General features: G+C 32.2%; 3 protein-coding genes across 7 annotated transcripts; 1 reads left to right on the top strand and 2 right to left on the bottom strand.

Annotated features, from left to right (window-relative positions):
* Positions 1-10,093: 10,093 nt before the first annotated feature.
* Positions 10,094-10,776, bottom strand: LOC142224539 (uncharacterized). The gene is made up of 3 exons (XM_075294321.1): positions 10,559-10,776; positions 10,321-10,494; positions 10,094-10,246 (listed from the first exon to the last, which is right to left on the bottom strand). The coding sequence occupies exons 1-3, from the start codon at positions 10,655-10,657 to the stop codon at positions 10,094-10,096; spliced, it is 426 nt and encodes a 141-aa protein (XP_075150436.1). The 5' UTR covers positions 10,658-10,776.
* Positions 10,777-18,395: 7,619 nt separating this feature from the next.
* Positions 18,396-59,278, bottom strand: LOC142224079 (uncharacterized). The gene is made up of 11 exons (XM_075293889.1): positions 59,206-59,278; positions 57,765-58,041; positions 23,571-25,264; positions 23,431-23,508; positions 23,161-23,271; positions 22,834-23,094; positions 21,852-22,769; positions 21,200-21,775; positions 20,785-21,055; positions 18,887-20,568; positions 18,396-18,802 (listed from the first exon to the last, which is right to left on the bottom strand). Exons 2-11 carry the CDS (start codon positions 57,874-57,876, stop codon positions 18,659-18,661), a joined length of 5,847 nt encoding a protein of 1,948 aa, XP_075150004.1. The 5' UTR covers positions 57,877-58,041; positions 59,206-59,278; the 3' UTR covers positions 18,396-18,658.
* Positions 59,279-65,439: 6,161 nt separating this feature from the next.
* LOC142224076 (uncharacterized) lies at positions 65,440-70,479 on the top strand. 5 transcript variants are annotated; one of them, XR_012719021.1, is made up of 5 exons: positions 65,440-65,591; positions 65,664-65,767; positions 67,085-67,505; positions 69,968-70,229; positions 70,298-70,479. XR_012719021.1 is itself a non-coding variant. In XM_075293887.1 (4 exons), the coding sequence occupies exons 2-4, from the start codon at positions 65,690-65,692 to the stop codon at positions 67,087-67,089; spliced, it is 840 nt and encodes a 279-aa protein (XP_075150002.1). In that variant the 5' UTR covers positions 65,440-65,591; positions 65,664-65,689; the 3' UTR covers positions 67,090-67,225. The 5 variants fall into 5 exon arrangements, 4 of the variants coding, with proteins under 4 accessions (XP_075150002.1, XP_075150000.1, XP_075150001.1 ...); XM_075293887.1 differs by lacking the exons at positions 69,968-70,229; positions 70,298-70,479 and adding an exon at positions 65,927-66,683 and having other exon boundaries at positions 67,085-67,225; XM_075293885.1 differs by lacking the exons at positions 69,968-70,229; positions 70,298-70,479 and adding an exon at positions 65,927-66,929 and having other exon boundaries at positions 67,085-67,223.
* The last annotated feature ends 1,610 nt before the right edge of the window (positions 70,480-72,089 follow it).

Here is a 72,089-nt window from a genome sequence, read left to right as displayed (position 1 = left end):
AACAACCATGCAAAAATTGGTCCACATCGGTCCATAATTATATATAGCCCCCATATAAACCGATCACCAAATTTGACCTCCGGAGCCTCTTGGAAGACCAAAATTCATCTGATTTAGTTGAAATTTGGTACGTGGTGTTAATATATGGCCTCAAACTCCCATGCAAAAATTGGTCGATATCGGTCCATAATTATATAGGCCCCATATAAACCGATCCCCAGAATTGACCTTCAGAGCCCCTTGGAAGAGCAAATTATATCCGATCCGGCTGAAATTTGGTATATGGTGTTAGTATATGGTCTCTAACAACCATGCAGGAATTGGTTCCTATCAGTCCATAATTATATATAGCTCCCATATAAACCGATCCCCAGATTTGACCTCCGGTGCCTTTTGGAGAAGCAAAATTCATCCGATCTGCTTGAAATTTGGTACGTGGTTGAAGTATATGATATTTAACAACCATGCCAAAAGTGGTCCATATCAGTCCATAATCATACATAGCCTCATATAAACCGATCCCGAGATTTGGTTTTGGAGCCTCTTGGAGGAGCAAATTTCATCCGAGTGAGTTGAAATTTGGTACATTGTGCTAGTATATGGTCGTTAACAACCATGCCTAGTTTTATATGGCCCTCAGATAAATCGATCCCCAATCATACAAAAATTGGTCCATATCAAGTTCATAATTGTATATAGCCCCCATATAAGCGACCCCCATATTTCAATTCTGGCTCTCTACGTACCGTGCAAAAAGTCCATATCGATTCCTAATTATTTGTAGACTTAACTATACATAACTTTTTTGTCTAATATATACCACGTATGGACTAACTCAGAATTTAGAAAACGATGTTAAGAAGTTTTAAGATACCACAACCCAAGTAATTCGATTGTGGATGTTAGTCTTTCATAGAAGTTTCTACGCAATCCATGGTGGAGGGTACATAAGATTCGGCCTGGCCGAACTTACGGCCGTATATACTTGTTTTTACTAACATTGTGTTTCATCCCAGGGTGTTAGCCTATTTAATTTTTAATTCTACCGATTTTGTATAAGTAAAAAAAATTGACTCCAAATCGGGAATATAAACCTTGATAATAATTGCCAACAAATTTGAAGGAGTTGAGATGGTAACACAACCCAGCAAAAAAATTTTGAAGTTCTTCCAAAGGCACAACTTTAAAAGCACTTCCAGAAGATGCACTCCCAATGATGTTCTTTATTTTAACTACACAGGAAGTTCTTTTAATTCAATTTTTATATCTTGGTTTTTTCATACTTTTAATGGATAATTTTAACTTTTTTTGTTTCAAATAGGTTAAAAACAGAATAAGAATTCATAAATTGGTACAAATCATTTAAATTGTGTCGAAAAAAATGCTAAATCCAATCTGAAAAAAATTTGAATTTTTGAAAATATTTGAGATCAAACGTTTCCGACAAGCGTTAGAATCCATTAAAAATTATAAAAAATTATAAAAATTATTTATTTGACAAAATATCAAAGAATTTTTTAATTTACATCCAAAATATTGAATTCGGATCACACCTAAAGAAGTGATGCAAATTCAGTGCAACGGCTGTTGAAATGGAGGACTTCCGTCCTATGACAAGTCCATGTTAAATTCATCGCTTCTGCGTCAATTTTGCACCACTTCCGGATCCAAAAAGAACATTTTCATTACTTTTTTGGCGACGCTTTTTTAGCTGGGAAATTTTGGTCTACATAATGGTGAAGGGTATAATATAGTCGGCCCCGCCCGACTTTAGACTTTACTTACTTGTTTTGTTGTTAATTGTATGTTCTGTATTCAAATCGTTAGACAATCTTCTACATTTCCTATGAATTTCAAGCTTGGTTTGTCAAGGGGAGGTATACATCTCCTCAATATACCGTCCAATAAATCGGAAAAAGTAAAAGTACTTTAAAATTGACCATATTAAGATTTGTTAAAGTGTTGGACACGGAGAACATGTCTTTCCCAAACATATACCGGAAAATGAAGCACCCTTTACGTTGCATGTTACTTAAAAAAGTCTGGCAGAAGCCTGTGCAAATAGCATACAATTATGTACCAAGTTTCCATTTATCGATAATCCTCTACTTTCTATTTTCAAAAAATCGGGCAAAAGGGAACCACCCCTCCTTCGCTCCTCCCCGACCAGATATCGTAAATTCACGTACCCTATATTCATTTCACAAACTACCCAACTTCACTATTCCCCTTCCCCAACCAGACATCGAAAAATCATAAATTTAATCATCTTCTCCCAATTTCAAGTAAATCGGAGAAGGTTAGATTTTGCTCTATTTTTTGTAAAAGGATGTCACTTTCTCTGCAAATTCCAAGAAAATCTGTAAACTTTCCTTCAGGTTTCGTAGTGTAGGGCAAGGAGAAGGTTCCCGTCCAAATACTTAAAAATCAAGTACACCATATTGATGTCATAAGCTTCCCCTACTGTCTTTGTAAATTTCAAGTACATTTGAGAATTCTAGTTTTTTCAGTTTTAGAGGAGGTCTATTGAAACAATTGAAGCAAATCACGGTAAAACTCTGGCTTTTGTGGCCATATAAGTTCAAATCGGACGAAAGATATATATGGGAGCTATATCTAAATTTGAACCGATTTGGCTGATTTCAATCAAATTTACCAAGCATTGGTAGAATGTCAATTCTACCCTATGTGCAAAATTTCACGAAGATCGGTAGTAAACTTTGGCCTCTGTGGTCATATGAGTCTAAATCGGACGAAAGATATATATGGGAGCTATATCTAAATCTGAACCGATTTGGCTGATATTTTGCAAGATTTTCGAGATTCATAAAATATTTGGATGTACGGTATTTCAAGAAAATCGGTTGATAAACACGCTAACTATGACCAAATCGGGGATAAATATATATGGCAGCTATATCTAAATCTGAACCGATTTTTTTCCAAAACCAATAGCGATTGTCTCTGTCCCAAGAAACGGCCTTATGCCAAATTTGAGGACGATCGGACTTAAATTGCGAGCTGTACTTTGTGCACAAAATTACATATACAGACAGACGGACAGACAGACAGACGGACAGACAGACAGACGGACATCGCTAAATCGACTCAGAATTTAATCCTAAGCCGATCGGTATACTAAAAGATGGGTCTATGACCACTATTTCTTGGCATTACATACAAATGCACAAACTTATTATACCCTGTACCACAGTAGTGGTGAAGGGTATAAAAAAACTAATGTCAAAAATAATTCGATAATTTATGAAAATTTGTCGAAAACCGATAATCGGTGTAAGAATATAAACCGGTTCACGGGTTTTGATCACTCTGTACATCACTCTACTGAATTAGGGATTTCCCGCTACATACATATACATATGATAGAAGTGATTTGGGTTGGGCAAAAAAAAAATGGTTTGAATCCCCAAATTGTAATCAGCTACAACCAGTGTTGCCAGTATTGGGTATATTTTTAAGTGAATAGGGACTAAATTTCTGAGTTGAGGACTTGGGGATTTGGTGGGGAATTTCCAAAAATTTGGGAATTTTTGTGAAGATTTCTTCGAGAAATCGGTTTAATACTTTTCACAAAAATTATTTCTATATAAATTTTTGTAAAAATTTTACTACTATCGAAAATTTTGTTCAAATTTTATTTCTATAGAAAATTTTTTCCAAATTTTATTTCTATAGAAAATTTTGTCAAAATTTTATTTCTATATAGAAAGTTTTGTCAAAATTTTATTTCTATAGAAAATTTTGTCAACATTTTTTTCTATATAGAAATTTTTCTCAACAACTTGAATATTTAGAAGTAAATTTTTGTTTATAAATACAAGGAACTGTGAACTCCCATTTTCATATCTCCAGCATTTGGAAGACGATCACCAGTCTCTTGGTGTTGTGGTTCGAAATCTTGATCTTATTCCAGCTTGCTGAATTTAACAAAATTTTAATTTTTAAATTATTACTGATTTTCTACAGCAGAGACTTACTTTATTTTTTTCAAAAAAAATCAAAAATGCATTTGGAAGACGATCACCAGCCTCTTGGTGTTGTGGTTCGAAATCTTGATCTTATTCCAGCTTGCTGAATTTAACAAAATTTCAATGTTTAAATTATTATTGATTTTCTACAGCAGAGACTTGCTTTATTTTTTTTTTCAAAAAAATCAAAAATGTGTTGGGGATTTCTGTGAGGAATTTAAATTTAAATTGGGAATTTTTGAGGATGAAAACATCATAATTTGGGGACAAGAGCCAGAAAAATACAGGCAACACTGGGTACGACAAATGAGTAAAGTAGAAAGTCGAGCAGGCCGACTAAATCATACCCCAAACTGCCCCTACTGAAGCCAGGGGTGCAGTGGTTAGAATGCTCGCCTTGCATACACAAGATCGTGGGATCGATTCCTGCTTCGACCGAACACCAAAAAGATTTTCAGCGGTGGATTATCCCACCTCAGTAATGCTGGTGACATTTCTGAGGGTTTCAAAGCTTCTCTAAGTGGTTTCACTGCAATGTGGAACGCCGTTCAGACTCGGCTATAAAAAGGAGGTCCCTTGTCATTGAGCTTAACATGGAATCGGGCAGCACTCAGTGATAAGAGAGAAGTTCACCAATGTGGTATCACAATGGACGGAATAGTCTAAGTGAGCCTGATATATTGGTCTGTTAAAATGGTGGGTATCCATCTTATGTTAAGTTCATCGCTTCTGCGCCAATTTTTTACCACTTTCGGATCCAAACAGAACATATTCACTACTTTTTGGCGACGCTTTGCTACTGGGAAGGAAATGTTCTTCACGAAAATGAAAAACTATTATTTGGCCCAAAATAGTACTTTTCCAAAGCTGATTCAGTACAATTTCTTTTGAGATGATTGTCTTAATTTTCTTCTTTATATAAAAATAACATATTTCCAGTAATTTGCTTAAAATTATATTTTACGTCTTTGAAAACACCCATGTGTTCAAAATCTCGTTTGAATCCTTTTCTGTCATATTTTTTGTGCCACATTTAGAACAAAACATAACCAAGAGACCATTAGAGCAATGGCTATGCAAAATATCCTTAACAAATACAAAGGCTTTCAGCGGCAATTAATGGCCAGTTTTTCTTGTCTATGCCTCTTTCTGTTGGTTTTAGTTATTCCAAGCATATAACCTGCCAAGGCAAAAAAAGAAACAACCAAAACGAAAATATGGTCCATCCAAATGTACTGGCATACAATGTATTTTGAGTATTACAATTGTTAGGGTAAGTGCTTTAGATGCTTTGAAATACACTCAAAAAAATTGATGTAATATTGTATAAATCATAAACAATTTGGGTCGTAGGCACAATTTTCCACTCGAGCCAAAAAAAAAAAAATTACCAAAAAACTACCAAATAAAAAATTGTATTGTGCACTTTTTGATCAAATTTTTGTGGTTTTATAAAAAAATGTTTCTTCAAAAGAATTGATTTATTATTTTATTTTAGAAGTTTATTTATTATTTTATGAAAAAATTCTACTTTAAAAAAATGGACTTTGGTAATATGACCTAAAACGAGAATTCAATTTTTTTCCCGATGTTGACTTAATATTGACTTTATAGAAAATTTATTCAACTTTTTATTTTTATAAATAATTTTGTCAAAAAGTCATTTTTTGTAGAGAAATTACTTTATTACTTTAGAAATTACTTTATTTTGACAAAATTTTATTTCTATAGAAATTAAAATTTATTTCTATAGAAATAAAATTTTGACAACATTTTTTATAGAAATAAAATTTTGACAAAATTTTCTAGAGAAATAAAATTTTGACAAAATTTTCTATAGAAATAAAATTTTGACAACATTTTCTATAGAAATAAAATTTTGACAACATTTTCTATACAAATAAAATTTTAACAACATTTTCTAGAGAAATAAAATTTTGACAAAATTTTCTATAGAAATGAAATTTTGACAAAATTTTCTGTAGAAATAAAGTTTTGACAAAATTTTCTAGAAAAATAAAATTTTGACAAAATTTTCTATAATAAATTTTTGACAAAATTTTCTATAAAAATAACATTTTGACAAAATTTTCTATAGAAATAATATTTTGACAAAATTTTCTATAGAAATAAAATTTTGACAAAATTGTCTTATAGAAATAAAATTTTGGCAATATTTTCTACAGAAATAAAATTTTGACAAAATTGTCTTATATAAATAAAATTTTGGCAATATTTTTATACAAATAAATTTTGACAAAATTCTTTACGGAAATTAACTTTTTGACAATATTTTCTATAGAAAAAAATTGACAAAATTTTCCAAAAAAAATACATTTTTGATAATTTTTTTTTATAAAATTTTACATAGAAATAAAAGTTGGACAAAATTTTCTATAGAAATAAAATTTATGACAAAATTTTCTATAGAAATAAATTTTTGACAAGAAATAACATTTTTACAAAATTTTCTATACAAAAAAAATATGACAAAATTTTCTATAGATATCAATTTTTGACAAAAGTATCTATAGAAATAAAATTTATAAAATAAAAGTTTTGACAAAATTTTCTATATAAATAAAATTTGGACAAAATTTTCTATAGAAATACAATTTTGACAAAATTTTCTATAAACATAAAATTTTGACAAAATTTTCTATAGAAATAAAATTTGGCCAAAATTTTCTATAGAAATAAAATTTGGACAAAATTTTCTAAAGAAATAAAATTTTGACAATACTTTCTATAGAAAAAAAATTGACAAAATATTCTATAGAAATAACATTTTTGACAACATTTTCTATAGATATAAATTTTTGACAAAAGTATCTATAGAAATAAAATTTATAAAATAAAAGTTTTGACAAAATTTTCTATAGAAATAAAATTTTGACAAAATTTTCAAAAAAAATTAAATTTTGACCAAACTTTCTATAGAAATAAAATTTTGACAAAATTTTCTATACAAATAAAATTTTGACAAAATTTGCTATAGAAATAAAATTTTCTATAGAAATAAAATTTTGTCAAAATTATCTACGGAAAAAAAATTTTGACAAAATTCTCTACGGAAAAAAATTTTATTGCCAAAATTTTCTATAGAAATAAAATTTTGACAAAATATTCTATAGAAATAAAATTTTGACAAAATTTTCTATAGAAGTAAAATTTGGACAAAATTTTCTATAGAAAGAAAATTTTGACAAAATATTCTATAGAAATAACATTTTTGACAAGATTGTCTATAGAAATAAAATTTGGACAAATTTTTCTATAGAAATAAGATTTTGACAAAATTTTCTATACAAATAAAAAAATATAACAAAATAGGAATAAAATTTTAACAAGATTTTTATAGAAATAAAATTTGGACAAAATTTTCTGTACATAGAAAAAATTCCATAGTTAAACTAACGCTAAATTTAACTTGTTTTTATTGGAAAAAAATTATTTGCTAGTAGTTAAATTTTATTATTTTTATCGAAATTTTCCACAGCTTAATGAAATCTTACTTTTTTTAGTATGTCTCAAAAATTTTATGAACTAAACGTGGGTATAAAGTTCAATGACCGTACATATAAGTTCCATATGAACTAAAGCAAACGAAGATTTTCGTACGATTCCCAAAAATAGTAAGAATGAACTACTGTATGGTTAAAATGGTGATGATTTGGCGCCAATGATTTTCTTCTTTACTTTTAGGTAATTTTTTCTTCGATGAAAGGATGTAATTTCGTGAACTGCAGTTAAAAATTACAACAGGGCATTAAATTTTCCTGGTTTAAACAACGATTTGAGGAAATCTCAAAATGTAGAGTAAAATTTAGTTCAATTTTCGTGCGAGATAGTTTATTCTTCCTATAAAACAGTTCACTTTTTTTCGGTGTAGAAGTAAAATTTGGACAAAATTGTCTATGGAAATAAAATGTGGACAAAATTTTCTAAAGAAATCAAAATTTGAACCAAATTTTCTATAAAAATAAAATTTTGACAAAATTTTCTATGGAAATAAACTTTTGACAAAACTTTCTATGCAAATAGAATTTGGACAAAATTTTCTATAGGAATAAAATTTTGACAAAATTTTCTATGGAAATAAACTTTTGACAAAACTTTCTATGCAAATAGAATTTGGACAAAATTTTCTATAGGAATAAAATTTTGACAAAATTTTCTATGGAAATAAACTTTTGACAAAATTTTCTTTAGAAATAAAATTTTGACAAAACTTTCTATACAAATAAAATGTTGACTAAATTTTCTGTACAAATAAAATTTGGACAAAATTTTCTATGGAAATAAAATTTTGACAAAATTTTCTTTAGAAATAAAATTTGGACAAAATTTTCTACGGAAATGAAATTGTGCCAAAATTTTCTATAGAAATAAAATTTTGACAAAATTTTCTATAGAAATAAAATTTGGACAAAATTTTCTATAGAAATAAAATTTTGACAAAATTTTCTATAGAAATTTAATTTTGACAAAATTTTCTTATAGAAATAAAATTTTGACAAAATTTTCTATAGAAATTTAATTTTGACAAAATTGTGTTATAGAAATAAAATTTGGACAACATTTTCTATAGAAATAAAATTTTGACAAAATTTTTTATAAAAATTAAAATTTGGACAAAATTTTCTATAGAAATAAAATTGTGCCAAAATTTTCTATAGGAATAAAATTTTGACAAAATTTTCTATGGAAATAAACTTTTGACAAAATTTTCTTTAGAAATAAAATTTTGACAAAACTTTCTATACAAATAAAATTTTGACAAAATTTTCTGTACAAATAAAATTTGGACAAAATTTTCTATAGAAATAAAATTTTGACAAAATTTTTTATAAAAATTAAAATTTTGACAAAATTTTCTATAGAAATTTAATATTAACAAAATTTTCTATAGAAATAAAATTTGGACAAAATTTTCTATAGAAATAAAATTTTGACAAATTTTCTATAGAAATTTAATTTTGACAAAATTTTCTTATAGAAATAAAATTTGGACAACATTTTCTATAGAAATAAAATGTTGACCAAATATTCTATAGGAATAAAATTTTGACAAAATTTTCTATAGGAATAAAATTTTGACAAAATTTTCTATGGAAATAAACTTTTGACAAAATTTTCTTTAGAAATAAAAATTTGACAACATTTTCTACGGAAATAAAATTTTGACAAAATTTTCTATAGAAATACAATTTTGACAAAACTTTCTATACAAATAAATTTTTGACTAAATTTTCTGTAGAAATAAAATTTGGACAAAATTTTTTATGGAAATAAAATTTTGACAAAATTTTCTTATAGAAATAAAATTTTGACAAAATTGTGTTATAGAAATAAAATTTGGACAAAATCTTCTATAGAAATAAAATTTTACAAAATATTCTATAGGAATAAAATTTTGACAAAATTTTCTTTAGAAATAAAATTTTGACAAAATTTTCTACGGAAATAAAATTTTGACAAAATTTTCTACGGAAATAAAATTTTCGTGTTGCAATTACTAAAATAAATTTGTTAAAATTTTCTAATATAAACCTACATTTTCCTTCACGGTGGGTTCACTTTTTTCCGAGTGCGGATAGGGCCATCAGTAATATCCACAATGTCTCGGGTCCCCATATAATAACCCAACTTAATTTCAACTGCCAAAACTTTTAGAGTGTATTTTGGGCTGCATATTAATGCGTTTCCACATAAAACCAAAAAATTAAAAAAAAAAAAACATAACGCTAAAAATGCTACGAATTCTTTTTTTTTGAAATAAAACCAAACACAACGAAACGCTTAAACAAATATTTTCGTAATGGATTTATAATGTTTCACATTCTAATTGCTGTGGATAACAAAACGCTTGCTTGTTTACGTGTCGTGGCAAAAATGTTTCGATTTTGGCTCTGAAGCACCAAACACCAAAAAAAAGCGAAACTGCCAAAAACAAAATCATTGCTAAGTAACCATAGAAGGCGTAAATTCGGAAAAAATAGATATTTAAAAATATATTCCATGGGCTATGAATACAAAAAAACATAGGTTAAATATATTCATAGAAAAAAAAAGTAAACTGATACAATTTAAAATTCACGTCATCATTTTTCACCATAGGTAAAATACAAGGAAAGTAAAAATCTGGCTTTTCCATGAGCATACCAGCGTGTATAAAATCCATACTCCCCCGAAGGTAAAGGCAATATAGATACCCTATCGACATCAATACGTAAACGATCCAGCAATAAATGATCCTAAGGAAAAAAAGATATTTTTTTTGCATATCACAGGATAATGAAAAAAAAACTGAACACCCTAGAAAACTTACCCTATAAGGGCAGGTATGGTTTAAATTTGTATAATTCTCTATCATTTTATAGAAATAATTGGCTATGGGCGCTGAGGACCGTTTCTCCATAAATTTACAAGCATCGAATAGGGTACTCTTGAAAAGATAGGCATTATATTTTTGATTCGATTTTTTCACAAACTCTAAACGAATCTAAAAAATTAAAAAAATATATTAAATATTTTTCTTGAAAAAACATCACCAAAACAATACCAACCGCTGCCGATCGTACTTCCTGCAGTAATGTCACATTGATTGTTGTCTCCGATCTCAAACTTGATATGCGTTTTGTATAACAGACATTTGTCTTCACCATAACAATGTCTAAAATTTCACATTTTACCTGAGTCACAATAACATGCGGTATTCCATTGCCCTTAAAAAGAGGATGCCTTAAAATAATATTTTGAAATATTCTTAATAATTGCTTCTCTTACATTAATTACAAAATTAAGGCAAATGACGATTATTAAGAATTTTGCTCTATCAAAAATCATAGTTCTATCAATTGATATGTTGTCGATACACTCTTTGGTTTAAATGCCACAAAATATGAAAACCATTTAATGGTTTTTTGTCCAAATTTTTATAATATATAGATATTATATTGAACCACAAATTTATTATTTAAAAGGTTTTTTTTTTTTTGAGATAAAAATCACAGAAGCGAAATACTTTATGGATATGCTTCATGGAATATGACATTAAAATTAGAATCGTAGGTAAAATTTCATTTAATTACGCCCATTGATATATAACTGATAAATGCGAAATGAGCATAAAAAATTCGAACATTCGATTATTTTTACTTTAAATTTAATAATAATAATAAATATTAGTTTTTTGAATTTGTTTTAAATGAAAAGCGAATTTTCAATTTTATTTTAACATTTGGAAAAGTAAACATTTCGACTTTCCTAAAAAAAATTGAATTTCGACTTTTTAAAAATATGAAAAAGAATTTAAAATTGGAACTGTCCACTTTTTGAGTTCATTTTTTGAGACTTTGAAAAATATGAAGATTTCGACTTAGACTTTTTTTAATTTGGAAAAGTCGATTTTCCAACTTCTTTGAATTTTTTAAATTCGAAAAGGTCGACTTTTAAATTTTTTAACAAATCCAAAAAATAGTTTCTTCTATGTAAAGCAAATTTTTCGAAATTTTTAAAAAATTGAAAACCTTGGTTTTCGACTTTTTCTTAAATTTGGAAAGGCCGATATTCGAATTTTCTCAATTTTTCCGAAATTTGAAAAACTCCAACAAAATTTTAAATTAAAAAAGTCAAAATTCAAGATTTTCAAATTTTAAAAAAGTTGAAAAATTTACAAAAATGTAAAAAAGTTGAAAAATTTACAAAGTTTTCACCTTTTTTAAAATTAAAAATTTTCTACATTTTTTCGAAATTTGGAAAAGTTCAAAAAATTTTAAATTTAAAAAAAAGTCGAAGGCCAAGATTTTCAATTTTTTTTTTCGAAAAATTTATTTTTGAAAGACAAATTTTCCCATTTTTTTTCAAAATTTAAAAAAAAAATAAGATTTTTTAATTTCAAACTTTGAAAAAATTTCCAAATTTTTGTTTTCAAGTTGAAAGATCTACAACATTTGTGTTTGAAAAGTAAATTTCTCGGCTTTGAAAATCTTAGTTTCGACTTTTTCTTAAATTGGGAAAATTTTTGGAAAGGTCGATATTCGAATTTTCTAAATTTTTTCGAAATTTGAAAAAATCATTAAAATTTTTAGAATAAGCAAGTATATACAGTAGTAAGTTCAGGCGGACCCAATCTTAAATACCCACCACCATGCATCAAATATAATAGTTTCCTTTGATTATTTCATGGGGGTTTGATGACAGATATTTTACCAAGCATATCAGTGCGCCTCGTTACCCTCAATAAGTGAAATCGGTCTATATGGAGGCCTTACCAAATGGACCAATAAAACTAAATCATATACACTTTGTTATGGGTCTAAAATGCCAGTATATTTTCAATTTGTGGCAAATCGGATAAAAACTACAATTTCTAGAAACCCTAGGAGTTAAATTACCATTATACCGAACTCCCGGTTCGGTGTGATGGGGGCTATACCAAAACATGGAGGGATACACACAATATTCAGCACATCTAATTGTAGTTGTAGAATCTAGACCCTAAATCGGAGGGCCGGTTTATAAGGGGGATATCTAAAAATGTACCGATACTCAATATATTCGGCACGCCTCTTTATGGTTCTAGAATACCTCTAGATTTCCAATTTCAGGGAAATTGGGTAAAAACTACGGATTCTAGAAGCCCAAGAAGCAAAATCGGGAGATCGGCCTATATGGTGGCTATATCAAAATATGGTCCGATAATCACCATTTTCGGCACATCTCTTTATTTTCCTAGAATACATCTAGATTGCCAATTTCAGGCATATTGGGTAAATACTACGGATTCTAGAAGCCCAAGAAGCAAAATCAGGAGATCGGTTTATATGGGGGCTATATCAAAACATACACCGATATTCACCATTTTCGGCACATCTCTTTAAGGTCCTACAATACTTCTAGATTTCCGATTTGAGGTAAATTGGGTAAAAATTACGGATTCTAGAAGCCCAAGAAGTAAAATCGGGAGATCGGTCTATATGGTGGCTATATCAAAACATGGACCAGTACTCACCATTTTCGACACACATCTTTAGTGTCCTAGAGTACCTCCCACCATCATAGAATGGTGACAGGGGTATAATAAGTTTGTCATTCCGTTTGTAACACATCGAAATATCGATTTCCGACTATATAAAGTATATATATTCTTGATCAGGGAGAAATTTTAAGACGATATAACGATGTCCGTCTGTCTGACTGTTGTAATCACTCTACAGTCTCCAATAATGAAGCAATCGTGCTGAAATTTTGCACAAACTCGTCTTTTGTCTGCAGGCAGGTCAAGTTCGCAGATGGGCTATATCGGTCCAGGTTTTGATATAGTCCCCATATAAACCGACCTCCCGATTTGGGGTCTTGGGCTTATAGAAATCGTAGTTTTTATCCAATTTGCCTAAAATTTGAAATCTAGAGGTATTTTATGACCATAAAGAGGTGTGCCAAAAATGGTGAGTATCGGTCCATGTTTTGGTATAGGCCTCATATAGACCGATCTCCCGATTTTATTTCTTTGGCTTATAGAAACCGCAGTTTTTATTCAATTTACCTGAAATTGGAAATCTAGAGGTATTCTAGAACCGTAAAGAGGTGTGCCAAAAATTGTGAGTATCGGTCTATATTTTGGTATAGCCCCCATATAGACCGATCTCCCTATTTTACTTCTTGGGCTTATATAAACCGCAGTTTTTGTCCAATTTAACTGAAATTGGAAATCGAGAGGTACTTTAGAACCATAAAGAGGTGTGCCAAAAATGGTGAGCATCGGTCCATGTTTTGGTATGTTCCCCATATAAACCTAACTCCCGATTTCGGGTCTTGGGCTTATAGAAACAGCAGTTTTTATCCAAATTACCTGAAATTGGAAATCGAAAGGTACTTCAGAGCCATAAAGAGGCTCTGAATAATGTTTTGATATGGTTCCCATATAAACCGGCCTCCCGACTTGGGGTCTTGGGCTTATAGAAACCGTAGTTTTTATCCAGTTTGCCTGGAAATCTAGAGGTATTTTCGGGCCATAAAGAGGTGTGCAGAAAACGGTGAGTATCGGTCCATATTTTAGTATAGCCCCCATAAGAACGATCTTCCGATTTAACTCCTTGGGTTTCTGAAAACCGTAGTTTTTATCCGATTTGCTTGAAATTGTAAATATTCTGGTATTTTAGGCTCACAAAAACGTGTACCGGATTAAGTTTTTATCGGTCCATTTGGTAATGCCTCCATATAGACCGATTTTACTTCTTGAGGGTATAGAAGGCGCACTGACCATCAAAATTGCTTGAAACTCAATGTACAATTTCCAGATTTTACTTCTCGGGTGAAAATCTACAGATTTAAGATTTCAAATCAAGAGTTATTTTATAATTTTCTTTCACACTTACAAGAGATGTTAATGATTCATCTAAAACACAAACAAAAAAAGGTTCTTATAAATCCAGAATCTGATATAGTCCTCATAGGTGAAATCTTTAAATTTATCTTCGTGAAGTGTACTGGTTGAACTGCTCTGCTTGATCTGTCCTCAAGCCCTCCTGAAATTTCAAAGGAAACCCTAATAAAGGGTGATTCTTTTGAGGTTAGGATTTTCATGCATTAGTATTTGACAGATCACGTGGAATTTCAGACATGGTGTCAAAGAGAAAGATGCTCAGTATGCTTTGACATTTCATCATGAATAGACTTACGATCTGCCACAACGTCGAATTTTCAGTGAATGGGCCCTAGAAAAGTTGGCAGAAAATCCGCTTTTTTATCGACAAATTTTGTTCAGCGATGAGGCTCATTTCTGGTTGAATGGCTACGTAAATAAGCAAAATTGCCGCATTTGGAGTGAAGAGCAACCAGAAGCCGTTCAAGAACTGCCCATGCATCCCGAAAAATGCACTGTTTGGTGTGGTTTGTACGCTGGTGGAATCATTGGACCGTATTTTTTCAAAGATGCTGTTGGACGCAACGTTACGGTGAATGGCGATCGCTATCGTTCGATGCTAACAAACTTTTTGTTGCCAAAAATGGAAGAACTGAACTTGGTTGACATGTGGTTTCAACAAGATGGCGCTACATGCCACACAGCTCGCGATTCTATGGCCATTTTGAGGGAAAACTTCGGAGAACAATTCATCTCAAGAAATGGACCGGTAAGTTGGCCACCAAGATCATGCGATTTGACGCCTTTAGACTATTTTTTGTGGGGCTACGTCAAGTCTAAAGTCTACAGAAATAAGCCAGCAACTATTCCAGCTTTGGAAGACAACATTTCCGAAGAAATTCGGGCTATTCCGGCCGAAATGCTCGAAAAAGTTGCCCAAAATTGGACTTTCCGAATGGACCACCTAAGACGCAGCCGCGGTCAACATTTAAATGAAATTATCTTCAAAAAGTAAATGTCATGGACCAATCTAACGTTTCAAATAAAGAACCGATGAGATTTTGCAAATTTTATGCGTTTTTTTTTTTTTAAAAAGTTATCAAGCTCTTAACAAATCACCCTTTATTTGGTTCATGGTGGTTGGTATTTAAGATTCGGCCTGGCCGAACTTACTGCTGTATATACTTGTTTTTTAATTAAAAAAATTAGGAATCTATTTTTTAAATTGTGCAAAAACTTAAAAAGTCAACATTTTCGAATTTTGAGGAAATTTCGCAAAGGTTGAAAAATCGACTTTTCAAATTTTTGAAAAAAAAAATAATTTTAATTTTCTTTTTTTTTAGAAATTTGAAAATTCGATTTTTTACTTTTTTAATTAAAAAAGAATTGTAGAAAAGTTGACTTATCAATATTATAATTTTTTGTTTGCTTTTATAAAAATTTGAAAATTTTGCCTTTCGACTTGTATTGTAAGTATTGAAAAAGAATTTTTTGAAACTTCACCCAAAAAAAGTGACCCCACCGTGGAAGAAAATGTAGGTTTATTTTAGAAAATTTTAACTAAAATAGTTTTCTAATTGTAACATGTTACAAATAAGTTAATACTTTTTGTCAAATTGAAGAAAATTTTTTAAAAATAATTAATTTTTTTCTGTTGTTTAAGAAAATTTCATATGTTGGAAGAAAAAATTGGATTTAAAAATTGTTAAAATGTCTTTAGCGCTGTACGAAGTTCGAGACAGCTACAATTTTAGTAAAATTTACTCATTTGAGAGATTTATGAACTCAATTTAACCAAACTTCTGCCATTTTAGGAAAATATGAACTAATTTATTTTTTAGTATAATTGTACACTATATTTATATACAACATTTTTTCTTATTTTTAGTTCACGTCATTAAAGTTAGCAAAAAATTATTCAAATAAGGAACTTATATTGTGCAAAATTTAACAAAAATCAACTAATCTTCATGAACAAAAATAAAGTTCAGTTGGCATTAGAGCCCCTTTTTTCTGGGTGTTGGAAAAGTAGATTTTTTTGAAAATTTAAATATTATTTTAAAATTTGTCGATAACTTGTTCACCAATTAAATTTTTTTCACATTTGCAATTTTTTTTTAAATTTTGAAAAAATTGGCTTTAATTTTCTTTAATTGAAATAATCTGGAAAATTTGAAAAAAAGTAAATTTTTCGATGTTTTAAAAATTTTGAAAAGTTGGCTTACGGATTTTTTAAAGATTTTATGGAAAAGTCGACTTTTTAATTTTTTTTCTTCTTCAAAAATTAGAAAACTCATTTCTTTATCTTTTTTAAATGTGAAAAATTCGACTTTTTTTAAAATGAAAAAGTCGACTTTAAAAAATGTGTCATGTATAATAAACAAAATGCGTCCCATTCAAATTGTAGTAAAGAAATACTTTTTTTAATATGTTACAACAAATCGTCAACATTTTCGACATTCCGAAATTTTCGAAAAGTGGAAAATTTGATTCTCCGAATTTTTAAAAACTTTTGCGATTATTGAAATGTGGGTTTTTTTTAATAACTACGTCGTTTTTTTTTTTTTTTTTTGATAAAGTTTCAGCATTAAAAGAGTTAACTCTTACATTCCACTTTTGTAAAATTCGGTTTTCGGAATTCGAACTTTAGTTTTTAAATTTTGAGAAGTCGATTTTGGGTCTTTTTTAAAAAATTCCAAAAAGTCTTCTTTGAACTTTTATATTTATAGAAAATACGACTTTGAACTCTTGACAAATTTGCGTCATGTATAAAACACAAAATGCAAATATATATTATAATAACAAAAATCGTCAACATTTTCGACATTCCGAAATTTTCGAAAGTGAAAAATTAGATTTTTCGAAGTTTTAAAAACTTTTGGGATTATTGAAATGTGGATTTTTTTTAATCATTACGTCGTTTTTTTTTTGATGAAGTTTCACCATTAAAAGAGGCTTTTTCAAAATATTAAAAAATCGTCGCCTACATAGTCGACTTTTCGGATTTTTGGAAAATTGTAAAATTTTCCACTTTTTGAAAGCTTTTACGATTATTGAAATGTGAGTTTCTTACGTCACTACTTCGCCATTCCATAATTTTTTAGCTTTAAAAGAGCTAACTCTCACATACCACTTTTGTAAACTTCGGATATCGGAATTCTGACTATTTTCAAATTTGGAAAAGTCGATTTTGGCATTTTTTAAAAAAAATGTCAAAAGGTCTTCTATTGACTTTTACTTTTAACTCTTGATAGATTTCAACCGCATCGGGTTAAAATGTTCTCCTCCTAGAAGCTGCGCATGCCAAATATTTGGGGACGATTTATGTGGGGACTAACCTAAACATAGTCCGATATTGCCCATTTGCACCACCATCCGACCTACGTCAATAACAAATACTTGTGCCAAGCGTAAAGTCGATAGCTTGTTTCGTTCGGAAATTGGCGTGATCTTAACATATGGTCGGACGGACATCGCTAGATCGACTCAGAATTTTACCACGATCCAGATTATTTATATATTCTATGGAGTCTGAGACCAATATTTCGATGTGTTACAAACGGAATGACAAAGTTGATATGGCCCCATCCTTGGGAGTCACTGTGGTGCAATGGTTAGCATGACCATCTTGCATACACAATGTCGTGGGTTCAATGCCTTCTTCGACCGAACATCAAAAAGTTTTTCAGCGAAGGATTGTCCCACCTCAGTAATGCTGGTGACATTTCTGGGTGTTTCAAAGCTTATCTAAGTGGTTTCACTGCAAAGTGGAACACCGTTCGGACTCGGCTATAAAAAGGAGGACCCTTGTAATTGAGCTAAAAATGGAATCGGACAGCACTCAGTGATAAGAGAGAACTTCGCCACTGTGGTATCACAATGGTCTGAATAGTCTAAGTGAGCCTGATACATCGGGCTGCCACCTTACCTAACCTACCCCCTATCCTATGGTGGAGGATATAAAAATATGTCCGTCCAGGTCGTCGATCGGATGCCGACTAATTTCAAACTTCATTCATTATAAAAATAAACTCAAATTCTATAAAAACAATATTTCATTAATTATATTTAAAATTGTTGTTCTAATTTTTTTTAACTAAAAAAAAGTTCCTTATAACATAGAAGACTCTCTCAGCTTAGAAGGTACACTTAAACAAAAACTCCTTAAAATTTAGAATAAAATATAAATGACACACTCTATATATATATATATATATATATATATATATGGCAGTGAACTAACTATACAACACAACAAAACTTTGGCATACAGAGTTTGCAAATTGGAAAACTAACGTTATCACTTGAAGCATGCTGGGCCCACTTTAAAGCCAAAAGCTTGATTTTCTTTAGCATAGTCCAAGGGCAGGAAATCACTGATGGGCAAATAATTTAAACGTTTGGTTTTTATTACCAGTGTAGTAGATCCTGTGGAATAGTGATTCTGCAAAAGGGAGAAGGAACAAATAAAAAACTCTCATAAATCTCATTGTGCTCATTCAACTCCCATTCCTGTATGCCAACTTACCGCACATTCATCTTTCACCGCTTCCGGTTTGATCGCTGTACCATTATGGGTTATTTCCATTTCATTATCACCCAAAAATGTTAAAGCCTTCTCGTGACTGGCCTTGGCTCGATCATACCAGGCAACCGAGTTGCGACAATAGTAGGTGAAATTCTGTGATACTTCCTGTGATGATAATTTCAGGAAGGATAATTGTACTCCTCCTACTCCATCATAGGTTATTTTCGAGCCTCCCTGAATTTTGGAGAACCATTGGTTTTCACCTGCATATTTCCATGGGACCAAAGGCATTTCCGAAGTATGAACATCAGGATATATACAGGTCTCTCCACTGTTGGTCATATTGCAATAAACATGGATGGCATCATCTGGCATACCACCATTGGGATCAATCCAATACCAATCGTCTTCAAATTGTGGATGGGCATAGTGTAGATCGCGGCACGTGCGACCTGGATTGTCTTGAGTTCCCGTGGGTTTACGTATCCGGTCCATTTCCTGACGCATTGTGTAGATGGCATTGTACATATCAACGATTTTATCCGAAGCTTCTGGTAACTCTACTTTGTTCTTCTTCTTCTTACGTTTTGGTTTCTTACGATCTTCATTGGACTTTTGACTTGGAGCTGACATTACTCCCATTAACTCGTTAAAGTCGTCTTCTTCATCAAGCGCAGACATGTCAACATCTCGGCGTCGTCTTGTCTCTGCTTTGGTTGAGGAGTATTGTTGCATTTGGAAGAGTAAATCTGGAGGGATCATTGGAGCTTCTGCAGGAGCTCCTGGGGCGCCAGGAGGTCCAGGTGGTCCTATATCTCCCTTATTGCCGGCACGACCTTCTACACCTTTTGGACCAGTGGGTCCATGCATTCCTGGTAAACCGGGAGGACCATCATTGCCTTTGGGGCCAATGGGACCCATTGGCCCGGGATCTCCCTTAAGACCTTCAGGTCCTTGAGGGCCTCGTAAACCTCTATCTCCTTTCTCGCCTTGCTCACCTTTCATACCAACCATACCCAGTTCACCACGATGACCTTTAGGTCCTCTTCGACCGCGATCTCCTTTGGGACCCATTGCCCCAGGCAAACCAATCTTTCCTTCTTTGCCTTCTACGCCCGCCGGACCGGGCAAGCCAGTTTCACCTACTATACCCGGTGGACCTCTCGAGCCTGGGGGCCCTTGAAGACCTGCAGGCCCTGGTGGACCAGACATACCAATCGGGCCAATTAATCCTAAATCACCCTTTTCTCCTTTTTCACCTTGGGGACCAGCTGGTCCCTGCATGCCTGCTGGTCCTTCTGGGCCTTGCTTTCCTGGAGGACCATTTTCACCTATTCTACCCTCAGGACCTTGCTCACCAGGAGGACCTGGTTCTCCTGGCTTACCATCTTCACCTTCGGGACCCACATCACCTTTGGGACCAATTAAACCTGGCTCACCCCTTGCTCCGGGGAAACCTCTTGGGCCCATATCACCCTTTGGTCCTTCCAGACCCTGAATGCCTTGCTTTCCAGGAGCACCTATAGGACCAGATTTTCCTTCCTCACCTTTTGGGCCTATTGCGCCTTTCTCTCCTTCTTTACCCATGGGTCCTACGGGGCCAGGAGGTCCTTGCGGTCCATCAGCTCCAGTAAGTCCTGTGGGTCCTCGCTGGCCGGGTTTACCTTGATGACCATGAGCTCCTGAAAACATAAGAGAAGATAATAAATATCAATACCGATGCCAATATATTCGTTAGTTTTGCCAACATCACGTCTTGTATTACAATTTCTCCCTCTCTTCTCACTCAGCGAAAGAGTTTGTCGAAAAGGCTTTCCTGCACGTAAATTACTTTTTGGGAGAGGAGGAATAGTACAGCTGTTTCAAAAAAAAAACGAGTGCAGAAACCATAGACTTACCTTTTGGTCCTCTTCTTCCTTGATCTCCTGGAGGACCAGGTGGTCCTACAGGTCCCATTAGACCGTCATCACCTCGTTCCCCTTTAACACCAGCGGGACCTGGTAAACCTTGCAAGCCTGGTTTACCCGGCAATCCTTGAATACCCTGCTTTCCATCCTCGCCTTTTATACCTCTGTGCCCTTGTTCACCTGGTGGACCTTTCTCTCCAGGAGTACCAGGAGTGCCAGACTCTCCTCTAGGTCCTTGGGGACCAGCTGAACCAATTGGACCCTAAAACCAACAAAAATTATGTGTTATTAAACGATATATCTAAAAATCATTAATAAATTGCCCCGTTCCCGATTTAGGAATTACTGCAATTTGCAAGCATATAAGCATGAAATCGACTTCTGAGTGCATTGGTATAATACATACCTGTTCTCCTTGATTTCCCTTAAGACCCTTTTCTCCAGGAATGCCAGCATCACCTTTGTCACCATCTTCGCCAGGGGTACCTTGGGGTCCTGGTGGTCCCGGTAGACCTCTTAGACCGGGTGTTCCATCTCTTCCATGGGGACCCATGGGACCTTTTTCACCAACTTCGCCTTTAGCACCGGGAGCCCCAGGATTGCCAGGTGGTCCTGCGTTTCCTGGTGGTCCGGGTGGACCCAATTGTCCAGGACTTCCAGCCTGTCCTTTGTCTCCTCGCAAACCAGGAGCACCCATAACACCTTGCTCTCCTTTTAGACCAGGCAATCCAGGTTGACCTTGATGACCTCTTTCACCTGGGAATCCAGGCAGACCAGTGGCACCCTGAGGGCCCTGATTACCCATTGGACCAGGGGGTCCAGGTGGACCTTCTTTACCAGACTCTCCTGGTAATCCAGCTTCGCCAGGTTGACCTGGAAGACCGGGTATACCAGGCTCACCGATGGGACCCATTTCACCGGGGGCTCCACGAGGACCAATAACACCAGCTTCACCCATGGGACCAGGCTTACCAGGTTCACCCTTTAGGAAGGATTAATATTAAGATAAGTTTTACAAATTAATTTACTTTTCTCTTTTTAGAAATGCTAACGCTTACCGGTTGACCTCTTTCTCCTGGAGGACCAGCTGGTCCAGGTTTTCCATCAGCTCCGGGATTACCGGGCATACCAATAAAACCCCTGGGGCCTTCAGCACCTTGAGGACCATTTTCTCCTTGTGGCCCTGGGGGACCTGGCTGGCCTGAATCACCTTTGGGTCCCGGACTGCCGTCACTGCCTCTCCTTCCCCTGGAACCTCGAAAACCTCTTGGACCCATTTCTCCACGCTCTCCACTTGGTCCTTGAGGACCACGTTCTCCTTTCATACCAGCAGGGCCCGTGGTGCCAGTAGCGCCTTTATCACCTTTATCGCCAGAAGGTCCAGGATAGCCCTGGAATCCTTGGGGACCTTGCTTACCCTTTTCACCCGTAGGTCCCGGTGGACCAGTTTCACCCCTAGGCCCCTCAAAACCTTTTGGACCTTCGGGACCCTCTGGACCAGGAGAGCCTGCTGCACCTGCTTGCCCTCTTTCACCTGGGGGACCCATATCACCTTTTTCACCATCCATACCACGATCTCCAGCATCACCTTTATCACCCGTGGGTCCTCGTGGTCCATCATCACCTTTCGAACCTCTTGGTCCAGGAAATCCTACAGGACCTTGTGACCCTTGCATACCTTGATCTCCCTTTGCGCCCGTTAATCCAGGAGTACCAGCAACTCCTGGAGCACCATCAGCACCTGGTAGACCAGGTAAGCCAGGTTTTCCACTAGGTCCTGGTATTCCGGAGGGACCTGTTTTTCCTTGTGGTCCTGGTGAGCCAGGTGGACCGGAAGGACCTTGTTGTCCAGGAGGTCCAGGTTGACCGGTTGGGCCTACGTTACCTTTGGGACCATTTTGTCCTTCATTACCTTGAGGTCCAGGATTGCCTGTTGGCCCCGGAAAGCCACGGGGACCGGGAAATCCTCGAGGGCCCTATAGAAACAACGATTCAAATGGGATCTCCTAGCACACTATTTTAAGTTTTGTTTTCACATACCAATTCACCAGGTAGACCGGGTAAACCTGGAGGTCCATCTTCGCCTGGATGACCTTCTATACCTTGTTGTCCTTTTTCACCTCTCTGACCGGGTACTCCTCGATGACCTTTTTCCCCTGGAATGCCCATAACACCCATGGGCCCCACCTCCCCCTTGGACCCTTGAGGGCCTTGGGGCCCACGTTCACCATCTCGACCAGAACGTCCCCGTCGACCTTCTCTTCCTTGGGGTCCTGTAGGTCCACGTAATCCTCTCAATCCCTGTCGCAGATAAATATTCTAAATGAAATTAACCACTTAGATAGAATTGGCCACGTAAAGACTTACTGGTTCTCCAGCATCTCCAGGTTCGCCCTTTTGTCCTTGGGGCCCAGTAAGACCAGGTGGTCCCGGAGGACCAGTTAAACCCATAGGACCCTCGGGACCACGAAGTGCCATCTAGGGGAAAGGGAGATAATTAAATAATTATGAATATTATTTTTAAAAACATGGATATTATTCTTAAATACAATGAAATTTTTCGTTATTGTAATGAAATCTTTCCTACTTTTAATATATAGAATTACAAATTATTTTTTCTTTGAGTCTATAACTCACCATATGTTGCGCTATCATTTGCCGAATCGCTTCTGCTTGATTATCAGGGCCTTTTTCATTACCACTGCCCGATGAAGTCTGCGAAAGAAATATCGGAATTTTTGAATTAAAGAATAACTACATAACTCATTTTATCTTACCGGTACTACGAAAACATGACCCGGTGGACCTTGTATACCATCTGTTCCAGGCAAGCCATCACGTCCTGGTTCTCCTTTAGATCCTCTTTCACCTGGTGGTCCCGGAACACCTGTATAACCTCTAGGACCTGGATAGCATGGCTGTCCTCCGGACTCTGAAGGCCTTCCTAATACTGATGTCGTATTATATCCTTCGTTTCCCATAGTACCATCTAAATCGTTATTTGTCGACCCGGATATATCGGGAGAGTTACCGTCTTTGGCATTTTTTGCTGGTTTATTTTTCTTTTTGGGTTTTTTCGTTGATGTATCGTTTTTTGGTCGTATTTGTTCAGCACCTAATTCGTCGGAATAGATATCCGGTTCGTTTTCCATGCCGTTCAATTCGCTGGAATCGATTTCATTGCCAAAATCTATATCGATTAGCCCACCATTCACGTCAAGTTCATTCGATGTCGTTGGACCTCTAGTATCACTACCATCACCAGATATGTGAACACCCATGGACCCAGAGTTTGTAATGCCACTTGATATATTATTACTTCCCCCATTAAGCATACCACCAGAGGTTTGGCTTCCAGTTATAATCGTGCCACCTGATATGGCACCTCCTTCTAGGATTTCGCCTCCAATAACTACACCACCTGAACTATGACTTCCGCCGCTTGTCATACCTTGAGCTGTGTGAATGTCTATGCCGCCACCGGAAATGTGGAGATTGCCGCCGCTCATACTTCCAGATGTGTGAATACTTCCTCCGCCCATACTTCCAGATGTGTGAATACTTCCACCTCCCATACTTCCAGATGTGTGAATACTTCCACCACTCCTACTTCCAGAAGAGTGGCTGCTTCCACTGCTCCTACTTCCAGAAGAGTGAGTGCTTCCACCACTCCTACTTCCAGATGTATGAAAACTTCCACCACTTGCAGATCCTGATGTGTGTATACTTCCCCCACCCATACTTCCAGATGTATGTATGCCTCCTCCACCAATAGCTGATATTTGAACACTTCCACCACTTTCGAAACTACCTAAGCCAAATTCGGCCAAGTCATCGTAGCACTCGGGCATATATTTCGTACACACTTCATAGCCAGCCGCTGGAGTATCCCATATAGACATCATTTGAACATCACCAATAAAGAAACCATCATCGTTGCTCATTTGTACTCCAGTTAAAATTAACCCATTAGTAGCTATTGAACTTCCCAAAGAACGTTCCACTCTTCTCGTCACCTGTTTCGAGCAATCCAAATTTAAAGTAGCCGACGTTCCTTTGACACTCAAACCAATTCGATGCCAAGACCTATCGCTAATACCAATTCCAAAGTTAATTTCATTGTGTTGATTGAATCCAGCATCGATTTGTTCGTAACTGAATCGGATTTCAGGTCCAATGCTAAGCGATAACACCTCTTCACTTTCATCCGAATATATGGTGAATAAGGGAGCTCTAGTTTGATTCGAACGTTCGTTACGAACACCTAAGACAATGGAAAAGTCCGATGGAAATCCATTGGGAAAAATCGCTGATGTTTGTACTGTGAGAATAGCATCTTTGGTAATGGCATAAGCTGGTGAATCATGAACTTGATACGCGTTCTTCTCTTCACCACACATGCCGGGTACAGCTTTTATCCCGGGCGGTAAGTCGGGCAGACCGAATTCTTTAATTAAATCCACATAGGTTTCTGGAAAAGAAAAACGAACGTTATAAAAGAAATAGAATAAAAATTTTTTCTAGAGAAATACAATTTTTACAAAATTTTCAATAGAAATACAATTTTTACAAAATTTTCTATAGAAATAAAATTTTGATAAAATTTTCTATAGAAATAAAATTTTGATAAAATTTTCTATATGTTCGCAACAAGTATTTGCAAAAATTTTCTATATTAACAAAATTTTGACAAAATTTTCTATAGAAATACAATTCTAACAAATTTTTCTATACAAACAAAATTTTGACAAAATTTTCTATAGAAATAAAATTCTTACAAAATTTTCTATAGAAATAAAATTTTTACAAAATTTTTTCTAAAAATCACATTTTGACAAAATTTTCTATAGAAATAAAATTTTGACAAAAAATTCTATAAAAATAAAATTTTGACAAAATTTTTTATAGAAAAAAATTTTTATAAAATTTTCTATAGAAATAAAATTTTGAGAAAAATTGCTATAGAAATAAAATGTTCTACAGAAATAAAATTTTGACCATAACAACACCAAAATGACAAATGAAATTTTCTATAGAAATAAAATTTTGAGAACATTTTCTCAAATAAAATTTTCAGAAAATTTGCTATAGAAATAGAATTTTGATAAAGTTTTCTATATATATAACTAAAACTTTGACAAAATTTTCTATAGCAACAAAATTTTGCAAAAAATTTATATAACAACAAAATTTTTCCAAAATTTTCTATATGTTAGAAATAATATTTTGACAAAATTGTCTATAGAAATACAATTTTGACGAAATTTTCTATAGAAATACAATTTTGACAAAATTTTCTACAGAAATAAAATTTTGCAAACATTTTCTATAGAAATAAAATTTTGCAAAAATTTTCTATAGAAATAAAATTTAGAGAAATTTTTCTTACAAACAAATTTTTGAGAAAATTTGCTATAGAAATAGAATTTTTCTATATAAATAAAATTTTGACAAAATTTTCTTTAGAAATAAAATTTTGACAAAATTTTCTATAGACATAAAATTTTGAGAACATTTTATTTGTATAGAAATAACATTTCGAAAAAATTTTCAATAGAAATACAATGTTGATACAATTTTCTATAGAAATAAAATTTTCACAAAATTTTGAGAACAATTTATTTGTATAGAAATAAAATTTTGAGAAAATTTTCTTTAGAAATATAATTTTGCCAAATTTTCTTTAGAAACAAAATTTTTTTTCTATTGAAATAAAATTTGACAAACTTTTCTATAGAAATAAAATTTTGACAAAATTTTCTATAGAAATACAATTTTGACAAAATTTTCTATAGAAATACAATTTTGACAAAATTTTCTATAGAAATCAAATTTTGACATAATTTTCTATAGAATTAAAATTTTCATAAAATTGTCTATAGAAATACAATTTTGACGAAATTTTCTATAGAAATAAAATTTTTGCCAAAATTTGACATAGAAATAAAATTTTCTACAGAAATAAAATTTTGACCGTAACAACACCAAAATGACAAATGAAATTTTCTATAGAAATAATGGAAAAAGAAGAGGAGGCACGCTCAAAATAAACCCAGCCATGTGAATTCAAATCGATGATTTGACAGTGGCATAGGAAAAGAGATATGTTTGTTTCGAATTTATTTCGGCATAAGCCGTCTATCAATGTAAAACCTTTTTTCGGAGGGTTCAAGTGTGGTTTTTGTTGGGTTTAATAAACTGCCAAATTTTCTTTAGAAACAAAATTTTGACAAAATCTTCTATAGAAATAAAATTTTGACAACATTTTCTATTGGAATAAAATTTGACAAACTTTTCTATAGAAATAAAATTTTCTATAGAAATAAAATTTTGACAAAATTGTCTATAGAAATAAAATTTTGACAAAATTGTCTATAGAAATAAAATTTTGACGAAGTTTTCTATAGAAATAAAATTTTGACAAAATTTTCTGTAGAAATAAAATTTTGAGAAAATTTGCTATAGACATCAAATGTTTATAAAATTTTCTATAGAAACAAAATGTTGACAAAATTTTCTATAGAAATCAAATTTTGACATAATTTTCTATAGAAATAAAATTTTGACAAAATTGTCTATAGAAATACAATTTTGACGAAATTTTCTATAGAAATAAAATTTTGACAAAATTTTCTATAGAAATAACAACATTTGATGATAAAATTTCCTATAGAAATAAAATTTTTGCCAAAATTTGCTATAGAAATAAAATTTTCTACAGAAGTAAAACTTTGACCGTAACAACACTAAAATGACAAATGAAATTTTCTATAGAAATAAAATGTTGACAACATTTTCTATAGAAATAAAATTTGACAAAATTTTCTATAGAAATAAAATTTTGACAACATTTTCTTTACAAATAAAATTTTGACAAAATTCTTCTGATATGCTAAATAAAGAAGATAGTATTGCAGAGCAACCCAAGAAATGGGTACTTTTCTATTCTGAGGAATGACAAAATTATTTATCTGAATCATTTATTAAATTTATTTCAGTGTATGCTGTTCTAATCGAATGAAAAATATTCCTTTTTCAACCAACCAACACTTTCTCCAATTAATGACGTGCGTGATAATCAAAAACTCGAGCCATATACGTACACTGAAAAAAAAGCATGCCCGGTTCCAAAGATTTTGTCTTTACTTTAAAAAATTTGGTATTGATTCCGAGCCAAAGAAGCGGAGAATACAAGTAAGGATACTTTTAAGACACAATTCTCTTTTAAATTTGGGTTTTGTGTACTTGCTTCTAGGAAGCAAATTTTAATTTTTCGGTTTCTCAGCTTTTTTTCTTCATATGCTATCAAAGTCCTTTAAAAACGAGTTAACGACAACTTTATTTTCCAAATTAAGACTCGACTTCCACTAGGAATTATTCTACGTTTCAAGTAAAAAATGTCTTTAAAATAAAGTTTTGAAAAACTTGTCCTATATTTGAACGATTTTTTGCTTTATAGTCAAGATGCAAAACGACAACAAATTTAATGACAATTTCATTAAATTTAAAGAATTTTTCTGAATTATTAAAGTCAAGTTGACTTTAGCCCAAACATTTTTAAGTGAAATCACTTAACTATAAGGACAATACGACTTCACTGAAAAGTTTATCGACTTTTGGACAAGGAAAAAAACTTTATATTAGAGAAATGCGTCTTCTATGCTAAGCAAAATTTGCAATCGTATTTTAAAGACATGAAATCTTTAACCTCACGACAATATTTTTTTCAGTGTACAATTCCATCATTGTAGCCTTAATACTGCCATCAATGGGACAATTTTTTTATTAATTGTATGTCCTCGGCTTGCTTTCTCCTCTATTTCAATCGAGTATTCTCCTTGGTCTCAATGGTGAAAAAGTCTAGTCTATCAAAGAGTGAATGACGTAGATTGAGTTAGTTTAACAAGCAATTCCAATCAATTTGTTGCATAGTATTGACACCATAACATTACGAAATAAATAGAATTTATTTCTTTTTAACACACAGATGATTTTAGGACACATATGGACGGAGCCATATGCTTGGTAACCAAATGCACAAAAAGACTTTGATTAAAATTTTAAAAAATGTTCTTAACAAATTTGCCAACGATTGCCATTATGGAAATGCAACGAATAGCTGGGCCCCTAGATCAAATGCCAATCTTGCTTATAAATAGGGTTCAAGCCACGGTTGTAAAGGATAACCTTTTAAATCGAGCTAAAAAGAATGATTGGTTTACATTCCTTAATATGAGAGTAAATAACTATCTGTATGTCTGTATAAGAAAGTGAGGAATCCCCTTACAATGAAAAACACGATATTGTTATACAAAAATCGGACAGCGGCATTAAATGTAGAATTTCAACTAAATTCGATGAAAATTTCTAACTCAGAGGTTCCAGGTATTACAGTGGTGGTTATAAAAATAAGCTCCCATATGGGCCAATTTTCGAATGTTAGTCGAGAGGGATATACTGACATCGCACACAAAATTTCACACAGATCGGACGATGTTTGTTCTTCTATGAGGCTCAAGAAGCACGGTTGCCACAGTTGCAAGATTTCCACCAATAAATTGGCAGAATTTTTGATGTTTTGATAGATTTTGCAAATGTTCTATAGAAATAAAATGTTGACAAAAATAAAATTTCGACAAAATTTGCTATAGAAATAAAATTTTGCAAAAATTTTCTATAGAAATAAAATTGTACAAAATTTTCTATAGAAATAAAATTTTGCAAAAATTTTCTATAGAAATACAATTTTGCAAAAATTTTCTATAGAAATAAAATGTTGACAACATTTTTTCATAGAAATTCAATTTTGACAAAATTTTCTACAGAAATAAAATTTTGTAAACATTTTCTATAGAAATAAAATTTTGTAAACATTTTCTATGGAAATAAAATTTTGTAAAATTTTTCTATAGAAATAAAATTTTGTAAAAATTTTCTATAAAAATAAAACTTTGACAAAATTTTCTATAAAAATAAAATTTTGGCTTGCGAAATTTTATTTCTATAGAAAAAAAATTAAACAAAATTTTCCATAGAAATAAAATTTTAACAAAAATTTTCTATAGAAATAAAATTTGTAAAAATTTTCCATAGAAATAAAATTTTGACAAAATGTTCTATAGAAATACAATTTTGACAAAATTTTGTATAGAAATAAACTTTTGACAAAATTATCTATAGAACTTAAACTTTATTAACATTTTCAATAGAAATAAAATTGTGACAAAATTTACAATTGAAATAAAATTGTAACAAAATATTCTATAGAAATAAAATTTCCTAAACAAAATTTTCTATAGAAATAAAAATGTTGTCAAAATTTTATTTGTATAGAAAGTTTTGTCAAAATTTTATTTCGATTGTAAATTTTGTCACAATTTTATTTCTACAGAAAATTTTTTAAAATTTTAATTCTAAAGAAAATGTCAAAATTTTATTTCTATAGAAAATTTTGTCAAAAACAGTTTTTATACCCTCCACCATAGGATGGGGGTATACTAACATTGTCATTCCGTTTGTAACACATCGAAATATTGCTTTAAGACCCCATAAAGTATATATATTCTGGGTCGTGGTGAAATTCTGAGTCGACCTGAGGTGAAATTCTGAGTCGACCCGATATATAGCCCCCATATAAACCGATCCCGAGATTTGGTTTTGGAGCCTCTTGGAGGAGCAAATTTCATCCGAGTCAGTTGAAATTTGGTACATTGTGCTAGTATATGGCCGTTAACAACTATGCCTAACTAGGTCCATATCGGTCTATAGTTATATATAGCCCTCAGATAAATCGATCCCCAATCATACAAAAATTGGTCCATATCAAGTTCATAATTGTATATAGCCCCCATATAAGCGACCCCCATATTATAATTCAAATTTGGGGGTCCGTTTATATGGGGGCTATATGTAAAAGTGGACCGATATGGCCCATTTGCAATACCATCTGACCTACATCAATAACAACTACTTGTGCCAAGTTTCAAGTCGACAGCTTGTTTCGTTGGGAAGTTAGCGTGATATCAACAGACGGACGGACATGCTCAGATCGACTCAGAATTACACCACGACCAGAATATATATACTTTATGGGGTCCTATAGCAATATTTCGATGTGTTACAAACGGGAGCCACCGTGGTGCAATGGTTAGCATGCCCGCCTTGCATACACAAGGTCGTGGGTTCGATTCCTGCTACGACCGAACACCAAAAAGTTTTTCAGCGGTGGATTATCCCACCTCAGTACTGCTGGTGACATTTCTGAGGGTTTCAAAGCTTCTCTAAGTGGTTTCACTGGAATGTGGAACGCCGTTCGGACTCGGTTATAAAAAGGAGGTCCCTTGTCATTGAGCTTAACATGGAATCGGGCAGCACTCAGTGATAAGAGAGAAGTTCACCGCTGTGGTATCACAATGGACTGAATAGTCTAAGTGAGCCTGATACATCGGGCTGCCACATAACCTAATCTAACCTAACGGAATGACAAAGTTAATATAACCCCCATCCTATGGTGGAGGGTATAATAAGGGAGATCTTAAAAAATTAAAAGTTTTAAAGATATTTAATTTATAGAACTTAAAAAAGTTTAAAGACATTTAATTAGTAGAAAATTTTGTAAAACTTTTATTCTCTACAAAATTTTGTCAAAATTTTATTTCTATAGAAAATTTTGTCAAAATTTTATTTCTATAGAAAATTTTGTCAAAATTTTATTTCTATAGAAAATTTTGTCAAAATTTTATTTCTATAGAAAATTTTGTCAAAATTTTATTTCTATAGAAAATTTTATCAAAATTTTATTTCTATAGAAAATTTTGTCAAAATGTTATTTTTATAGAAAGTTTGTTTCCATATTTTTTTCAAAATTCTATATCTATAAAATATTTTACCAAAATTCTATTTCAATGAAATATTTTATCAAAATTTTATTTCCATAGAAAATTTTTGTTTGATTAAAAATTTATTTAAAACAATCAATTGTTAATCAAACTAAAAATACTAAGACAATTCAGAAATTAATTGAAGAATTGAATCAGAAAATTTGTTTTTGTGTGTAGTTTCCGTTAAATTTTTAAAATCTAAATTAACTCTATTCATATTTTTACACTGCATTTATCATAAATCCAAAATATCTATATTACCTTTCCCATCCACTGTACGTTATTTTTCCCTTAAAGTTAGTGCAAATATGCCCCTCCTATTTTTACGTAATTGCTCTTCACATAGAATTTCCATGATGACCTTAATAACTTTCACAAGGCATTCATTCATACGCTCATATCGAAAGAAAAAAATGCATATGGAGACACTTTATAATTGTTAACCTCGTTTTTTATGCGCCATTAATTTTTTAAGGAAATCATAAATATGAAAATAAATTCAATTTTTTTTTGTGCAAAGTTTTAATTTTAATTAATGACCGCTTTTTGATCTAGCTCCAATGTAGTTACTCTTTAGGTGGCTGGGTAGAATTGCAACATTGTTTGTCCACAATGAATTGTAAATAACGATAACATCTATTATGCGACACAGTGCTTTTATTTATGGTAAAATAAAAGATTTGTTTTTTTTTTTATCGTAGTTATTATTTTATGTGCTTAATAAAATGCTTTCATATTGAGTTTTGAAAAGGTTGAATAGTGGACATATATATTGTTTGTAAAGAAGACATGTCAATGACAGTAATAATTTGATGTAAGTTATCACACACAATGTGCCAGATGTGCCTAACGTAGTGGATTGCACTTTGGCGAGACCACTTTTCGACAAAAAGTTTCAAACTCTAATTCCCAACAGTGACACGGACCCCGTGGAATAAAAGATATATAGATTTCTACACTGATGGCTCCAAATTGGACGGACAAGTGGGTTTCAGAGTATACTCTAAAGATCTGGAACTTCGAATAGCGAAAAGATTACCTGATCACTGTCGTGTTTTTCAGGCTGAAATATTAGCAATAAGAGAAATGGTGAATTGGCTGAGAAGTAATGCTCCAAGCAATATTGGCATTAATATATACTCAGACAGTCAACCTGCAATAAATTCTTGGACTCTGTGTTCCTCAACTCGAAAACGGCCATCGACTGCCGCAAATCTCTCAATGAGATGGCTGAGCAGCACAATATTCACTTAATATGGGTGCCTGCACTTCTTCAAATTGAAGAATTTCTTCATCAAGTTGATGAAAAAATTCCTTAATTTGGCTCCAATGATTTTTTCATCAATTCTATGAAATGCGTTTCATCAAAATCCGGAGATATGAAATATTTCATCAAATTGAAGAAATCTTCTTAGAAATTGATGAAGTTATCGTCATCAATTTTGATGCAGCCCTTCATCAATTTGAACATTACTTCATCAAAACTGATGAACCTCTTCATCAATATTGAGGAAGCTGTTCATCAATATTTATGAAGCTATTCATCAATATTTATGAAATTTCTTCAAAATGATGATTTTTCATCATATTTGAAGTATACTTTCATCAAAAATTCGTATAAATTGTGAAGAAATTTTTTAAAATATATGACACATTTCATATAATGTATGAAACTTCTTCATTTTGATGAAATGTTTCATATAAAATATATGAAATGTTTCTTCAAATTTGATGAATTTTCATAATGTCTATGAAATGTTTCATCAGAGTAAAATTGTTTCTTCAATTTGATAAAACATTTCATACATTATGTATGAAGCATGTCATCAACTTTGATGAAACTTCATTGAATCTATGAAATATTTTCATTGAAGCCAAATTGTTGAAATTATTTCTTCAATTTGATGAAACATTTCATATATAATTTATGAAACATTTCATCAATATTGAAGAAATTTCATTGGATTGATGAAATATTTTCATTGGAGCCAAATTGTTGAAATTATTTCTTCAATTTGATGAAACATTTCATATATAATTTATGAAACATTTCATCAATATTGAAGAAATTTCATTGGATTGATGAAATATTTTCATTGGAGCCAAATTGTTGAAATTAGTTCTTCAATTGGATGAAACATTTCATATATAATTTATGAAACACTTCATCAACATTGAAGAAATTTCATTGGATTAATGAAATATTTTCATTGGAGCCAAATAGTTGAAATTATTTCTTCAATTTGATGAAACATTTCATATATTATTTATGAAACATTTCATCAACATTGAAGAAATTTCATTGGATTAATGTAATATTTTCATTAGAACCAAATTATTTCTTCAATTTGATGAAATAGTTCATAAATTGTTTACAAAATATTTCTTCAAAATTGATGAAATTTCTAACTAACTATGAAATATTTTCTTTAATCAGAGCGAAATTAATGAAAATATTTCTTCAACTTGAAGAAATGTTTCATATATAACGTACAAAACATTTCTTCAAATTTGATCACATTACGGAAATGTGACAAATTTTGAAGACAACATTTATTTCTACGTTATATATGAAACATTTCCTCAAGTTGAAAATTTCATATAAATGTTGAAGCTTTTCATCAAATTTGTTGAAATTGAGTTGATGAAACATTCCCATGAAGTTATGAAGAAGTGATGAAATGTTTTTATGATGCGATGAAGAGTTTATGAAACTTTTTCATCATTTTATCTCAAAAATGTCTTCAAATCTATGAAAATTTCATTCATCTTATGAAATTTTTCATCAAATTTGATTATGAAAATTTTGATGAAGTGATGACTCGTTTTTATGAAGCGATGAAATGTTTATGAACCATTTTCATCATTTTTTCTCAAAAATTTCTTCAAATCGATGAAAATTTCATATATATGATGAAATTTTTCATCAAATTTGATGAAACTGGGTTGATGAACACGCTTCATCAAATTTGATGAAGGATATTTTTTTGAGTGTGCCCATAGGAACATACCGGGGAACTGCGAAGCAGATGAGCTAGCAAGGCTACTTTACATATTCCAGGGGAACTAGAATCTGTTGGTATGTCTCTGGCTACCTGCAAGCTATTACTGCGTGAGAAGGCTGTCATGATGGCAAATGTTCGATGGGAGAATTGTAAGGGTTGTAACGACTCCAAGCAAATATGGCCCCATTTAAACTTAAACCGCACACTAGATATGCTAGTGTTCTCGAGACGCCAGATATCACTCCTGATATCTGCTATAATGGGTCGCTGCCTGATAGGCGATTTTGCAACACTAATGGCGCGAAGTATAATGACTATTGTATGAGCTGCCATGATGCGGAGGAAAAGGAATCAATTAAACACCTCATGTGTGAGTGTCCTGCATTTAGGGGCATATAAATTTTAGGGGCATATAGCTTCAGATTACTGGCGGACCTGGAAAACGTTAACTTAAGCAGTCTGCTAATGTTTTTGGAACAATCTGGTTGGTTCAATAGAAGACAATAATCGAGAAGGTTCAGCGGTTAAACTAGAAGTGCCCATATGTAATAGGTACTTTTAGTTAATGTGGTATCACAATGGACTGAATAGTCTAAGTGAACATGAATCTTAATCGGGCTGCCACTTTAACTTAACCTAACCATCACACACAAAACAAATAAAAACTTGGACACTCTGAAATGCGGTATTATTTACCATCCGACCTACATCAATAACAACTCTTTGTGTCAAGTTTCAAGTCGATAACTTGTTTTGTTCGGAAGTTAGCGTGATTTCAACAGACGGACGGACATGCTTAGATTGACTCAGAATTTCACCAAAGACAAAGTTAATATACCCCCCATCCTATGGTGGAGGTTATAAAAAAAAAAAAACAGTGGAAAATATATAAAAATTACAAAGGGATCTTCATAAAAAATATCGAAAGGGCACTATACTCTTTCTAGAGTTGGGACAGTAAAATGAAAAAAGGGGAAACTGTGCAAATTTATTAATAAGTAGTCCAAGAGGAGTTGACGGACACTTTCAAAAATAAAAGCGAGCGTTAGTTCGTGTTTTATCGCTAAAATTATTTATCATTTTAGCGGCAAAACTCGAATCTCTAAAAGACGAATAACATTATAATGAAGTTAAGTACAAAATTATTCGCTAATAAAAATTAATATTTATTTGTATTTCTAAATACGATAAATTTTAAAAATTGTGTTAACTGCTAGTAAAAAATAATTCAAGCCTAAATAAATTTATGTTTATATCGTAAAATTATGTATGTTTATACTCAACGTCACGTTCTTCTATTGTTAGAGTTTTTGAATTTCTTCGAAAATTTCAAACTTTTATACAAAAAACATTTTTTAGTTCCAAAATTGTTATTTTTGCAATAATAAAAATAATATTTTATCTATTTTATTTATCTATTTCGTTTATATCATTCACTGTTTTCTGACTGCACTCAAAAAAAAAGTGAACTTTCTATTTCACTAAAGCCAATTTAACTTTATTTCAGTTCATGGAATTATTATGTTTGGAGAAAGTTTCCTTTACTCTAATATTTTTTTGTGTACGTTAGTTAAATTAACTAAAACAGAGGAAAAAAATATACTCAAATGAAGCATAAAGATTAACTAAATTCGTGTCTTCCACAAAATAGTTCAGAATTTCTTTAAATTTGTAAATTTTACCAAAAGTGCGTCCATCATGAACTACGTATGTCACTAAAGACTTTCTTGCAATTTTTAACTCCAAGTTTTTCCTTCAAACTACAAAATTTTCTCTAACAAGTGAAAGAACTTAGTTATGTCTAAAAAATTTTTTTGAATTTGTCGAAAAATATTTACTTATTTTTATGACATCGGCGTGATGCCAACGTTTGTAATACTGTTTAGTTACAATTTTCTACAAATATTCAAAATTTTCTAAAATTAACCGAAAGTTTTCTTCCTGGTGGGTTCACTGTTTTTTCAGTGTGTAAATCTGAAATAACCCACATTTCGAAGCTTCATTGTAAAAATTTAATATGTGTAGTTTAATATGTGTAATGTCGAACATCTTTTCGGTCGGAGCAGGGATTGAACCCACGACCCTTTGCATGCAAAACGGACATGGTAACCATTACTCCACGTGGCCAACAAATGTATGTTTCTGTTAGTGTAATTGCGAACAAACTTAGAACCATATCAGTCAAAGCTTAGAATTATATATATAATTTAATTGTAAATTAAATTAATAAATAAATAAATGTTTCTTTTAAATAATGTTTTGTTTGCATCGGATCGTGGGCGCCGCAAATTATGCTATGCTAAATATAACTTATAGCGATAATTGTCTATTGATGACAATAACAGCTACGTAGCCCGGTGGATAGTGTGTTGGCTTACAAACTGTATGCTCGGTTCCCCGTACAGGCGAAAGGTAAAATTTAAAAAATTATAAAATTGAATAATTTCTTCAACATTGTTTGTATTACAAAAAAACACTGAAAAAACAGTGAACCCACCAGGAAAGATAACTTTCGATTAATTTTAGAAAATTTGGAACTATTTTAGAAAATTTTAACTAAACGGTATTACAAGCGCTGGCATCACTCCGAAATGGCAAAAATAAGTAAATATTTTTCGACAAATTCAAGAAAATTTATTAGACATAACTAAATTTTTTCAGTAGTTAAAGAAAATTTTGTAGTTTTAAGAGAAATCTTGGAGTTCAAAATTGCAAGAATGTCTTTAGTGACATACGAAGTTCATGATGGACACATTTTTGGTAAAATTTACAAATTTAAAGAAATATTGAACTATTTTGTAAGAAATACGAAATTAGTAAATCTTTATGCTTTATTTGTGTATAACTTTTTCCCGTTTTTTAGTTCATTTAACTAACATACGCAAAAAATTATTTGACTAAAATAAACTTTTTCCAAACATAATGATTCTATGAACTAATATAAAGTTAATATGGCATTAGTGAAATAGAGAGTTCACTTTTTTTTGAGTGAAGGTGGTAAGGACTAAAAAAACGTCGTGGAAATGTGAAAGATGTGAGGGAATATGCAATAATGCGGAATATATATATATATATATATATATATATATATATATATATATATATATATATATATATATATATATATATATATATATATATATATATATATATATATATATATATATATATATATATATATATATATATATATATATAGTTAAAAAATTAATTGATACGGTTAATTTTTTTTATTGATTTTTGTTTCAATTCAAATATTTGTTGAATCAATTAAATTTTTAATTGAATATCTTATAAAATTCAATTAAGACTTTAATTGGAAAAATTTTCGTGAAAATTGTTTCTGTGTGTTTGGAACACATGTTAGAGAAGCGATTTTTTTGAGGGTGTACAAATCCCTGAATTTTATATTTAGTCCGTTTTTGTTACAACAGTAATGCAATAACAAGAGATCTATTTTTAGAGGCCATTCGCAGCAAAAAATTTGGAAGTTGTTCTAAAGGCACAACTTTACAAGCATTTCCACAAATGTCCTCCCACAGATGTTATTATACCCTCCATCATAGGATGGGGGTATATTAACTTTGTCATTCCGTTTGTAACACATCGAAATATTGCTCTGAGACCCCATAAAGTATATATATTCTGGGTCGTGGTGAAATTCTGAGTCGATCTGAGCATGTCCGTCCGTCCGTCCGTCTGTTGAAATCACGCTAACTTCCGAACGAAACAAGCTATCGACTTGAAACTTGGCACAAGTAGTTGTTATCGATGTAGGTCGGATGGTATTGAAAATGGGCCCTATCGATCCACTTTTACGTATAGCCCCCATATAAAGGGACCCTCAGATTTGGCTTGTGGAGCCTCTAAGAGAAGCATATTTCATCCAATCCGGCTGAAATTTGGTACATGGTGTTGGTATATGGTCTTTAACAACCATGCAAAAATTGGTTCACATCGGTCCATAATTATATATAGCCCCCATATAAACCGATCCCCAGATTTGGCTTGCGGAGCCTAAAAGAGAAGCAAATTTCATCCGATCCGGCTCAAATTTGGTACATGATGTTGGTATATGGTCTCTGACAACCGTGCAAAAATTGGTCCACATCGGTCCATAATTATATATAGCCCTCATATAAACCGATCCCCAGATTTGGATTGCGGAGCCTAAAAGAGAAGCAAATTTCATCCGATCCGGCTCAAATTTGGTACATGATGTTGGTATATGGTCTCTAACAACCATGCAAAAATTGGTCGATATCGGTCCTTAATTATATATAGCCCCCATATAAACCGATCCCCAGATTTGGCTTGTGGAGCCTCTAAGAGAAGCATATTTCATCCGATCCGGCTGAAATTTGGCACATGGTGTTGGTATATGGTCTCTAACAATCATGCAAAAATTGGTCCACATCGGTCCATAATTATATATAACCCCCATATAAACCGATCCCCAGATTTGGCTTGCGGAGCCTCAAAGAGAAGCAAATTTCATCCGATCCGGCTGAAATTTGGTACATGATGTTGGTATATGGTCTCTAACAACCATGCAGAAATTGGTCCACATCGGTTCATAATTATATATAGCCCCCATATAAACCGATCCCAAATTTGGCTTGCGAAGTCTCCAAGAGAAGCAAATTTCATCCAAGCCGGTTGTAATTTGGAACATGGTGTTAGTATATGATCTTTCACAACCGTGCCAGAATTGGTCCATATCGGTCCATAATTATATATAGCCCGCATATAAAACGTTCTCCAGATTTGACCTCCGGAGCCTCTTGGAGGAGAAAAATTCATCCGATCCGGTTCAAATTAGGAACGTGGTGTTAGTATATGGTCGCTAACAACCATACCAAAATTGGTCCAATCACACAATCGGTTCATAATCATGGTTGCCACTAGAGCCAAAAATAATCTACCAAAATTTTATTTCTATAGAAAATTTTGTCAAAATTTTATTTCTATATACAATTTTGTCAAAATTTTATTTCTAGAGAAAATTTTTTTAAAATTTTATTCGGTTCATAATAAAATTTTCATCATTTTCAAAATTTTATTTCTATAGAAAATTTTGTCAAAATCTTATTTCTATAGAAAATTTTGTTCAAATTTAATTCGGTTCATAATCATGGTTGCCACTCGAGCCACAAATAATCTACCAAGATTTTATTTCTATAGAAAATTTTGTCAAAAGTTTATTTCTATGGAAAATTTTGTTAAAATTTTATTTCTGTAGAAATTTGTGTCTAAATTTTCTTTCTATAGAATATTTTGTCAAAATTTTTATTTCTATAGAAAATTTTGTGAAAATTTTATTTCTATACAAAATTTTGTTAAAATTTTATTTCTGTAGAAAATTTTGTCAAAATTGTATGTCTACTTTGTCAAACTGAATTATATACGTATTGGATCGATCTTTTTTGATTAAATATATACCACGTATGGACTTACATACAATTTATAAGATGGTGTTAGGAGGTTTTAAGATACCTTGCCATCGGCAAGCGTTACCGCAACTTAAGTAATTCGATTGTGGATGGCAGTGTTTAGAAGAAGTTTCTACGCAATCCATGATGGAGGGTACATAAGCTTCGGCCTGGCCGAACTTACGGCCGTATATACTTGTTTATTTTAACTACGCAGGAAGTTCTGTTAATTTATTTTTTTATAACTCGCGGTTTTCATATTTTTATACCCACCACCATAGAATGCTGACGGGGGTATAATAAGTTTGTCATTCCGTTTGTAACACATCGAAATATCGATTTCCGACTATATAAAGTATATATATTCTTGATCAGGGAGAAATTCTAAGAGGATATAACGATGTACGTCTGCTGTCTGTCTGTCTGTTGTAATCACGCTACAGTCTTCAATAATGAAGCAATCGAGCTGAAATTTTGCACAAACTCGTCTTTTGTCTGCAGGCAGGTCAAGTTCGAAGATGGGCTATATCGGTCCAGGTTTTGATATAGTCCCCATATAAACCGACCTCCCGATTTGGGGTCTTGGGCTTATAGAAATCGCAGTTTTAATCCAATATGCCTGAAATTTGAAATCTAGAGGTAATTTATGACCATAAAGAGGTGTGCCATAAATTGTGAGTATCGGTCCATATTTTGGTATAGCCCCCATATAGAACGATCTCCCGATTTTATTTCTTGGGCTTATAGAAACCGCAGTTTTTATTCAATTTACCTGAAATTAGAAATCTAGAGGTATTGTAGGACCACAAATACGTGTGCCAAAAATTGTGAGTATCGGTCCCTATTTTGGTATAGGCCCCATATAGACCGATCTCCCGATTTTCTTCTTGGACTTATAGAAACCGCAGTTTTTATTCAATTTACCTGAAATTGGAAATCTAGAGGTATTGTAGGACCACAAATACGTGTGCCAAAAATTGTGAGTATCGGTCCATATTTTGGTATAGCCCCCATATAGACCGATTTCCCGATTTTACTTCTTGGGTTTCTAGAATCCGAAGTTTTTATCCTATTTGCCTGAAATTGGAAATCTAGAGGTATTTTCAGGTCATAAAGAGGTGTGCCGAAAACGGTGAGTATCGGTCCATATTTTAGTATAGCCCCCATAAGAACGATCTCCCGATTTAACTCCTTGGGTTTCTAGAAACCGTAGTTTTTATCTGAGTTGCCTGAAATTGGAAATATTCTGGTATTTTAAGCTCACAAAAACGTGTATCGGTGTAAGTTTTTATCGGTCCATTTGGTAATGCCTCCATATAGACCGACTTCACTTCTTGAGGGTGTAGAAGGCGCACTGATCATGAAAATTGCTTGAAACTCAATGTAAAATTTCCAGATTTTACTTTTCGGGTGAAAATCTACAGATTTAAGATTTCAAATCAAGAGTTATTTTATAATTTTCTTTCACACTTACAAGAGATGTTAATGATTCCTCTAAAACACAAACAAAAATGGTTCTTATAAATCCAGAATATGATATAGTCCTCATAGGTAAAAATCTTTAACTTTATCTTCTGGTTGAACAGCTCTGCTTGATCTGTTCTCAAACCCTCCTGAAATTTCAAACGAAACCCTAATATCTGATTCATGGTGGTGGGTATTTAAGATTCGGCCCGGCCGAACTTACTGCTGCATATACTTGTTAATGGGTAATTTTATCTTTTTTTTTCTTTCAAATAGGTTAAAAACAGAGTAAGAATAAATAAAACGGTACAAACTATTTAAATTTTGAAGAAAAAAATTTTAATTCAATTCTAGAAAAATTGCAAATTTTTAAAATATTTTAATATTTGAAACGAAATTTTTAAATATTTGATGTGAAATGTTACAAACAAAGGCTAGAATACAAATCATAAAATATTATAAAAAAAATATTTATTTGGCAAAATATCATAAAACTTTTTAATTCACATCTAAAACCCTGAATTTGAATCACACTTTACGAAGTGATGCAAATTCAGTGCAACGGCTGTTGAAATGGTGGACATCCGTCCCATGACAAGCCCATGTTAAATTCATCGGTTAGGCGACAATTTTGCACCACTTCCGGATCCCAAAAGAACATTTTCAATACTTTTTGGGCGACTTTAATTTTTTCGGAATTAATACCAAATCATTAGTTTAATGGTGTTTTCTTTTCCGAAAAAAGTGCTTTGCCTTCATTTTGTCTGGACAGAATGCGCATTTTTAAAATGTTGCCAGCAACCTAAAAAATACTGTCGTTTCAGCGGGCAGAAAAGAATTCAAAAAAGGAAACAGGGCAATCGCAGCACTCTCGTTTGTCGGCGGTGCTGAAAATGCCCGCACTTTGCCTCTATGCGTGGCGCTAGTTTAACAAAAGAATTCGAAGCCTTTTCGCACTTTTGCCTGTTTTTTAGAAAAGAACCTAAAAAGTACATTTTCCGGGCAAAATGCAAAAAAAGTGCTCATTTTACACGAGAAAATAAAACGCCATAAGACAAAATATTTTAAACCGGGCATGTTTTTTTTTTGGTGTATTTAAATGACAAAAAATCTTCGCTCTAAAGACAATATTTTCTTAGTGTAATATCTTCAAAGTAACACCAATCTCCATAGGTGGCATTGAAATTTCCTTTGGGTGATGGTGCAAAGTACCACGAAGTTCTATTGAATAATTGAAGATAATTTTACTTCTTTTCAAATAATTGAATAAATTCACCACTGTTCAAATGGTTTTTACTATATTGGCGCCACAAAGCTCCTTAACAATGTCATCTAAACAATCAGTTGGTCTTGGAAAGCCTAGTTTCCCAGTTTGGTTATGTTTTCATTGCTTTTCTATTGCGGCTGTCGTTGAATGAATTCTTTGAATGCCATTTGACTTGATTTTAATAAATTCTCATATATTTAAATACATATGAAACGTTCGTCTCTCGTTGCATTTCTATCGCATGATGGCTATGACGACGAAGGCAACAACTTCAATGACTTACAAACATTCTCTGTGAGTGCATAAGTAGGTTCCAGAGACTTAGTAAGCAATGGGGTTCAGAGGCCTTAGTTCATATGTTTGGGGTGCAATGGTTAATACTCGAGTTTTGGTTGATAAAATTATTCGCAAATCGATTTTTGCTTTAGAGTCAATAATCGAAATGTTGACAAATCGATTGTTTAATTAAAATGTATTTATTTTAAAGATGTTTGTCCTTAATATTGCGTATATTATGTAGAAATAAAATTTTGAGAATATTTTTTATAGAAATAAAATTTTGAGAAATAACATTTTGAAAAAATTTTCTATAGAAATACTCGCAATATTATGAGAGAATTTTCTATAGAAATAAAATTTTGAGAAAATTTTCTATAGAAATAAAATTTTGAGAAGTTTGTCTATAGAAATAAAATTTTGAAAAATATTTCTATAGAAATAAGATTTTGAGAAAATCACCTATAGAAATAACATTTTGGCAACACTGTTTATAGAAATGAAATTTTGAGAAATTTTGTATAGAATTAATATTTTGAGAAAATTTTCTATATAAATAAAATTTGGAGACATTTTTTCTATAAAAAAAATATTTTGAGAGAATTTGCTAACAAAATAATATTTTAAAGAAATTTTCTATATAAATAAAATTTTGAGAAAATTTTCTATAGAAATAATATTTTGAGAAACTTTTCTATAGAAATAAAATTTTGAGAACATTTTCTGCAGAAATAACATTTTAAGAAAATTTTCTATAGACATAAAATTTGAGAAAATTTTGCATAGAAATAAAAATGTACTATAGAAATAAAATTTTGACAAAATACTCTATAGAAGTAAAAATTTTGACAAAATTATCTAAAGAAATAACATTTTGTGAAAATTTTCTTTAAAAATAAAATTTTGACAAAATTATCCATAGTAAAAATTTTGACAATATTTTCTATAGAGGTAAAAATATTGACAAAATTTATTATAGAAATAAGATTTTGACAAAATTTTCTATAGAGGTAAACATTTTGACAAAATTTTCTATAGAGGTAAACATTTTGACAAAATTTTCTATAGAGGTAAAAATTTTGACAAAATTTTCTAAAGTAATAAAATTTTGACAAAATTTTCTATAGCAATAAAATTTGACAAAATTTTCTATAGAAATAACACTTTGACAACATTTTCTATAAAAAAAAATTGTGACAACATTTTCTACAGAAATAAAATTTTGAAAAATTTTCTATAGAAATAAAATGTTGAAAAAATTTTCTATAGAAATAACATTTTAACAAAAAATTCTATAGAAATAAAATTTTAACAAAATTTTCTATAAAAATAAAATTTTGACAACATTTTCCATACACACAGAAAACAAATTGTTTGGAAATCAGTTGTACTGACGAAAATTGTAGACTCAGAATAAAATATCAGTTGTGCTGATCTATAATAATAATTGATTGGTATGCAAAATTCAAGCGTGGTGAAATGAGCACGGAGGACGGTGAACACAGCGGACGCCCGAAAGAGGTGGTTACCGACGAAAACATCAAAAAAATCCACAAAATGATTTTGAATGACCGTAAAATGAAGTTGATCAAGATAGCATAGGCCTTAAAGATATCAAACGAACGTATTGGTCACCTCATTCATCAATATTTGGATATGCGGAAGCACTGTGCATATTTGACCAAAAGCAACAACGTGTTGATGATTCTGAGCGGTGTTTGAAGCTGTTAACTCGTAATACACCCGAGTTTTTCCGTCGATATGTGACAATGGATGAAACATGGCTCCATCACTACACTCCTGAGTCCAATCGACAGTCGGCTGAGTGGACAGCGACCGGTGAACCGTGTCTGAAGCGTGGAAAGACTCAAAAGTCCGCTGGCAAAGTAATGGCTTCTGTTTTTGGGATGCGCATGGAATAATTTTTATCGATTATCTTGAGAAGGGAAAAACCATCAACAGTGACTATTATATGGCGTTATTGGAGCGTTTGAAGGTCGAAATCGCGGCAAACCGGTCCCATATGAAGAAAAAAAATGTTGTTCAACTAAGACAACGCACCGTGCCACAAGTCATTGAGAACGATTGCAAAAATTCATGAATTGGGCTTCGAATTGCTTCCCCACCCACCGTATTCTCCAGATCTGGCCCCCAGCGACTGTTTCTTGTTCTCAGACCTCAAAAGGATACTTGCAGGGAAAAAATTTTGGCTGCAATGAAGAGGTGATCGCCGAAACTGAGGCCCATTTTGAGGTAAAACCAAAGGAGTACTACCAAAATGGTATCAAAAACTTGTATCGCTCTTGAAGGGAACTATGTTGAATAATAAAAACGAATTTTGACAAAATAAATGTGTTTTTCTTTGTTAGACCGGGGACTTATCAGCCAACATGTTATTAGTGGCATACAAACTATGTAGGTTCAGAATCAACTATAGCTCCTAATATCAGACATTTCTGTTCAGATTGTGATAAAACTCCCATAACTATGTACCCCTTAATTTTCTTACATATGAAAATGGGGGTTATCTCACAATCCTATATCACTCATACCCCACAAACAATGTTTACTAATTCCGTAGGGGTGATTTAGGGTATGATATATTCGGCCCCGCCCGACTTTCTACTTTGCTCACTTGTTTAATAATGGACTCAATATTAGTGCTCTAGTAACTCTGTAGGTGCAAAATAGAATATAGATTCTAATATCAGATTGAGGTACGGCTCGCATAAACCTGTACCCCTTAATATTTATATATATATATATATATATATATATATATATATATATATATATATATATATATATATATATATATATATATATATATATATATATATATATATATATATATATATATATATATATATATATATATATATATATATATATATATATATATATATATATATATATATATATATATATATATATATATATATATATATATATATATATATATATATATATATATATAAAGGGTGATTCTTTTGAGGTTAGGATTTTCATGCATTAGTATTTGACAGATCACGTGGGATTTCAGACATGGTGTCAAAGAGAAAGATGCTCAGTATGCTTTGACATTTCATCATGAATAGCCGAACGATCTGCCACAACGTCGAATTTTCAGTGAATGGGCCCTAGAAAAGTTGGCAGAAAATCCGCTTTTTTATCGACAAATTTTGTTCAGCGATGAGGCTCATTTCTGGTTGAATGGCTACGTAAATAAGCAAAATTGCCGCATTTGGAGTCAAGAGCAACCAGAAGCCGTTCAAGAACTGCCCATGCATCCCGAAAAATGCACTGTTTGGTGTGGTTTGTACGCTGGTGGAATCATTGGACCGTATTTTTTCAAAGATGCTGTTGGACGCAACGTTACGGTGAATGGCGATCGCTATCGTTCGATGCTAACAAACTTTTTGTTGCCAAAAATGGAAGAACTGAACTTGGTTGACATGTGGTTTCAACAAGATGGCGCTACATGCCACACAGCTCGCGATTCTATGGCCATTTTGAGGGAAAACTTCGGAGAACAATTCATCTCAAGAAATGGACCGGTAAGTTGGCCACCAAGATCATGCGATTTGACGCCTTTAGACTATTTTTTGTGGGGCTACGTCAAGTCTAAAGTCTACAGAAATAAGCCAGCAACTATTCCAGCTTTGGAAGACAACATTTCCGAAGAAATTCGGGCTATTCCGGCCGAAATGCTCGAAAAAGTTGCCCAAAATTGGACTTTCCGAATGGACCACCTAAGACGCAGCCGCGGTCAACATTTAAATGAAATTATCTTCAAAAAGTAAATGTCATGGACCAATCTAACGTTTCAAATAAAGAACCGATGAGATTTTGCAAATTTTATGCGTTTTTTTTTTAAAAAAAGTTATCAAGCTCTTAACAAATCACCCTATATATATATATATATATATATATATATATATATATATATATATCTATATATATATATATATATATATATATATATATATATAGAAATGCGGTTTATCTCCCAAACCTCACTATCACCTCTCCTATCGCCACCACGGTTGCCACTCGAGCCAAAAATAATCTACTATTCGAATTATTCCATGTTTCGAAAAAATAATCTACCAAAATTTGGAGAACATTTTACCAAAAAACTACCAAACAAAAAAATTCTACTTTGATAATTTTTTTTTTCTACACAAAATTTTGTCAAAATTTTATTTCTACACAAAATTTTGTAAAAATTTTATTTCTATCGAAAATTTTGTCAGAATTTTATTTTTATAGAAAATTTTGTCAAAATTGTATTTCTTTAAAAACTTTTGCCAAAATCTATATAAAATGATGTTAAAAATGTATTCCTCTTTTGCAAAATCTAACAAAACATTAGGAATTATACTAATCTACCAAACAGTAAAAAATCTACCATTTTTGGTAGAATTCTACCAACTGCGGCAACCGTGATGCACAAAACTATATCCAACAGGCCCACCACAAACTCCAAGTTCACTTAAATGGATACTGCTGGTGAACTAATCGAACATGTTTTGGCAATTAAGTTCATTCATTTTTCGAGATCTTCACGACAATCTCTTTAATTGCTAACGACAACCAGCCGTTCATGCAGAGCCAGTCGCATCAGCCCAACATAAATGTGGTCCAATAATAATAATGCAATGCAATGACGCCCTCAAACACCAAGATATCATCATTAGCAATGCACTAAATGTGTAGAGGAAATCAACGGCATATTCATTGCTAGTGGGACATAACATATAGGAAAACTGGGTAAGATGACAATGATGATCGAACTATATACGATACAATCGAATTTAAAAATAAATAGAAACGATTCTTAATTCAAAATCTCATATGTACCACATAGTATAGATATTGGTAACGTATTCACTACATAGTATATCTGTAATAGAAATTGCTATAGAAATTAGTACGAAACTATACCAAATTTTATCTCCGAAGGGAACCATCTCTCAAGAAAAAACAAGTATATACAGCCGTAAGTTAGGCCAGGCCGAATCTTATGTACCCTCCACCATGGATTGCGTAGAAACTTCCACGAAAGACTGTCATCCACAATCGAATTACTTGGGTTGTGGTATGTTAAAACTTCTTAACATCGTTTTTAAAATTGTGACTTAGTCCATACGTGGTAGAGAGCCAGAATTGAATATGGGGGTCGCTTATATGGGGGCTATAAACAATTATGAATTTGATATGGGTCAATTTTTGTGTGATTGGGGATCGACTTATCTGAGGGCTATCCACATGGTCCGATATGGACCATATGGACAATGTACCAAATTTCAACTGACTCGGATGAAATTTGCTCCTCCAAGAGGCTCCAAAACCAAATCTCGGGATCGGTTTATATGGGGGCTATATATGATTATGGACTGATATGGACCACTTTTGGCATGGCTGTTAAATATCATACACTACAACCACGTACCAAGTTTCAACTGAATCAGATGACTTTTGGTCTTCCAAGAGGCTCCGGAGGTCAAATCTGGGGATCGATTTATATGGGGGCTATATATAATTATGGACTGATGTGAACCAATACCTGCATGGTTGCATCCGATTCGAATGAATTTTGCTTCTCCAAAAGGCACTGGAGGTCAAATCTGGGGATCGGTTTATATGGGGGCTATATATAATTATGGACCGATTTCGACCAATTTTTGCATGGGTGTTTGAGGCCATATATAAACACCATGTACCTAATTTCAACTGAATCAGATGAATTTTGGTCTTCCAAGAGGCTCCGGAGTTCAAATCTGGTGATCGGTTTATATGGGGCCATATATAATTATGGACCGATGTGGACCATTTTTTACATGGTCATTAGAGACCATATACAAACTCCATGTACCAAATTTCAGCCGGATCGGATCAAATTTGCTTCTCTTAGAGGCTACGCAAACCAAATCGGGGGATCGGTTTATATGTGGGCTATATATAATTATTGACCGATGTGGACCAATTTTTGCATAGTTGTTAGAGACCATATACTTACACCATGTACCAATTTTCAGCCGGATCGGATGAAATTTGCTTCTCTTAGAGGCTCTGCAATCCAAATCGGTGGATCGGTTTATATGGGGGCTCTAATAATTATGGACCGATGTGGACCAATTTTTGCATGGTTGTTAGAGATCATATTCTGACACCATGTACCAAATTTCAGCCGAATCGGATGAAATTTGCTTCTCTTAGAGTCCCCGCAAGCCAAATTTGGTCCGTTTATATGGGGGCTATACATAAAAGTGGACCGCTATGGCCCATTTGCAATACCATCCGACCTATATCAATAACAACTAGTTGTGCCAAGATTCAAGTTGAACAAATGTGGGAGTAGTTTCTAAAAATGGACTGTAGGTTAATGTTTTGTTAACTCCCAGAGTTGTTAAAGCAGAAGCCAAGATCAGTAACCAAAAAATAAAGAAACAGAAAAAAACCAAGTTTCAGATTCAATATTCAGATTTATTGTTGGTGCTCTCGATTATGCTTCTTACCGTCTTCGATGAAGATGTACAAGTGAAGTATAAAAGGTTCGCGCGCAGGCGTTATTGTAAAATTGAGTGAAAAGCTACTTAAACATTGAGATATTAATTCAAATATGGTGACAATATATCTCTTGAGTTAGAGCAGTTATCGATATTTGATAAGAATAAATGGTTGACATATGGAAACAATTGAAATTCAAAGGATATTCAAGTTATTCTTAGGGATATTCATGATAGATAATAGAAAAGATAATTCATAATATTTTGCTTCATAATTCATTAAGTAATTCATTAAACATTTTAAGAGGAAATATTTGTTTGTGGAACGGAGTTCAACACAAGTCGATAGCTTGTTTCGTTCGAAAGTTAGCGTGATTTCAACAGACGGACGGACGGACATGCTCAGATCGACTCAGAATTTCACCACGACCCAGAATATGTATACTTTATGGGGTCTTAGAGCAATATTTCGATGTGTTACAAACGGAATGACAAAGTTAATATACCCCCATCCTATGGTGGAGGGTATAAAAACGATTTTAAAATAAAGTATTGAAAACATATTCTATTTTTAAACGCGCTTTGTTTTCTAGTTAAGATAAAAAAGTCAAGAAATCTAAAGATGATTTTATTAATTTTCAAGAATTTTTCAGAAAGCCAAGTTGACCTTAGCCAAGTTGACCTTAGTCAAAAAAAAAGATACCCATTTTTAAGTCGAATCTCACTAAAGGGAAACAACGACTTCGTTGAAAAGTTTATCGACTTTTGGACAAAAAAAAACTTTATATCGGAGAAATGTGTCTTTTATGCTAAGCAAAATTAGTATTTCTATTTTAAGGACATGAAATCTTTGGTCTCACGACAATATTTCTATAACCTCCTTGCTCGACATTTTTAAGCAACGTGAATTGCCTTAAAATATTTTTTTGAATGTTCCCGATATATGTGGCAACGGTACAATGGTGCTTAAATTTTTATGATCTGCCATGTTAGGTTAGGTGGCAGCCCGATGTTTCAGGCTCACTTACACGCAGAGAAGAAACATGATTGCCACAATCATATTCGAAGAGCAAAATAATATGATAGCAGCTATTTTTGCGGCGACCATGTAACATTTTAACCTGCAACCATGTTGGCTCAGTGAACATGGTTCTAAGAAAAATACAATTGTCCTCATCTAAAATGTTATTATATTGATAAAAAGAATTTTGTTTCCATTAAAAGACAATGGTCACGATCTAAAATGTTATGTTATTCGTCAAAAATGTTTTTCTTCTAGTTAAAAGAACATGGTCACAACCTAAAATGTTTTGATTTTTATGAAAAAACTTTTTTCGTCGTCGAAAAAAGGACGCCACTTGAGAAAAGAAAACACAAAATCAACTTTATTTATTTGTTTTTATTTATTTATAAACTAATTCATTGTTTATTTGTATTTATAATGTTGTGCAAGCAAACTTCACATATTTTTACACACTCTAGTTTGGTTCAATTTCAACAATAAGAAATCATTCCATATTTACTTCGTGCCCATCAAATGTACAAACACAGACATCATATAACTGCAAATAAAAATAAATTATACCATATGTCAAAATGCAGAACAAAAACCAGGTACATTTGTTTCAATTACACTTCCCTTTTTTGTATTCACATAAAATCACGTGCCATTTCTGAATAAATAAATTAACACAAAACACAATAATTCCGTATTCTCCGTCCATTCCAAGAAACAATCAACACACGACTGACGCGCAAAATGAAAATCGTGTGTACCTGCTCAATGTTATAAAATTCTTGTCGCTGCAAAAAAATTAAAAAATTAAATGGTCACGAAAACAATGTACATGGTCTTTATGGCCATGTAATGCTTGTAGACATATCTATACGTAAACTATAAAAATACTTTTTTCTTTGCAAAAAAGTAAAAAAAAATTGAATGGTCAGGTACATGATTTTCCTGACCATATAATGGTCTCAAATTCTATCATTTAAATAATAGAACATGTTTGCGGCATTTGAGAACCATTTAAATGCTTATTGCCAACATATATTTTTCTCCGCTCGAAAATTATTTTTACAAAGACAAAATACATGGTTTTCGCGACAATTAAATACTCTAAATAAGCATTAAATGGATGCGGCAACCATGTCCAAACATGTTTTTTCTGTGCGTGTAGACTATTCAGTCCATTGTTATACCACATTGGTGATCTAAATTTCAAATTTCTAATTTGAAATTTAGATCACAATGGACTATTCAGTCCATTGTGATACCACATTGGTGATCTAAATTTCAAATTTCTAATTGAAATGTCTACAATCACGAAAATGATAGTATCAATCACAGTTTTAATTAGGCTTCATTAAAAAATTAATTGACTTCATTAGCAAATTTCAATTAAGTTTTTAATTGATTCAATTAAAAATTTAATTGATGTTGATGGAAAAACTCAATTATTTATTTCTTTTAATTAAAAACATAATTTCCATAAGAAATTAGCATATAAGACCCAAATTGAATCATCTCATCCAGCAAGATCTTACTAGAGACTATGGAAATGTGGATTAGCCAACACTGAAACATATGTATAGTAGGCTTGTAAGATGGGTATCTGGCATTTTCTTTTCAATAGCATAATAATACCAATTCCTTAATCTTCATGTCCAATTAGCTCGCATTTAAAATTGTAATTAATGTAAAGTAATTGATTTGGACGAAAAACCAGCCTGCTATCATAAAAATTATAACGATTTTCATTTATTTTCTTAACTGACTTACGCCCATTTTCATGAAGCTCCGTTAACTAACGAACTTTTAAACTGTATTATGGGCATAGCTGCAATCTTGCGTATATATTCCATATGTTATGCCAGTTAGGAACTTAACTGCCGAAAAATTTTCAGTTAAAGTTAACTGGAGAGAAGATATTTGGAATTTACTTTCTGTTAACTGACAGTTAAAGTCTAACGTAGCTACATGAAAATGATCGTTAGTGTTTTTAGTTTGATTAAAAATCGATTGTTTGAAATAAATTTTTAATTAAAAACAAGTATATACGGCCGTAAGTTCGGCCAGGCCGAATCTTATGTACCCTCCACCATGGATTGCATAGAAACTTGTATTAGAGACTGTCATCCACAATCGAATTACTTGGGTTGCGGTAACACTTGCCGATGGCAAGGTATCTTAAAACTTCTTAACACCGTGTTCTCAATTGTAAGTTAGTCCATACGGGGTGTATATTAAACAAAAAAAGGCCGATTAAATACGTAAATAATTCAGTGTGATAAAAATTTCTATAGAAATAAAATGTTGACAAAATTTTCTATAGAAATAAAATGTTGACAAAATTTTCTATAGAAATAAAATCTTGACAAAATTTTGTATAGTAATAAAGTTTTGAGAAAATTTTTTATAGAAATAAAATTTTGACAAAATTTTCTATAGAAATAAAATCTTGACAAAATTTTGTATAGTAATAATATTTTGACAAATAAAATTTTGGTAGATTATTTTTGGGGATCGGCTATACATAACTATAGACAGATATGGACCAATTTTGGCATTGTTGTTAGCTGCCATATACTAGCGCAATTTACCAAATTTCACTACGTACCAAATTTCAACCGGGTCGGATGAATTTTGCTCCTCCAATAGCTCCGGAGGTCAAATCTGGGGATCGGTTTAAATGGGGGTTATCTATATATATAAAATTCAAATAATGTTTGTTTATTTGTTTGTTTGTTTATTTGTATGTTCCGGGTTGGCGCGAAAACGGCTGAGCCGATTTACTTCAAACTTTCATAGATCGTGGGGGGCACTCATGTGGTGAAAATAGGGTACCTCATTTTTTGACATATGGTCGCGGAGAGGAACCTCCCCTTTGTCCGACTTTTTGAAAATTAGACCAAAGTTGACCGATTTGCACGAAATTTTCTGGGATAGTAGGGGGTGATCCCTAGACAAAGATTCGCAATTTTTTTTTTCGAAATTTGGTCGGGAGGGGGTACCTCCCCCTTAAGCGACTTTTTGAAAATAGAGCTCAAATTTTCCGATTTGCTTGAAATCGGAAACGGCTGAACCGACTTATTTGAAATTTTAAGAGAAGGTAAAGGATGATCATGTAGTAGAAATAGGGTAAATCATTTTTATATTTCTGGCCCGGGGGGGTGGGGGTACCACCCCCTTGCTCGATTTTTTTAGAATTGGACTTACGTTTTCAGATTTGCTTGAACTCGCAAACGGTTGAACCGAAGGTAAAATATGATCATTTGGTAGAAAAAGGTACTCCCTTTTGTTATATCCGGTCGTGGAGAGGTACCTCCCCCTTGCCCGACTTTTTGTTAATTTGACTTACGTTCTTCGATTTGCTTAAAATTTTCAGTGAAAGTTGGGGGTGACTATGGGACAAAGATCCGCAACTTCATTTTCTGAAATTGAATCAGGGAAGGGACCCTTTGCCGGAGGCGTACCTCCCCCTTGCCGATCCTTTTTCAAGTTTCGGATTTGCTTGAAGTCGGAAACGGTCAAGCAGATTTACTTGAACTTTTCAAGAATGTAGAGGGTGACCATGTGGTGAAAATAGGGTACCTCATTTTTTGGTATCTGGTCTGGGAGGGGTACCTCCCCCTTGCCCGATTTTTTTGAAAATTGGACATAACTTCTCCGATTAACTTAAAATTTTTCAGGGTGGTAGGGATGGCCCCTAGAAAAGGAGCCACTAATTTATTTTTAGAAATTTAGTCGTGGAGGGGTCTCTCCCCTTTACTCTACTTTTTTTAAATACAGTACAGTAAAATACAGTGTACAGTACTACTCTTCTCGGGTTTTATTGAAATTTACACAGTAGTCGTGCAAAATGTTTTTAGGAAACTGTTCTACCTGCTTTTTAAAAACGAAATAGTGCGGACACGCGTATCTTTTGATATTAAAAAAACTATTAAATTGTGGCTTTGTTATTTTACCTTTCATAACTATTACCGATAAAGTAGTCAGTGTGAAATCAGTGTGTAGCAATAATTACCTTCGATTATTACCATTTGTGTTTGTCGATATTGTATCGGGGAAAGTGACGTCCCTTTAAAACAATAGAACAAAATTTTGTCCTTTTTTTTCTTAAATTGAAAGTAGAGGGTTGTCCGTATATGGGAACTCGGTACATAATTTTATGATTTTTGCACAGGCTTCTGCCAGACTTCTTTTTAGTAAAGAACTTAAATTTACATGAAATTGGCAGCCAACGTAGAGGGTGCATCATTTTCCAACATTTTAGCAAATGTTAATGTGGTAAAATTTTTTACTAATTTTGCTTTTTCCGATTTATTGGATGGGAAAGAGTAATTCTTTGTATGTTATTATAATATAGTGCCTAATTTTCAGATATGTTGAGGAGAAGGATACCTTTCCTTGACAAACCACACTTAAAATTCACAAGAAATATAGAAGAAGGTACACCCTCTCCCGCCGTTTTTGTACCTAAAAACGAAAAATCAAGTAGTCCGATTTGTTTAAAAGAATTCAAATCTTTTCGAATTTGTTTTCAGCACGAAGGATATAGTTGACTAATTTAACGCAAAATATTCCTCCAAATATGCTTAGGAAGGCGCAGCGAAGCGGGCCGGGTTACGCTAGTAACATATATAATTAAGACCGGTATGGACCAATTTTTGCATGGTTGTTAGAGACCATATACTAACAGCACGTACCAAATTTCAACCGGATCGGGTGAATTTTGCTCTTCCAAGGGGCTCCGGAGGTCAAATCTGGGCATCGCTTTATATGAGGGCTACATATAATTATGGACCGATATGGACCAATTCCTGCATGTTTGTGAGAGACCATATACTAATACCACGTACAAAATTTCAACCGGATCGGATAAATTTTGCTCCTGCAAGAGACTACGGAGGTCAAATCTGGGGATCGGTTTATATGGGGGCTATATATAATTATGGACCGATATGGACCAATTTTTACATGGTTGTTAGAGACCATATACTAATACCATGTACCAAATTTCAACCGGATCGGATAAATTTTGCTCCTGCAAGAGACTCCGGAGGTCAAATCTGGGTATCGGTTTATATGGGGGCTATATATATAATTATGGACCGATATGGACCAATTTTTGCATGGTTGTTAGAGACCATATACTAACACCACGTACAAAATTTCAACCGGATCGGATAAATTTTGCTCCTGCAAGAGACTCCGGAGGTCAAATCTGGGGATCGGTTTATATGGGGGCTATATACAATTATGGACCGATATGGACCGATATGGCCCAATTTTTGCATGGTTGTTAGAGACCATATACTAACACCACGTACCAAATTTCAACCGGATCGGATGAATTTTGCTCCTCTAAGAGGCTCCGAAGTTTAAATCTGGGGATCGGTTTATATGGGGGCTATATATAATTATGGACCGATATGGACCAATTTTTGCATAGTTGTTAGAGACCATATACTAATACCATGCACCAAATTTCAGCCGGATTGGATGAAATTTGCTTCTCTTAGAAGATCCGCAAACCAAATATGGGGATCGGTTTATATGGGGGCTATACGTAAAAGTAAACCGATATGGCCCATTTGCAATACCATCTGACCTACATCAATAACAACTATTTGTGCCAAGTTTGAAGTCGATAGCTTGTTTCGTTCGGAAGTTAGCGTGAGTTCAACAGACGGACGGACATGCTTAGATCGACTCAGAATTTCACCCAGACCAGACCCAGAATATATACTTTATGGGGTCTTAGAGCAATATTTTGATGTGTTACAAACGGAATGACAAAGTTAATATACCCCCCATCCTATGGTGGAGGGTATAATTAAAAAAAAATCCATCACTTTTTTAACTGACCTAGTCTTCCGAGTTTGATTAAAAAGTTAATTGGATCAATTATTTTTTTAATTACAAATTTAAAAATTTTCAACCATTGATTTAATTAACTTATTGTTTCTATCTTGAAAAAAAAAGTTAATTGTATCAATTAATTTATTAATTGAAAACTGTTCAACTTCAGTCAACTTTTTAATTGGAAATCTTTTGATGATTGATTTTGTTTTTGCGTGTAAGGGCACACACAAAAAATTTTCTTTCTGATTCAATCACGAAATTAATTGGTCCAATTAATTTTTTAATTGAAATGTCTTCAATCACAGAAATGATAGTATCAATTAAAAAAGTAATTGAAAGTCAATTAAAAAGCTAATTGATCCAATTAAAAAATTAATTGATACTATTAATTTTTGTGATTGATTTTTGTTTCAATTAAAACATTTGTTGAATCGATAAAATTTTTAATTTAATATTTTTTAAAAATCAACTAAGACTTTAATGTGAGTATTAAGTTCGAGTTTAGCCGCTAAAGTGAAAACTAAACCTGTAAAAAAAGGCATAAAATTATACATATTTGTTGCAAATTTTATTATAACTTGATGGGGAGTAGCCCAAAGCAAATTTTCACAAAGTTTGTATTCCTTAAAATGGATTATTACAAAAAAGTAATCGTGAAAAAATGACGATTTTGGCGGCTAAACTGGGTAAACTTAATACCCACCTTTAATTGGAAAAATTTTCGTGAAATTTGTTTCTGTCCAACTTGGTATTAAGCTTCTAAAAAAAAATCTTTAAAATTTATGAAATCGTCATTTAATTGAGACAATTTGCAGGTGAGTGGTGAACTATGCAGTGGGGATTGTAATGCGAATCCAAAAGTCGACTTATCTTTCCTAATTTTGAATAAACGACTTTTCTAATTTCCGATTTTTTCATCACTATAAAAAATCGATCTGTCGAATTTTGCAAAAGTCGACATTTTGACGTTTTTCAATCGCCTTTTGCGATTATCGACTTTTGACTTTGCGAATTTCGACTTTTTTGTTGTATGTTCTGCATGAAAAAATTCAAATTACATTCTCCTATGAACTTTTCGATTTTTTTTCTACAATTCGATTAGTCAATTAATTTTTTGAGATTTTCTAAAATATCAAGATTCGAATTTGAATATCAAAACAATTTTGACAAATAAAATAAATTTTCGATTTTAGTAGTATCCCTATAACAAATATTGAGTAAAATTTATTTGTATTATTATTACCAAAATCTGTGAATAAGCTCTCACCTGCATTTACTTCAGCTATCCGAATTGTGACAATGGCAGCGACAAACAGCAGGAATATTCCACAATGTTGAAACATTTTCATAAAATATTTCAAAATGTTGCCTCCTGCCATGGCAGTTAAGGCAATAAATCATATACACTAACACACACACACACGAACAGTCGAATCTATTGAAGAATTGTGTTTCTTTTCAATTGTTAACAATTAAATATTAAATTTATATTTATTACTAAAAAAATAGTTTTCAATTGAAAAACATGGTGGAATAAAAAGCAACTGCAATTAACCAAATATAAAAAAATTGTCAGAGATTGGTTAAAATATTTCCTAGTAAATAAAAATTCTATAGACGGAATAAAACAACAACAAAGCAAATTAAAAATCTGTAAAAAATCTTTTTTTTAACTTTAGGGCTAAAAATAATTTGACGACATTACAAAGCCTTGCTTATCAAAATGACCTAATGGCAAATAAGGGCCAATACATAAAAATTCCAATTTCACCAAAGCCAAACACATTTTCAAAATACACCATACAATTTGAAATTTCGTAAATGATTAGGTCACTTATATGTATGTATTTTTTCTTATCACAGAGTAGACAACTCAAATAGTGAAATTTATGATTTTATGAAATTTCATGAATGGACCAAATATGGCCGGCCGGTTATTGGTCTCATTATCAGCTGTTTTCTATTTCCGTAATTTCACTGTATATTTTTTTCTGTCAATCTCAAAACCCGGGAAGCCAAAATTTGTTATAATTTCATTTTCTACTTCCACTTCTCTTTATTCGAAAAAAAAATAACACAAAAGGGTGATAACATTTTGAACTTTGTTGTATGAAATAGTGCAGTATTATCACTTAAAAAAATTTCAAATTTTAGATTGAAGTAGAAAATGAAGTAATTAAAAATTTAATAATTTAAATTTAATACTTTTTTAAACTATACATTTTTCTACATTTTTTTTAAATAATAAGAGAAATTATATATAAATATATTTTTAATTATTTTAAATAATATTTAATGATTGTATAAATATTTATATACTATTTTTTATTTTTAAAAAATTTCAATTTTTATTTTTTTATATAAGTATAAAAAATAAATTAATTATTAATTAATTTTGGATTTTCTTTCTTTTTCCTTAAAGCACTGTTTTATTTCATTTTTATTTTTTTCATTACTAAAAATCTGAATTTCTTTGGTATTTCTTCTAAATTCAAGTTATTTCATATAATGCTGACATCACTTCCGGTTTACCGTAAATCCACAAAATCCTTAATTTTATTATAAAAATCTTATTTAAAATCAATTTATATGTTATAATTTTTATTCATTTCCAATTTTTTCATTAAATTTAAGTGATTTTCTTTGGATTTTCCAAAGAATTTTCATATTTCTTTGGTTTTCACTTTATCTTCAAAAAAATATCTCACTTTATTTCCAATTTTTTTTTCAAACGTTTCCAGAACACTTTCCGAATTTTCGAACCGTCACCAACCGCCGCCAAACAGGAACTGAATAGTTTAGCTCAAAACGATCATTCAAATCACTTGCCGATTTCAAACACATTTCTATTCTCATCAGCATCTGTGGTTATCTGGGAACAGTTTCTTTAATGTTTGAGCAAAGCCTTTAAGTTTAATTGAAATAGAGAATGGACAAAAAACAAATAAATAGAATTGTTTAGAAAGTGTGTAATAATGCTTTACTTAAAAAAAAATATTTTGAAGTTTTTGTGGTTAGTATAAAAAATCGATCTTATTTTTTTTTTTTTAATGAATGAATGGGATTTTTTGGGTTATAAATATACCTTTAATTATACATTTATCGAATTTTAAACGTTTTAACGATTTTAGCTGACACCAACAAGAAAAAGTTACTACTTCTATAAATCGGGAGAACTTACTCACAATGGACCTTGATAGTGGCCTAACACGGAAATTTAAATTTGTAAAGATATTGAAAATATATGGAAAATTTGTCAAAATTATATTTCTATAGAAAATTATGCCAAAATTTTATTTCTATAGATTTTTTTTTTTTTAAATTTTAGTTCTTTAGAAAATTTTGTCCAAATTTTGTTTCTATACAAAATTTGATCAAAATTTTATTTCTATAGAAAATTTTGTCAAAATTTTATTTCTATAGAAAATTTTGTCAAAATTTTATTTCTATAGAAAATTATCTCAAAATTTTCTACAAATTTCATTTGTACAGAAAATTCTAAAGCAAATTTTGTCAAAATTTTATTTCTATACAACATTTTGTCAACTTTAATTCTATACAAAATTTTGTCAAAATTTCATTTCTATAGAAAATTTTCTCAAAATTTTATTTCTATAGAAAATTTTGTCAAAATGTTATTTCTAAACAAAATTTTTTCAAAATTTTGTTTCTATAGAAAATTTTCTCAAAATTTTGTTTTGAGAAAATTTTGTAAAAATTTCATTTATACAGAAAATTTTTACAAAATTTTATTTCTACAGAAAATTTTTACAAAATTTTATTTCTATAGAAAATTTTCTCAAACTATGATTTCTAAAGAAAATTTTCTCCATTCCAAAGTACGCTAAGTCTAAAAAGTCAATTTTACAGGAAACAAGTTCAAAGTTTCTTTTTGGAATTTCTCAAAAACCGTATAAGATATAAATTCACTTTTTTCGGTCTTAAAACCATGTTTATTGTAGATTTTTTTTTAGTACGTACGAATTCAAAATAATGATAATTGAACATGGCTAAAAATGACTTACACCACTTTAGACCGAACAAAGCTTTTTGCGCTTTTTGGATTGGACATTTTTAAAACTTTATTCACAGGCTACGTACAATATTAACCATAACTTTTGATAGAAGTGTCAAATAAATTCAAACTTTTGGCAGGATGCAATTCACATCAATCCGAATAAAAAACAATGAACTCCATCAAAAAACGCTAAGTCGATTTAGCGTACTCTGGAATGAGGATATCGATATGATTTCTAAAGAAAATGTTGTCAAAATTTTATCTCTATTGTATATGTTGCCAAAATTTTATTCCTATTGTAAATGTTGTTAAAATTTGATTTCTATAGAAAATTTTCTCAAATTTTTATTGTTATAGAAAGTTTTCTGAAATTTTTTTTTCTCTATCGTGATTTTTTTTTTTTTGTTTATGTCTTTATTTGCAATCTATTTACAATACACAAATATTAAGAAAATTGGTTGGATGAATTTACAATACATGACATGTTATGTTAAGCTCCATTAAACTTAAATCATTAGATGAAATTGTTCAAAAACTGAATTAATATCATAAAAACATAACTTTTATACCATGAAATTTACAGGCTATATACATATAATTTTGACTTAAGTTAAAAAGGGCAAGTCGAGAACACTAATGGCGTTTTCTTTTCTTGTAAAAAATGCGCACTTTTTTTGCATTTTGCCCGGAAAATGTACTTTTTAGGTTCTTTTCTAAAAAAACAGGCAAAGGTGCGAAAAGGCTTCGAATTCTTTTGTGAAAATAACGCCACGCATAGAGGCAAATTACGGGCATTTTCAGCACTGCCAACAAACGGGAGTGCTGCGATTGCCCTGTTTCCTTCTTTGAATTCTTTTCTGCCCGCTGAAATGATAGCATTTTTTTAGGTTGCTGGTAACATTTAAAAAATGCGCATTCTGTATAGACAAAATGAAGGCAAAGCCCTTTTTTCAGAAAAGAAAACGCCATAAGTCTTTTCAGTCTTTTTAATTCATTTGTATCATCAAGGAGAGTTATAGCTAGAATATTCGAGTGGTTACTTAGTCTATTGAGGTAATTTGTACTACTTTTTCGTATTACATCTCGAACCATTGGGACATCAAGATCTTTGTGTATATTTTTGTTGGTCATAAACCACGGTGCACTTGTAATCATCCTTAACGTTTTGGATTGATATCTTTGCAGTATCTCAACGTTTGAGTTGCTTGCAGTACCCCAAAGTTCAATTCCATATGTCCAGATTGGTTTTAAGGTTATTTTGTATAGCAATAACTTATTTTCTAATCTCAACTGTGATCTTGGACCTAGAAGCCAGTGTATTCGCTTTGTTTTAATTTCAAGCTGTTGTCGTTTAGATTTTATATGCTCCTTCCACGTCAATCGTCTGTCAATATTTAGTCCTAAGTACTTTACGCAATTTGCCATTGGAATAACATCTCCATTTAGATAGACCTCCGGACAGTTACCTTTGTTTAGTGTAAATGTTACATGATTCGATTTGTCAGTATTTACTTTTATATTCCCCTTTTTAAACCATGTTTCGATAATATCTATATGGTCTTGTAATATTTCTGAGGCATCTACACATGATTTATTTACGGCCAATACTGCAGTATCATCGGCATAAGTAGCTACGGTCACCTCGTCACTAGTGGGAAAATCGCTGGTAAAAATAGTATACAATATTGGTCCTAAGACGCTGCCTTGAGGAACTCCAGAATGTATACAACCAATATCAGAGTTTTCTTCATTGATACTAACATAGAAACGCCTTTCATTTAAATGTGATTTCAACAATAGGTAAAAATGTGTGGGTAGTAAGATCTTCAATTTGTATAACAGACCATTATGCCAGACTTTGTCAAATGCCTGTTTAACATCTAGAAAAATGGAAGAGCAATATTCTTTATTCTCCAAACAATCTCTAATGGTTTGAATGACTCTATGACATTGTTCAGATGTTCCGTGACCTTGTCTGAATCCGAATTGGTGATCAGGTATAATATTGAGCTCACGCAATATGGGCACCAGTCTTTTTTGTACTAGCTTTTCAAATACCTTTGATATTATAGGTAGCAAACTTATGGGTCTGTAGGAGCTTATAGAATTTTCTGGCTTTTGAGGTTTCAAAATCATGATAATTTTGGTTAACTTCCATTGAATGGGGATGTATCTCAAACGTAACGCCGCGTTGAATAGAAGAGTAAGAAAAATTATACCTTTTCTTGGCAGCGATTTCAAAATTCTTCCATCAATTAGGTCGTAACCGGGAGATTTTTTAACATTAAGTTTCTTCAACTCGTTACATACTTCATTCACAGTGAATGCTTTGATCGGACGATACATTTGACAGGGTACATCAAGAAAATCCCGAATTTTCTTATCATCAGACGCCTCACGGATAGAAAATGGTGTAAAAGTTTCCTCCAGAAGAGATTTAAACGCATCAACTTTACTTTTATCTGAACGACACCAAGTACCAGAGGCAGTTCCTTTTTTGTGGTTTCTTAAGATATTTTGTAGCTCTCCATAGATTAAATTCATTGTCTGAAGGTTCAAGATTACGAAGACAATAATTGACGGAGTCATTCTTGTAGCATATTAAATGGGTTTTCAAGATTCTTGAGGCTCTGTTCAAATTAGATCTGTCGGAGGGTGATCTCGTCTGTTGGTTAAATTTTTTTCTATAGAAAATGTTCTCAAAATTTTATTTCTATAGAAAATTTTCTCAAATTGTATTTGTGCAGGAAATTTTCTCAAAATTTTATTTCTATAGAAAATTTTGTCAAAATTTTATTTCTAAAGAAAATTTTTACAAAATTTTATTTCTATAGGAAATTTTCTCAAACTATGATTTCTAAAGAAAACTTTGTCAAAAATAGAAAATTGCCAAATTTTTAAAATAGAAAATTGCCAAATTTTACTTCTATAGAAAATTTTTTTCAAAATGTTAGAAAATGTTCTAAAAATTTTATTTCTATAGGAAATTTTCTCAAAATTGTATTTCTATAGAAAATTTTATCAAACTTTTGTTTCTATACAAAATTTTGTCAAAATTTTGTTTTACAGAAAATTTTGTAAAATTTTTGTTTTACAGAAAATTTTGTCAAATTTTTGTTTTACAGAAAATTTTATCAAAGATTTGTTTCTATAGAAAAATTTATCAAAATGTTACTACTAATTTGAAAAAATTTTATGTCTCACATATAGAAAAGTTGGTCAAAATTTTATTTCTATCGTAAATTTTGTCATAATTTTATTTCTAAAGAAAATTTTGTCAAAATTTTATTACTGTAGAAAATTTCCTCAAAATTTGATTTCTATAAAAAAATTTCTCAAAATATTATTTCTATAGAATAATTTGTCAACATTTTATTTGTATAGAAAATTTTGTCAAAATTTTATTTCTATAGGAAATTTTCTCAATCTAAAGAAAACTATGTCAAAAATAGAAAATTTTTCTAAATTTTATTTCTATAGAATTTTGTTTTCAAAATTTTAGGAAATTTTCTCAAAATTTTATGTCTATAGAAAATTTTCTCAAAAATTTATTTCTATAGACAATTTTCTGAATTTTTTTTTTTCTATAGAAAATTTTATCAAACTTTTGTTTCACTACAAAATTTTCTGTAAAACAAAATTTTGTATTGAGAAATTCCAAAAAAAACTTTGAACTTGTTTCCTGTAAAATTGACTTTAGCGTACTTTGGAATGGAGACATCGATATTTTGAGAAAATTTTCTTTAGAAATCATAGTTTGAGAAAATTTTCTATAGAAATAAAATTTTGTAAAAATTTTCTGTAGAAATGAAATTTTGAGAAAATTTTCTCAAAATAAAATTTTCTCAAAATAAAAATTTTTCTAGATAAATAAAATTTTGAGAAATTTTTCTATAGAAATGAAATTTTGACAAAATTTTGTATAGAATTAAAGTTGACAAAATTTTGTATAGAAATAAAATTTTGACAAAATTTTCTTTACAAATGAAATTTTTAGAAAATTTTGAGAAAATTTTCTATAAAAACAAAATTTTGAGAAAATTTTCTATAAAAACAAAATTTTGAGAAAATTTTCTATAGAAATAAAATTTTTACAAAATTTTCTATAGAAATAAAATTTTGACCAAATTTTCTATAGAAATAAAATTTTGACCAAATTTTCTATAGAAACAAAATTTGAAAGATTTGTTTCCTTAGAAAAATTTCTCAAAATGTTACTACTATTTTATCAAAATTTTATGTCTATAGAAAATTTTGTAAAAATTTTATTTCTATAGAAAATTTTGTCAATATATTATTTCTATCGTAAATTTTATCATAATTTTATTTCTATAGAAAATGTTGTCAAAATTTTATTTCTATAGAAAATAAGTGGCCAGGCCATTAACCGATTTTTTCATTATTAGAAAAAATCGATATTCGAGCTTCCAAAAGTCGACATTTCCACCTTTCGACGTTTTTCAAAATTGAAAAAGTCGACTTTTGACTTTGCGAGTTGATGGGTTTCCAGATCGTTCTGGACACTTCCCATCTCAGTCACCCAATAGCGCAAAATCACACAAAATCCATCTGTTCGCTTGGATTGATAAACTTAGCCGACTCACAAGATCTCTTTGGATATTCCCATCTTAGTTCGGATTCCCGATACGGATACAAATTAAAAACGTAGTGCAACGCCAACTTGGAGAAGCGTTTTGATTTTTTGCCTTAGCCTGAAATTGAACACTAACTATACATGGAAATCATTGCACCACAGTGGCTTTCATCGTGACAAGATAATTAAAAGCACTTTTCTGGATTCCTACGGTAACCGTATATAATTTTTCGAAAGTGTGCATAGAATTGAAAAAAAACTTGCTACAGAAACACTCCTCTGAAAATAGTTTAAATCAATCAAGTAAACATTGACTCAATTTTTCTGTATTCCAAAAAAAAAATAAATTAAAAATTTTCATTCATTTCCATAATTTAATAAACTAAGACGCTTCCAAATTCTTCGTTAGAAATAATTTAGAGAAAAAAAAACGTGAAAAAAATCTGCAATTCCAGAATTTTCCTTAAAAACTTTTAAGAAATGTAAGTAAATCCTCCTCAGAGGTTTTGAACAGTTTTCGCTAGTCTCAATTTTATTTTTTTTTTTCTTTTCAGAATAAATTTCAAATAAAAATTACAAAATGTGTGATCCTTGCTGCGCTCCCTGTGGACCTTGTGGACCATGCAGTCCCTGTGACCCATGCTGTGCACCATTTGAGGTAAGTTCTCAAGATTGGAAGATAAAAAGAATCCATCTTGAAATCTTAAAGATCCTTTACGAGAAACAATTGCCATAGCAACATATTTTACCCTTTCCTTCCTCCCCCTGCAATTTTTACATTTCAACATCACTCATTGCGTGATTGCAATGTTCCTAGTGCTCGCCCAAATGTTATACTGGAGCTCAATTAGATGCCATACCACAATGTGCTCCCCGTATACCACCACCGGTGCCCAGATGTATAACAGTTCAACAGCCACCCCGTTTGATATGCAAAAAACGTGTGGTCTTTACCGAAAAAATTGTTCCCGAGCCAATGGTGGTTAATCGTTGCCGCCAAATAACCATACCTAAAGTGGTCGATACCACACGTGTCATAAAAGTTCCAAAATTAACATGGGTTTCACAAATGGTTCGAGAACCGCGAGTCATATATTATCCATCAATGATACCAGATCCCTATGTGGTGTGCTATCCCAAGAAAATATGCGAGCCAAGAGAAGTGTGTCAGTCAATTTTGTGCCAGCCCAAACCTCAAACATTAGATGTGCCACCAGCAAGAGAGTTCTGTTGTTATCCAACCGGGCCCATTAATTATAAACCAAGTGCAGCTTGTCCGCCCTGTCCCATGGGACCGAGTTCACCGTGCGGACCATGTGGTCCATTGCCATGTTTTTCTACTAATCAATATCCATTATGTGAGCCTTGTGGGCCTTGTGGACCTTGCGGACCTTGTGGACCTTGTGGACCTTATGGACCTTGTGGGCCTTGTGGACCTTGTGGGCCTTGTGGACCTTGCGGTTTACCTCCTAATTGTGGACCTTGCGGAATGACCATGCCATCTGGGCCTTACGTTCCAGCTCCTTGTGGACCTTGCGGCCCCTGCGGGCCTTGTGGACCTTGTGGACCCTGTGGTACGTCTGGACCCTGTGGACCAAGCGGTCCATGTCGTCCCTGTCTCCCCGGTTGTCCTTACGAAGCTCCCGAATGTGGACCATGCTACCCATGTTCACCCACACCATGGAATACTCAGTGTGGACCTTGTGGTCCTGGTGGACCTCAAGTTCCATGTGAACCCTGCGGCCCCTGTATGGGGCCACTGAATCCTTGTGGTCCTTCTTGTTAAAAGCATTCACAATACATCAGTGAGTATTATCAAGGTGAGTTTCATATTGATTAAAGGGATTAACCTTGGATTAATTACTCAAGGTGAGTCCCAATAGCAAATGAGACTCTACCTTGGTAATATTCTTGGGCATACATTTGATTACACAAAAAACAAAAATAATTTTCCGTCTTTTTTTTCTCATTGCAGTCTAATAAATCTTGTCAAAATCCCGAATTACGTAGCGGCATTATGTATAGCACCTGCGATTGTGTCAGACGTAATGGCCTCCAAGACAAATGCCCACGTGCTATGTGTCAGGGTCGTTCGGCATGTATGTCCTTTCCAAAACCGAATTGTTGTCCATCTTCGTTTCCTTTGCGTTTTGCCAATATGACCATGGGAGTTTCGAAAAGACGTGGTGGCGGCGGCGGCTCTAATGCTTGTCCTCAACCACAAACATCTTGTGAAGGCTCATGTGATCCTTGTTGTGGTCCTTCAAATCCTCCATGTGGAGCACCATCACCCGTACCTTGGTCACCTTCAACTAGCTGTTGTCCACCTTTGCCCGAGGGAGGCATTCCCGATCCAAGAATATGGAATGTTTGCAATACACCACCCACCTATCCATGTGAGTAAAATAAAATTTATGTCCACTTACGTTTTTAGGTTACAATAATGGTCAGGAAAAATACTTAGGTTCACTGTCCGATGCAAAATTATCCTTTAGCAAAAACTATCATTTAGCAAAAACTAAACTGCAATACCGGTCTATTGTCTGATTCTTGCTTTTTAAAGAAAAACCGCGTGTTTCGATGCTACGTACAGTAATTCTTCTCCTTTGATGACTACTGACAAAAAGAATTTGAACGTTGTTGCATATTTGATTGGCCTCATTCAAGTGTTTTTGTTTGGATTTAAGTGCCCCCAAAACAGTTAACACAGAAATGGACTCAACTTTCCGGCTAATCATTTTTTCTGTAAAACAATAAAATGAAAAACGTAACGGCGTCCCTTTTCAGCAATTTTTTAGATGTTCCAGCAAATTTTTCATCATTAACGAAAATCGACTTTTCCAGTAATCGACTTTTTATCAAAGGATCGGAAGTCGACTTTTGTAATCTTCATAATTGATTAATCGACTTTCAATTTTATTTTAAATCGAATCAATTCGAATATCAACTTATCGCATTTTTTCCAAATAATTTTCAAAGTCGACCTTTGGTAACATTCGAAATGCCATTTACTTTTTTTTTTCTTTTAATCGATTCAATTCGGCTAATCGAATTTTGATTTTGGTTAAAATTAACTAAACGATCATTAAGGAAATTCGTGATGTCAAATATCGACTTTTCAATATTCGAAGTCGAATTTTTCAATATCCGAAGTCGAATTTTTCAAAATTCGAAAGAAAAAATTTAGTTTTAGAAAAAGTCGAATAAAAAATCATTTAAAATTTTGAAAAATTTAGGAATTGCGAAGCTGTCAGATATTCACTATGACAAATAAGTCGACTTTTTGTAATGTTCATAATTGATTAATCGACTTTCAATTCTTTTTTAAATCGAATCAGTTCGAATATCGGTTTATCGGATCTTTTCTCAATAATAATCCGAAGTGGACCTTTTGTAACCTTCGAAATATATTGATCCATTTTTGTTTTTTAATCGAAACAATTCGTTTAATCGAGTTTTAATGTTGATTAAAATCAACTGATCGATAATTAACGAAAGTCGTGAAAGTCAAAAGTAGAATTTTCAATATCCGAAGTCCAATTTTTCAAAATTCGAAAAAAATTTGGTTTTAGAAAAAATCGGAAAGAAGTCCTTCAAAATTTTGAAAATAATAAGAAGCTGTCGGTTATTCACTCCGACAAATAAGCGCAACTGGAGACCATTTCAAAACAGTGTACAGAACTCGTCTCCCAGAAAGGTGAAGACTGTCTCTTCAGCATAAAAGGTGATAGCCACTGCGGATCCACAGCGAATATCTGAAGAAGCGTGAAACGATCAAAAGGTTATAAAGTGTCCAACGCCCGGTTAGGTTAGGTATAGTGACAGCCGGCTTTTTCAGACTATTCAGTCCAGTGTGATACCACTGTGATGAATTTCTCTCTTTATCACTCAGGTCTGCCTAATTCCATGTATACCTCAATACCAAGAGACTTCCTTTTTATAGACAAAGCCGATCGACATTTCACATAATGGAGAAACCTTAAAAACACTCAGAAATGTCACCAGCAGTACTAGGAAGGGATAGTTAACCGCTGAAAAACTTTTTGAGGCTCAGTAGAGACTGGAAACTTGAATCCAAGACCTTTTTATATACATGCGGAATAATAACCATTTACAAACACCCGTCACGCCACTGTCAACAAAAAGTTGGCCTATCCTCTGTATAATATGTGGCATTTTATATACCTGACAACTTTCAATATTTAAAAATTCTGTTCTTCATCTACACCACTGTCAGATCAGAGAATGCAGTTATCTAAATTAAAATGTGTCTAACTGTATCCGAGCCCACATTATATCCAACCTTAGGTTAGGTTAGTTTAGGTTAGGTTAGGTGGCAGCCCGATGTATCAGGCTCACTTAGACTATTCAGTCCATTGTGATACCACATTGTTGACCTTCTCTCTTATCACTGAGTGTTTGCCCGATTCCATGTTAAGCTCAATGACAAGGTACCTCCTTTTTATAGCCGAGTCCGAACGGCGTTCCACATTGCAGTGAAACCACTTAGAGAAGCTTTGAAACCCTCAGAAATGTCACCAGCATTACTGAGATGGGATAATCCACCGCCGACAAACTTTTTGGTGTTCGGTCAAAGCAGGAATCGAACCCACGACCTTGTGTATGCAAGGCGGGCATGCTAATCATTGCACCACCACCCTTGAGTTATTTGATTTGATTCTCTGAATGTGATTATGATTTTCTTCCTCAAAAAGAATCTATGCATGGCCTACTTCATTGTCAGGTCAGGGAATACAAACCTTTATCTACACGAAAATGTACCTATCCGTATACTATAGCATTGATTCTAAGAATCCACATATATACTGATGTGATTATGCTTTTCTTCTTCAAAAAGGTCCACCATGTGTTTGTCCTAAGCGTTATTTGAAACGGGATTGTGTTCCCTGCAAATGGAAATGTGCCTGCAAGGCTCACTGCTATAAAACACCACCAAAACCTTGTTGTTAAAAATAGAAAAAAAGATTTTAAGGAAAATTAAAATAAAGACCCCAGGATCAAAAATTGTTTATTGAATTTAATTGATTGCAGAGGATCCGTTTCTATATTATACTCACCTTCCCTCATTTTTCTCCGTTATATTTATAGTCTAATCATCAGTGAGTAAAATATATGGATCCAACTTTCCACTAAAAGTTTCGTTTTCTATATCTTTTTATGATTACAGGTGGATTTTAAAGGCAATCTGTATGGGAGCCCACACAAACCAACTATCCAGTCAAACATTTCACTAACAAATTTGCACGCACAGGGATAAGAAATTTGGAAATAAAATAAATATATTTTGGCTGTAATATGTTTTTTTTTTTTTAAATCAAAATTAAAATGTAATCAGCAAATAAGGCAAAATTTTATTATATTTTTATTTACAATCTTTTGTATGTAAAAACAGATTTTTTTCTTTTTCTTTTTAATAAAGTTATGGCAAAACTCTCATACTCTATTGAAAAAATATTTTTCCATTTTTTTGGTATAAAGATGTTGATAATTGAAAATTGTTTTTTTGTGTCGCTTATAGAAAAGGTAGAGAATTTGTCGGCTGAATATTTATATATGGAGATATCATTACGCAAAGTTCAGTAAACCTACCTTACATCTACAGATCACGGATGCCACTCGTGCCAAAAATAATCTACCAGAATTTTAACAAAATTTTACGACAATTCTACCAAATTAAAAAAAAAATCTTATTTTGAAGTTTTTGATCAAATATTTGTGGTTAGTTTAAAAAGAATTTTTCGAATGAATGAATGATCCTCATATATTTTTTTTTTGGGTTATAAATATCCCTTTAATTATAAATGTATCGAATTTTAAACGTTTTAACGATTTTAGCTGACACCAACAAGGGAAAGTTACTACAAAAATAGAGAACTTGCAATGAACATTGATAGTGACCTAACACAAAAATTAAAATTTTCATAGATATTTGCCCATGTTCCCAAATCCACTTCCAGGTAAATGTGAATGTGAAAACGGTGTCATTTTTAATTTAAAAAAATAATAAATTATAATAAATTTATGGAAAATTTTATTTCTACAGAAAATTTTCTCAAAATTTTATCTTTATAAAAAATCTTCTCAAAAATTTTCGTAGACAAATTTTTCTAAATTTTATTTCTATAGAAAATTTTTGTCAAAATTTTATTTCTATACAAAATTTTATCAAAATTTTATTTCTACAGAAATTCTTCTCAAAATCTTATTTCTATAGAAAATGTTATCAAAATTTTATTTCTATAGAAATTTTTTTCAAAATTTTATTTTTATAGAAATTTTTTCAAAATTTTATTTCTATGAAAATTTTGGCAAATTTTATTTCGTATCTAAATTTTGTCAAATTTTATTTCTGTAGAAATTTTTTTCAAAATTTTATTTCTATAGAAAATTTTCTCAATTTTTTTGTATAGAATATTTTCTTAAAATTTTATTTCTACAGAAATTCTTCTCAAAATCTTATTTCTATAAAAATTTTCTCAAAATTTTAAAACAAAAAATTATAAATAAAAATTTTGTCAAAATTGTATATCTATAGAAAATTTATGTCAATTTTTATACCCTTCACCACTACTGTGGTACAGGGTATAATAAGTTTGTGCATTTGTATGTAACGCCAAGAAGGAAAAGTCTGAGACCCATCGTTTAGTATACCGATCGTCTTAGAATTAAATTCTGAGTCGATTTAGCGATGTCCGTCTGTCTGTCTGTCTGTCCGTCTGTCTGTCTGTCTGTTGATGTATTTTTGTGTGCAAAGTACAGCTCGCAGTTTTAGTCCGATTGTCCTAAAATTTGGTATGGGGTCCTGTTTCGGCTCAAAGACGATCCCTATTGATTTTGGAAAAAATCGGTTCAGATTTAGATATAGCTGCCATATATATTTTTCACCGATCTGGTCATAATTGGCGTGTATATCAACCGATCTTCCTCAAATTCCGTACATCTCAATATTTTATGAGTCT

Source organism: Haematobia irritans, chromosome 2 (genome assembly GCF_050003625.1).
Source record: "Haematobia irritans isolate KBUSLIRL chromosome 2, ASM5000362v1, whole genome shotgun sequence".
Lineage (NCBI taxonomy): Eukaryota > Metazoa > Arthropoda > Insecta > Diptera > Muscidae > Haematobia > Haematobia irritans.
This window is presented reverse-complemented; position numbering and strand designations above follow the sequence as displayed.

What these genes read in the sequence shown, in the direction of transcription:
- LOC142224539 (XM_075294321.1), bottom strand. Translation starts at nt 10,657, where the DNA reads ATGGTGAAGACAAATGTCTGTTATACAAAACGCATATCAAGTTTGAGA. An exon ending in AGGAAGTACGATCGGCAGCG is followed by an intron (nt 10,495 to 10,558) that starts GTTGGTATTGTT and finishes TTAATTTTTTAG; the next exon opens with ATTCGTTTAGAGTTTGTGAA. An exon ending in ACCATACCTGCCCTTATAGG is followed by an intron (nt 10,247 to 10,320) that starts GTAAGTTTTCTA and finishes TTTTTTCCTTAG; the next exon opens with GATCATTTATTGCTGGATCG.
- LOC142224079 (XM_075293889.1), bottom strand. Translation starts at nt 57,876, where the DNA reads ATGGCAGGAGGCAACATTTTGAAATATTTTATGAAAATGTTTCAACAT. An exon ending in GATAGCTGAAGTAAATGCAG is followed by an intron (nt 25,265 to 57,764) that starts GTGAGAGCTTAT and finishes TTTCTTTTCCAG; the next exon opens with AAACCTATGTGGATTTAATT. An exon ending in CGGTGAAAGATGAATGTGCG is followed by an intron (nt 18,803 to 18,886) that starts GTAAGTTGGCAT and finishes TCCCTTTTGCAG; the next exon opens with AATCACTATTCCACAGGATC.
- LOC142224076 (XM_075293885.1), top strand. Translation starts at nt 65,690, where the DNA reads ATGTGTGATCCTTGCTGCGCTCCCTGTGGACCTTGTGGACCATGCAGT. An exon ending in CATGCTGTGCACCATTTGAG is followed by an intron (nt 65,768 to 65,926) that starts GTAAGTTCTCAA and finishes CAATGTTCCTAG; the next exon opens with TGCTCGCCCAAATGTTATAC.